This window comes from Aethalodelphis obliquidens, unplaced genomic scaffold, assembly GCF_003676395.1.
Source record: "Aethalodelphis obliquidens isolate GAN/ISIS:26980383/991018 unplaced genomic scaffold, ASM367639v1 scaffold2, whole genome shotgun sequence".
NCBI classification, from domain to species: Eukaryota; Metazoa; Chordata; class Mammalia; order Artiodactyla; family Delphinidae; genus Aethalodelphis; species Aethalodelphis obliquidens.
In genome coordinates this window covers 62,022,571-62,094,291 of record NW_020837946.1, presented here as the reverse complement: position 1 = coordinate 62,094,291, position 71,721 = coordinate 62,022,571, and the positions used below count along the sequence as shown (strand labels likewise).

At 37.9% G+C, this 71,721-nt stretch overlaps 3 protein-coding genes and 1 non-coding gene across 19 annotated transcripts in view; 2 read left to right on the top strand and 2 right to left on the bottom strand.

The window, feature by feature from the left end:
* KLHL23 (kelch like family member 23) overlaps positions 1–1,858 on the top strand; it is a 40,301-nt gene extending 38,443 nt beyond the window's left edge. For all 10 annotated transcript variants that reach the window (XM_027128771.1, XM_027128760.1, XM_027128732.1 and 7 more), the window contains one exon: positions 1,503–1,858. In XM_027128771.1, the coding sequence (XP_026984572.1) occupies positions 1,503–1,813 (311 nt within the window). In that variant the 3' untranslated portion in view covers positions 1,814–1,858. The remainder of the gene's footprint in view (positions 1–1,502) is intronic.
* Positions 1,859–25,942: 24,084 nt separating this feature from the next.
* Positions 25,943–35,682, top strand: SSB (small RNA binding exonuclease protection factor La). 5 transcript variants are annotated; one of them, XM_027128820.1, is made up of 13 exons: positions 25,990–26,102; positions 26,473–26,675; positions 27,818–27,892; positions 30,836–30,939; positions 31,030–31,204; positions 31,858–31,965; positions 32,059–32,159; positions 33,245–33,316; positions 33,644–33,686; positions 34,140–34,280; positions 34,569–34,755; positions 34,879–35,010; positions 35,265–35,682. In XM_027128820.1, the coding sequence occupies exons 3-13, from the start codon at positions 27,827–27,829 to the stop codon at positions 35,354–35,356; spliced, it is 1,221 nt and encodes a 406-aa protein (XP_026984621.1). In that variant the 5' UTR covers positions 25,990–26,102; positions 26,473–26,675; positions 27,818–27,826; the 3' UTR covers positions 35,357–35,682. The 5 variants fall into 5 exon arrangements, with proteins under 5 accessions (XP_026984604.1, XP_026984621.1, XP_026984612.1 ...); XM_027128811.1 differs by having other exon boundaries at positions 26,473–26,681; XM_027128803.1 differs by lacking the exon at positions 26,473–26,675 and having other exon boundaries at positions 25,943–26,102.
* On the bottom strand, positions 35,357–45,593 carry METTL5 (methyltransferase 5, N6-adenosine). 3 transcript variants are annotated; one of them, XM_027128896.1, is made up of 7 exons: positions 45,176–45,593; positions 42,918–43,032; positions 42,349–42,530; positions 41,478–41,560; positions 37,501–37,552; positions 35,884–35,951; positions 35,357–35,457 (listed from the first exon to the last, which is right to left on the bottom strand). In XM_027128896.1, the coding sequence occupies exons 1-7, from the start codon at positions 45,282–45,284 to the stop codon at positions 35,419–35,421; spliced, it is 648 nt and encodes a 215-aa protein (XP_026984697.1). In that variant the 5' UTR covers positions 45,285–45,593; the 3' UTR covers positions 35,357–35,418. The 3 variants fall into 3 exon arrangements, with proteins under 3 accessions (XP_026984697.1, XP_026984702.1, XP_026984713.1); XM_027128901.1 differs by having other exon boundaries at positions 35,884–35,933; positions 45,176–45,590; XM_027128912.1 differs by having other exon boundaries at positions 45,141–45,255.
* Positions 45,594–53,489: 7,896 nt separating this feature from the next.
* LOC113605323 (U6atac minor spliceosomal RNA) lies at positions 53,490–53,615 on the bottom strand. Its single transcript, XR_003427159.1, has one exon. It is a non-coding gene; the product is annotated as a U6atac minor spliceosomal RNA (small nuclear RNA).
* Between the last annotated feature and the right edge of the window lie 18,106 nt (positions 53,616–71,721).

Below are 71,721 nucleotides of genomic sequence, written 5' to 3'. Positions count from 1 at the left end.
TAAGAATTTGTCTTCCCTACTTAAAGGGGAAATCACATTTCTGATTGTACATTCTTTCTTTCTAAAGAAGGCCTTATAAGCTTTTCTTCCACGAAGTAATGGGGGCGCATATTTGGGCACAGAGGGTACAAGGTACAATTCATTCATTGATTCAACAAACTTTTATTGAGTCCTTACAAGATGCCAGACACTTGCCATCCTTCAGTTGGGAGTGGAGTGGTGGGCAGGACACAGTTCTTGTACTGTCAGAAGGAAGAGAGAGACTGTAAACAGGAACCACGTCAGATTATGAGAAGAGCTACAGAGAGAATTAAAAGAGGGTGATGTGGTAGAGATGCCTGACCAGCTCCTTCAGGTTGGGTGATCTGGGAAGGCCCTCTGAGGAGGTGAGAGTAAGATGAGACCTGAATGACATGGAGAAGGTAGCTGTGCAAGGACCTGGGAAAAGAAGGTGTTCCAGACAGATGGAACAGCTCAGCAATGGCAAGCTAAATCTTCATTTATTCGCCATAGTATTAGTGCCACTGACAACTCCTGCTCTTTCTTCAGGTCTGCAGCTAGAAGTATTTAAGTGTAATCTAATGGTTGATACTTCCAGAGAAAGAACTCACAGGCTGGGAGCGATATTAGAACTGAGGGCGTGGAAGAAACAGGGCTGGGACTAGGGTCAGGCAAGTGACCTGTGCCCTTGAGGCACAGAACCGAAGGAGTTGCTCGGAAGGTGGAAGAGTCTCCTCCTGTTTTGTGCTCTGGGCACCTCACTTGCCTTACCCTAGTCACAGCCCTGGGAAGAAGGGAGAGGAAGTGAAGTTGCCAAAGATCCTGGTGCCTTGAAGAGCCAGCAGGTTTGGATGTGGAGGGGGAGATAAAATGGAAAAAAATTAAAACGGCCTGGAAAGCTGACCCCCAAGAGGTGGACTCCCAGCCCCAGGACGCAGACCTTACACGGCAGCCCTCGGCCTTTGAGCACCTTCCACAGCTTCTTAAGGTCACAGACTGTAGTTCCCCACTAAACTGGCTTATATTTCTCTAACTTCTTGTGTCTTTAACTTGACCGGCAGTGTGAGAGAGGCAAGCGCCTGTGGCAGCAGATACTGTACAGGGTTAGCTGCTAAGACCTGAAGGACCCTACACCAGTTACCTGGGACGTCTTCATGGCAGAGGGACTCTGCTGCTACCACCTTTTACACATACGCATAGAGAAAAAGGTGCCTGTGCTGGGAAGTTCCCGGAAGGGTAGTGGTCAGAGGATGAGTTCCTCCCGGCATCCTGCAAAGCCAGTTTAGGGATAACCTGAAAGACAGTGGCAGGAATAGGTAATCTGAGTCTGGTGATTGGCAGTGGATTTTAAGGCTCCGTGTCGTGGTAGTGTGTGCTGGAAGCAGAATGTCACAACTACTCTATTTTTGTATGCTAAATTGTAAAGCATTATTATATCACCACCCTAAGGTATCTCTTTTGCTTGTTATCCTAATAGAAATATGCTTTTTTCTTTTTAATAGAATATGGATTGTGTTCAGTTCCATTTGAAAATAAGCTCTATCTAGTTGGTGGACAAACTACAATCACAGAATGCTATGACCCTGAACAGAATGAATGGAGAGAGATCGCTCCCATGATGGAAAGGAGGATGGAGTGTGGTGCCGTCATCATGAATGGATGTATTTATGTCACTGGGGGGTATTCCTACTCAAAGGGGACATATCTTCAGAGCATTGAGAAATATGATCCAGATCTTAATAAGTGGGAAATCGTGGGTAATCTTCCAAGTGCCATGCGGTCCCACGGGTGTGTTTGTGTGTATAATGTTTGATTAAGTCCATAGAAATGACCAAGTAATCACTGTTTCAGGGTGTAGTGAAAAAGAATGTAGGGTTTGGAGTGTCTTACTTGTTATTGTGGCCTGGCACACGTTAGGTAAATTCTCATGCCTAACCCCCACTCTACACCCCAACCCTGTGATTAATGGTCAAGAAACATCTTATGTATATTTACAGTTGAATCAGTGGGGTTACTACCTTTAATCCCTGCTCATCAAAGGTGATCTGGAACACTGGACACTTGGTAAAAGGTGAAACGTCTTTGCAGTGAATTTTTATCTCCTGGTAGCATCAACACTGGGTGTAGGTCAAAATCATTCTGTGGAGTGAAATATTTCTTATGACAGTGTAATAGTGTACATTAATGTAATGTAATAGTGTACATTAAAGTTCCATTTAGCTAACAAGGAATTTGAAATATAAAGAGGGAATATTCTCTACCTCTACAAAATCAATGCTTAAAAATTTTTTTTTACCTTTAGAATTATTTAGAATGGACTTAAGTCTAGTGTTTTTCCTTTGTAGTGTATATTATTTATAGTTATGATTCTTTATTTACTGACTACCAGAGATATACAAGATGTTGTGCAAAAGAGTATTACTATTCAGAGTTTACAAACTAAATTTAAAAGAATGGAAAATCTGAAAAATTGCAGAGGAAAGAGTTGAGTATTTGTTGATCCTAAGAGCTATTTTTAACTTTCAGCTTTGATATAAATTGCTAGTTTAGGTGTCTTTAAGCATATCAGAAAATCCTCTTTATTCATAAGTACTTGTCTGCATGTGAAATTGAAATTTAGAGCCAGAAAGCATGTAGAACATTGTGATACAGTAGAAAATACATTGATGAGAAGAAATTTGAATTCATTTTCCACTAACTAGATTTTGTGACTTGGATTGAGTCACCTAACCTCAGTTAGAACTTCCCTTCCCATGTACACTGGCTCTTTGGGTGACAGATGTGCCTAGATATGGATCCCCACAGCTCTTGGAGTAGCCAGAGGTGGCCTGGGTAGCTGAAGCTTCAGGGCCAGAAACATCTTTGTTCATTTTCTCCAGTGTGCCTACCATATCACTTTCCATGTGTGCCGTAACTTGACAAAAGTTAAGAAGCGTAGCTTAAGTTAACTCATCTAAACTTTTAGTAATCTGTTAGATCATCTACCCACACTCTTCATTTTTTAAGAGACAATAATTATTTTTAACTTTAAGTATGTAAGTGTAAAACTACCTAATTTTTCTGAGTTATTTTTAAATTTTAGAAAGAACCTGTTTAATACATTCGTTTAAGAAGGCATTTTAAACAGATACAACGCTTTGGGAACACAATATGGCACTACATAGAAAGCCATAAAAATGACATATTTTTTCCTCATAAATTCTACTCCTTGATTTGTAACCTAAAGAATAATATACAAACAAAACAAACAAACAAAAAGGTAAATGCATGAGGTTGTTTATGTCTGCATTATTTACAATAGCGAAAAATTGGAAATAATCTAAATGGCAAAGAAGAAAGTGGGCTAATAAAAAGAGTGAAGCCTTATACTGCCATTAAAAAAATTGTTTGGAAGACTGTAGAAACATGGGCATGTCTGTGATATGGTAAGTAAAATAAGCACAGTATAAAATGGTATGAACACTGTCATTGTGTCTGTAAAACCTTTATGCATGTGGAAAGTAATATGCAGAAGTAAAATTCATTGTGTTAGTGTAGGGGGATATGGAATGATTTTTAAATTATTTAAATGTTTTCCTTTAATATTACTTTGTATTTTCAATAAAAATAAATAAATCATTGCATACGTGGTAAAGCTGCTTGAATTTGGGCCAGTTGAATTGAAGAACAATTGAGTTTCTGAATTAGTGAAGCAACTGAATTACAGAGTATTTCAGTCTGTACTTGAATTACAGAATATTTCATTGCTCTCAAGAACATTTGCATTTAATGCTGAACCAGTAATATGTTATCCAGTAGGGCTTTAGAGATCTCTTTTATGAATGGATGAGAACAATTGGAATCACTTTTGCCTCCTTTCTGCTTATCTAGGTCCTATAAAGTCCAGCCTCTGGAAATTCTTTCCTGACTGTTTCAGCCACAGTAAAACTTTCATTGTCACATTTAAAGAATTTAACATTTATATATGCATGTTACGTCTCTTGGCTAATTTTGAGATCATGGATCCCATCTTATTCTTAAGGATCTTGAAAATAGTTTGTGATCTCAGGCATTTAATTTCCAGCTCCTATTTTCTATAAAATTCTTTTTTTGTTCTTGATATATGCACACAAGAAAGAATTAAGAAAGGTAAACATTTCGGTCAGAATTATTCCAAGTTCCAAATCACTGTTGTATGAATGAAAAATATTTTACTATAATTAAATGCAGGCCATTGCTTTGGGAGGGCAAACACTATTTTACAAAATAATTAAAGTTGTGGAGATGATTTTAAGTATGACTTAATTAAGAGGACTCTAAGTGTCCACATTTTGAAAGTTGCTGTTTCTCAGAAGTCTTATTTTTAGTTTTTAGCTACAACTGAAATAGGATCAATATCTAGGGTACTTGCTTAAAGGCACATTACCCTTTATTTTCATATGCATAGAAAAAAGTTTTAGGTCTCTTAATCTATAAGTTCCCCATCCATCTTTTCTTTTTTTAACTCCTTGCAATTTAATTGTTGAAGAAGCTACATCATTCATTCTGCTTTCCCAGAGTTGAGATTTTACTGATTGTGTTCCTATTGTGTAGTTTAGCACATTCCTCTGTCCCCTGTGTTTCCTATAAGTTGGTAGTTAGATCCAGAAGCTTAATCAGATTCAGGTTTGATTTTTTTTTTTTTTGGTCAAAATTACTTCACAGGTGGTGGTGTGTTCATTCATCAAAAGACATAATTGTCTCTTTCTGATGTTGGCAGCCATAGATGCTCAACACCCAGATCCTTAATTCACTAGGGATTGCAAAATGGTGATTTCCAATGCTCTCTCTTCTTGGTGGATTTGTTGAAATACCTCTATAAAGAAAAACCTTCCTTCACTTACTAGTTGTTTACCCAGAGTTATAGTTTGTATAGGAAAGGTAGAAGAAGTGCTTGATTCCTAACTTTATGTACCAGTTTGCAAAATGAATAGTTGTTAGCATCCTTCAAAGGTGATTTATTAGATTTATTGTTTTTTATTTTTAAAAATATTTATTTATTTTTGGCTGCGTTGGGTCTTTGTTGCTGCACACGGGCTTTCTCTAGTTGGGGCGAGCAGGGGCTACTCTTCATTGCGGTACGCGGGCTTCTCACTGCAGTGGCTTCTCTTGTTGCAGAGCACGGGCTCTAGATGCACGGGCTTCAATAGTTGTGGCTCGCGGGCTCTAGAGCGCAGGCTCAATAGTTGTGGCGCACGGGCTTAGTTGCTCCAAGACATGTGGGATCTTCCTGGACCAGGGCTCGAACCCGTGTCCCCTGCATTGGCAGGCGGATTCTTAACCACTGCGCCACCAGGGAAGTTTCTTTTTGTTTCTTTTAAATTGTTTTGAACTCATGGATTTAAATGTACTTGGCGTCTTTCAGTCCATTGCAGTTACTCTTACTGATGCTCCGTTTATCATCTTGAACCAGTGAAAGGCTCTGCAGAGTGCTTCCTAGAGTTGTTCCCTTTTGGCACAGCTCCAGTAGTTTTTGATAGCTTCTTTGCTGTCTGGTATGACCAGCTACTCCTGGCTCATCTTGTGCATTTCCCGCCTCAAACCTGGAATCAGCCATTTCTCCAAGCAGCCCTGATTTCTTTTAGGGAAAAATGGTATTTCAAGACCATCGTCTGGATGCTAGGGATGCTTACTGCTACTAGATTGTTTCTTGTTTCTAGGCATAAAATTAAAATACATAACAATAAAAATACTAAAGACAGAAGAGGGATAATTAGAGTTAAAATTTTCTAAGATCCTAGCGTCGTCAGGAAGTGGTAAAAGCACCACAGGGTATTCACCTAATCTCTTCTATCCCAACATCTGTAGCCCCTTTTCCCACAGAAAGTATTCTGGTTCTCAGAGTTACCTAGGAAAATAAAATTAAGAAATCACTTTGTAACATTTGTTTTATTCCACATCTCTCTCTCCATTTTTCTCTCTTTTCCTCTCTCTCCCTCTCTGTCTGTCTCTCTCTCTATCTCTCCCCAACACACACACACACACACACACACATACCATTCTCAGAATAACAATACCAACAAGCAGTTTGGGTATGAATTTTCAATAATTTTGGACTTCTTCAAAATTCCAAATAGAAAGTAGATGGGAAGGTGAGGTTGAAACTGGCTAACTACCACCTGAGACTTTACATCAGACAGAAGGAAAGAATGGTAAGGAATCCCAGCCAGGAACTCTAAACATACATAAAAAATAAAGTTATAGAGCATTTTGTTCTTCATAATTTTTGAAAGTCTTTGAAATACCATCCTTGTTAAGAGTTTCTTTCTGCTTTTCCATCCTACAGTTTCTAGCAAAAGGCATTTATTTTTGGAGGCTCAACCTTGGAGCTTATAAGAAGACTTTTTCAGATAACATTTCCCCCTGTTGGCCTAATAGCAGGTCCAATGGACACAAAAGACACATACAATTATTTTCCAGTGTTGTTAAGTAGGAATGGAAACCCAAAGTTATTGGTTTAACAATGTATTTATGGTCTTTTTTATCTTTGCTTTGAAAAGAAGTTAGGAAGGCAATGTGATGGAGTCCATAACCTTTGTCTCTTAATCAAGAAGAAAGTTCTCTAAAAAGGTTTGGGGCAGGAATTGCCCAGAGTTCAGAAGCCCCACTGTGTCCATGCATTGCCTCAGCCCCACCAAAGTCACAGCACACACTTGGTTCACAAAATTGTTAGAAAGTTTAAACCAAAATCGTGCCCAATATAAATTATCATTATCCTCTTGGCTGGACACAAGTTCAGTCTTCCAGTGCGTTTTGTGCCTTGTATTTCCTATTTGTGTTTTTCATCTGCGCACCTGTAATATTTTGAAAAGTAGTTCTAGCTGGGCTTCTTTCCATAATGACATCCACCTTCTGTGAACCTGTGTTTTTACTCCATAAGTTATAAATAAAGATGTTCTTGGCCATTGCAGTGAATGAGCTGAAGCTTTGAAGTCTTTTTTCAATAAGGAAACTCAAAGTTTTATGAGAAAACAACTGCGAAAAGGTAACAAAACATCTGTGGAAGTAGCACAGCATCCCGTCTCATAAATCTAGGATCAGAAACTCTCATCAGGATCCTTCCCATTTCTTTCCCCTTTCCTTTCTGTAAAAACTAAACATTTAGAATAATTTAAGTTAAGGGAAAGGAGAGCTGCCCACTAAGTTCTCCAGTGTCCTGTTCTCTTCAACTTGTAGAGCAGCTTTAGTTCTGGTCTTGGAGGATAGTTTGCACTCATTTCTGTTTGAGAAATGCCTTTGCTGATAAGCAGATAAATCCCTGCTGACTACAGAAACAATATAGTCTACAGGACACTGTGATCATGTCACTCCTCTGTGCAGTTCCTTGTGATGTCTCTCCATCTTATTTAAAGTCCAAGTCCTTCCAATAGTATGCATGTGTGCTGTTGTAGACAGACACGAAAATGGATAGCCACATGCTCAGGTAAAAGCTCAGAGTCTTGTTAAAAACAGGAAGAAGGGGTTAAGAGATACTGGGACCATTAACAGTCTCTGTCAGATACTAAAATGCTATAAAGCCACTAAAATTAAAAATCTGGTGTGTTATATTTCAAAATAAAGAAGCAAGGTTAAAAACCTGAGGTACTGAGACGTGAATAGAAAAACATCATCAGAAAACCTTTATCTTATATTACATTTTCATATGTGTCTGGGTCTATATTCCTGCTCACATGGACGAAGTTTTTTTTTTTTTATTGTAGTATAGTTGATTTACAATGTTGTGTTAGCTTCAGGTGTATGGAAGTTTAAATTGGTACATTTATCAGGGCAACCGGGAAAAATGTATCAAAATTACAAGTGCAAATACTTCTTTTACCTTTTTTTAATTGAAATATAATTAATTTACAATGTGTTAGTTTCAAATGTACAGCAAATTGATTCAGTTTTATGTTCTTTTTCAGATTCTTTTCCATTATAAGTTATTACAACATATTGCGTATAGTTCCCCGTGCTATACAGTAGGTCCTTATTGTTTCCCTATTTTATATGTAGTAGTGTGTATCTGTTAATCCCAAACTCCTAATTTATCCCCCCCCACTGCTATCCCCTTTAGTAACCATAAGTTTGTGTTCCATGTCTATGAGTCTATTTCTGTTTTATAAATAAGTTCATTTGCATCATTTTTTAAGATTCCACATGTAAGTGATATCATGCTATTTGTCTCTCTCTGTCTGCCTTCACTTAATATGATTGTCTCTAGGTCCATCCATGTTACCGCAAATGGCATTATTCTTTTTTACAGCTGAGTAATACTTCATTGTATATATACCACGTCTTCTTTATCTAGTCATCTGCTGATGGACATTTAGGTTGCTTCCATGTCTTGGCTATTGTAAATAGTGCTGCTGTGAACATTGGGGTGCATGTATCTTTTCGAATTTGTGTTTCCTCTAGATATATGCCCAGGAGTCATGAGCATATATTAAAAATCTGGTGTGCTATATTTCAAAGTAAAGAAGCAAGGTTAAAAACCTGAGGATCAGATTGCTGGATCATATGGTATCTCTCTTTTTAGTTTTTTAAGGAACCTCCATACTGTTCTCCATAGTGGCTGTACCAGTTTACATTCTCACCAACAGTGTAGGAGGATTCCTTTTTCTCCACACCTTCGCCAGCATTTATTATTTGTAGACTTTTTAATCCTGGCCATTCTAACTGGTGTGAGGTGATACCTCATTGTAGTTTTGATTTGCATTTCTCTAATAATTAGCAATATTGAGCATTTTTTCATATGCCTGTTGGATATTTGTATGTCTTCTTTGGAGAAGACCATTTAGGTCTTCTGCCCATTTTTTGACTGGGTTGTTTGTTTGATATTAAGCTGTATGAGCTGTTTGTATATTTTGGAAATTAATCCCTTGTCAGTAGCATCGTTTGCAAATATTTTCTCTCAGTCCATAGGTTGTGTTTTCGTTTTGTTTATGGTTTCCTTTGCTGTGCAAAAACTTTCAGGTTTAATAAGGCCCCGTTGGTTTATTTTTGCTTTTATTTCCATTGCTTTTAGGAGACAGATCCAAAAAAATATTGCCACGATTTATGTTAAAGAGTGTTCTGCCTGTGTTTTCCTCTAGAAGTTTTATAGCGTCTGGTCTTACATTTAGTTCTTTAATCCATTTTGAGTTTATTTTTGTGTATGGTGTGAGAAAATGTTCTAATTTCATTCTTTTCCATGTAGCTGTCTAGGTTTCCCAGCACCACTTATTGAAGAGACTGTCTTTTCTCCTTTTGTATATTCTTGCCTGATTAGTTGTAGATTAATTGCCCATAAGTGTGTGGGTTTCTTTCTGGACTTTCTATCCTGTTCCATTGATCTATAAATGCAAATCCTTTTGAATCAGAAGAGTCCTTTGTTAGGGTGGGAACACTTCTTCCCCTCTCCTGGTGTGTCCTTCTACGTGGAAGTAGCTCTACTAGTTTAACACCCACCCGCCGCTTGCTTCTCCCTAGGGAAGGAGGGATGACTTTCCTTTCTTTGTTGTTCATTTTTTTCTTCCAGTTTTTTTGAGATATAAGTGACATACAGCACTTTGTAAGACTAAGGTGTACAGCATAATGATTTGACTTACATACATCATAGAATGATTATCACAGTAAGTTTAGTGACTATCCATCATCAAACAGATAAAAATTTAAAGCAATAGAAAAAAACTTTTTTCTTTGTGATGAGAACTCTTAGGATTTACTCTCTTAACAACTTACATATATAACATACAACAATGTTAATTATATTTATCATGTTGTACATTACATTCCTAGTACTTATTTATCTTATAACTGGAAGTTTGTACCTTTTGACTGCCTTCATCTAATTCCCTCTTCCTCTGCCCCTCGTCTAGTAATTACAAATTTGATCTCTTTTTCTATGAGTTTGTTTCTTTTTGAAGTATAATTGACCTACAACACTATGTTACTTCCTGTTATACAACATAGTGATTCCATATTTCTGCACATTTCAAAATAATCATCACATTAAGTCTAGTTATGATATGTCACCATACAAAGATATTATATCTATTGACTATATTCCCCACACTGTACATTTCATACCTGTGACTCATTTATTTTGCAACTGAAAGTTTGTCCCTCTGAATCTCGCTCACCTATTTCTTTCCTCCCCCCACTTTCCCACCCTCTGGCGACCACCTATTTATTCTCTATACAGTAAGTCCCCTACATATGAACCTTTAAATTGAGAACTTTCAAAGATGCGAAGGTGCGTTCAAATGTCCAGTCACGTAAGTTAGTTCACTTATGTGTCTGGCATGCATCCTCTACAAGTGGTTGTGCTTTTGTGTACTTTACAGTACTGTATAGAGTACAGTAGTACAGGATCTTTATTTGAAGCCCAGGATGTCTGGAAGCAAGCGTAAAAGCAGCGGTGATGTAGCTGGTATCGCTAACAAGCGCCAAGTGCCAAGAAAGGATGAAGAGAGACAAGAGGAAGAAGTAACTGAAGAGCTGAAGAGATTCACAACACAGGAAATGGCAAGGGGATTTTCTTTATTTGAGGAAGCACTGTTAGTTTTTGAGGCACAGGACCTGAACATAGGCCGGTACATGAAGGTTGCAGCAGCCGTTCAAAATGCAATCCAGTGCTACCATGTCATCTATGACAAGAAAAAAAGAGCTACTACCCAGACATCACTGGATCTTTTTTTCAAGAGGGTAGGTAGAATTGAATCCAGCAAGGAACCAGAACGTGTGCCACCAGTGTCAGGCGTGAGTGAAATTGCAGCTCGCCCTCCGTCTCCTACTGCTGACTACCCTTCAGCTCTACCACCTCCCACCTCCTCTCCGTCTTCCAGTCAGTAACTCTTCTTGCCTGTTCACTCGATGCCAGCCCCTGTATGCCAGCTGTTGTTCTGTACTACTGTGCTTTTCAAGGTACTGTACTGCAAAATTTAAAATGTTTTCTTTATTTTTTGTTTATTTTTTATGTATTATTTGTGTGAAAAGTATTATAAACCTATTATAGCACAGTACTATAGCCAATTGCATTTGTTGGCTCCCTAGGCTGGCTTTGTTGGACTTAGGAGCAAACTGGACTTACGAACGTGCTCTCAGAACGGAAATCGTTCGTATGGAGGCGACTTACTGTATCTATGATTTTTGTTTTGTTATGTTTATTCATTTGTTTCTTAGATTCCACATATAAGTGAAATCATACAGTATTTGTCTTTCCCTGACTTATCTCATTTAGCATAATGCCCTCTATGTCCATCCATGTTGCTGCAAATGGCAAGATTTCATTCTTTTTATGGCTGAGTAATATTCCATTATTTTAATATGCACCACATCTTCTTTATCCACTCATCTATTGATGGGCATTTAGGTTGCTTCCGTATCTTGGCTATTGTAAATAATGCTGCTATGAACACAGGCGTGCTTATGTCTTTTCTAATTAGTGTTTTCATTTTCTTTGGATAAATACCCAGGAGTAGGATTGATAAGTCATACGGTAGTTCTGTTTTTAATTTTTTGAGGAATCTCCATACTGTTTTCCATAGTGGCTGCACTGAAGATGACTTTTCTAATTATTACATTTGTAAAGAATAAACTCCACTCAGCCCCTTTTCTTCCCAACACCTGCACTGAGAGGCCTATAGCTAACCAACATTGCCTATGATTAAATGGAGAGAGATTTAGAATTAGGAAGCCCTCTTATATGCAAATGTAAGTCACATTCTTCAGCATCAGCTTTTATCAGTGATACAGGTCATACTTTTGATCAACTATCTGCCTAATTCTTTTGTCTTATTTCCCAGTTGGCTCAGAAGCTGGGTGAGGATGAGAAGTGTTATTTATTGCTCTAAGAGCTAAAGACGCATCTAGGAATTTATCCTACAGATGTATTTACATATGTGTGAAATGACATGTGTACGGTTATTCATTGCAGGATTGTTTGGAACAGGAAAAGATTGAGAACAATCTAAATGTCCCTGTAGAATTATTTAAATAAATTAAGACACACTGCACAATGGAGTATTATACAGCCATAATACTTGAGCAAGCTCCAATATAAAGTAAAAAAAAAAAAAAAACAAGCTACAAAACAAAAACAAGGGGGCTTCCCTGGTGGCGCAGTGGTTGAGGGTCCGCCTGCTGATGTAGGGGACTCGGGTTCGTGCCCCGGTCCGGGAAGATCCCACATGCCGCGGAGCAGCTGGGCCCGTGAGCCATGGCCGCTGAGCCTGTGCGTCCGGAGCCTGTCCTCCGCAACGGGAGAGGCCACAACAGTGAGAGGCCCGCGTACCGAAAAAAAAAAAAAAAAGAAAAAACAAAAACAAGGTACAGAGCTATAGTATAATATGTTATTGTGTAAGAAAAGGAAAAATACACAAATGTTTACTAGTGCATTCACAGAATACTTCAGGAAGGATATACAAGAAACTGGTGACTTTATTTACTTACTTTCCCTCAGGGGAAAGGGACTCAGTAGCGAGGTGCATTTTATATTTGTTGCTTCTTAAAGTCACAGAAATAATGGGTGAGTACAAATTGAAAGCAGAAATCATACGTCACAAAGTAGTATTAAGTACCTATACATCTTTCAAATCTTATTTATTTAGAAGATGGGTTTAAATCAATCACTCAGTCATTCAGCCAATCAGAATGCAGTTGTACTTATTTAATCATGTAAACTGAGGCAATTGTTACAATTTGACTTTTTTAAAAAACTTAATTTACCTTTGAATAAATCAACATGTAACTGAGAACCTAAATGAAATTTTCAAGTAAATAGAATAAAAACATAGGTACATGAAGAGTTGTCCTATCTGGCAAGTTTCATCATGAAAAGTTACTTATCTGTTTATTTTCATTTATTCAGGAACTACTTACCGAGAGCTTCCTCTGTGCCAAGCCTTGCTCTAAACTCTGGGAAGATAGAGGCGAGCAAGATACTGTCCCTATTCTTAGTAGAGCTCCCCTAACAGGGCACACAGACAATAAACAAGTAAACAAGCAGATAATTTTTAAAAAGCCATGTGCTAAAAGAAAATAAAGCAGAGCCAAGAGGACAGAGTGACTAAAGTGGGAGAAGAAGTATTATTTTTCCCAAGGTAATTTGTGGGTGGTGGATAAAATTTATTAAAAACATATATTATGCCCCTCTGTGCCAAGGACTGTGTTTGGACACTGGTCATAAAGCAGTAAACAGAAGACACTGTTGCTGCTCTCAGAAAGCTTATGACATTCTATTGAGGCGGACTGACAATAAGTAATCAAGTCAATATGTAAAATGCAGAGTCAGATTTACCACGATGCCCCAGGGAAGGCTGGGAATTGCTGAGGGTTGTAGAATGTTCTAGGTGTGCTCCTGGTCCAACCCTATTTGCCTTGTGCTCATTTTGTTGTTTTGTGACATGAGACTCCAAAGACCAATGAAGCAACATATATGAGAAGGAGAAGGGAATTTGCTGGTGGTCCAGTGGTTGGGACTCTGTGCTTCCACTGCAGGGGGCCTGGGTTGAATCCCTGCTCAGGGAACTAAGATCCCACAGGCCGTGTGGCACAGCCGAAAATAAATAAATAAATTGTAAAATTTAGAAGGACAAAAGGCTTGGGGTGCCCATGGTGTTGGAGCCTTTGCTAGGAGGAAAAAAAAAAAAGACGAGATAAATATTATTGAGGATGTGGAGAAAAGGGAACCCTTGTGCACTGCTGATAAGATTGTAAATTGGTACAACCACCATAGGATACAGTAGTAATATTTTGGAGATTTCTCTAAAAATTAAAAGTGAGATCTAGCAATCCCACTTCTGGGAATATATCAGAAGGAAACAAAAACACTATATCAAAGAGATATCTGCACCCCCGTGTTCATAGCAGCATTATTTACAATAGCCGAGACATGGAAGGAATGTTAAGTGACCATTGATGTATGAATGGATAAAGAAGTTATATATATAAAAGTATATATATATAAGATGGAATATTATTCAGCTGTAAAAAACAAACAAAAAAACCAGGAAATCCTGCCATTTGCAACAACATGGATGGACCTTGAGGGCATTATTCTAAGTGAAATAAGTCAGACAGAGAGACAGATACTGTATGATCTCATTTATATGTAAAAAAAAAATTTCATAGAAAAGGAGATCAGATTTGTGGTTACCATTGGCAGGGAGTGATAGGAGGAGGAATTGGATGAAGGTGGTTAAAAGGTACAAACTTCTAGTTACAAAATAAGCACTAAGGATGTAATGTACAACATGATGACTATAGTTGACACTGATGTATGATACATAAGAAAGTTAAAAGAGTAAATCCAAAGAGTTCTCATCACAAGGAAAAAAACTTTTTTGTTTTTCTTTTACTCTGTATCTATATGAGATGATGGATGTTAATTGAACATATTGTGGTAATCATTTCATGGTATATGTAAGTCAAATCATTATGCTGTACACCTTAAACTTATAGTGCTGTATGTCAATTATATCTCAATAAAACTGGAAAAAAAAGATAGTGGTGATAAATGTTATGAAAAAACTAAATCAGGATGAATAAGATGGAGTGGTATAGTTGTGAGAGAGGTACTATTTTTATAGGGTGGTCAGCAAAGGCCTCTGATAAGATGACATTTGTGCTCAGGCATGAAAGAAGAAGGATTAGGACTTTTGGAAACAGCAAGTGCAAAGGCCCTGAGGCATGTAAACTGTGAGATCTTCTGTATACTTATTATGTAAAAGGATTTTTCGTAGGCTTAGTTACTTCTTTTAGAATATTTTACATCTCCAATAACCAGGAACAATTATATTAATAAGTACATGCACGCATTAAGCAGTAAATTCATAAGAAATACAAAGGGTGAATTTTCATGAAAACAAGTTCATTTTCTTCAGACGAATCTGAAAGTTAAGATTGTAAAAAGCTTCGGGACTTCCCTGGTGGTCCAGTGGCTAAAACTCCGAGCTCCCAATGCAGGGGGCCCAGGTTTAATACCTGGACAGGGAACTAGATCCCACATGCCACAACTAAAGATCCCGTACGTGGCAACGAAGATCCCTCATGCTGCAACTAAGAGCCAGTGCAGCCAAATAAATAAATAAATATTTTTTAAAAATGTACAAAGCTGGGAATTCCCTGGTGGTCCAGTGGTTAGGACTCTGCGCTTCCACTGCAGGAGTCACAGTTTAGATCCCTGGTCAGGAAACTGAGATCCCGCAAGCTGTGTGTGGCGGCCAAAAAATAAATTAATTAACTAATTAAAAAAAAAAAAAGATTGTACAAAGCCTATACTGGCGGACTCACATGTCTGCACTTGATCTCCCACAATGAACTCCTGAAATCCTAAAATGTTGAAGTTCTCACTATTTTTATCTGTGGTCCTTTCTAGCTGTCTGACTCAGAACCAGAACAAACCTCTGAATCTTCCTGTGCGTCTCCCAAAGTTTGTTTCATCCAGAGACAAAGGAGGAAGAATCCTTCAAGTTGGTAACTTTAGCTCTGTTTTTAGAGTAAACATATCCATTTAATCAAAACAGACCGTGTACTTGCACTGAGTATTATTTTAAGGGAAACAGCAGAGGACAGAGGGATAGGGGAAAACCAAAAGAGATCAAAGGGTTATTAAACAACCTGGAATTAATGATAATAAACTTTTAAAAAAGTTTCAAAGCAGTGTATCCTGTTTTTATCCTGTCCACCCTCAGTAAAGAAATGGTCATTAGAGAAAAGCCTGATGAATTTAACAAGGCTCTGAGCTTTCCTGAGGCAGGAGGCAGAGCCTGTTTTATTTTACTTTTGTATCTTCAGACCCAAACACATGGTAGGCACACCATGTATATTTGTGGAATTAATAATTAATGTTAAACTAAGCAATAGCAACCATAATTCTTTTACACTGCCTGATGATACTTGGGTTCAATTTGATATAAGCGTTTCTCATTGTTTTTCAAAAGGCCTGCTCACGAAAAACTCAAGAGGATGAAATGGAGACCTCCCAGGCCCTGCCTCGTACTCAGAGAAAATGGGAGACTGCCTGACTGTGGGCATCACAAGAATTTCAAGGCCCAGAACCTGAGGGACCTGGCTGGCATGGCTCGCTGAGTCTCAGAATAATCACCTTCTATGGTAGCCTAAGTTGTTCCTGAGGCTTTGACTTGAGGGACAGCCCACCCTACAGAATTGCTAAGAAAGGCAAACTTTGGGTGCACTCTGAAAGATTCAAGGCTACGGGGAGCCACGTTCACCCTCCGGCATGTATATCCTGTTTATATCCTTCGCTCTGCTTGTTAGCTTATCCAGAACAAAACCAAGGTAATATCAACTTGAGTGGAGGCCAAGTATTTATTCTCTCCATTCCCTGAACCCAGACCAGATTCCATGGTCCAGTTTTCAGCTTACATTATATGATCCAGCTCTGTTTTTACAGTAAACGTATTTAATAAAAGATGACAATTTATGCACAGTGAATATTATTTTAAGAGAAACTAGAGGAATAGGCTTATGCCCTGAAAGAGCTCACTTTCCAGTGAGGGAGACAAAAAGTATAAAAACCTTTACCATTGAAAGCCATGTCGAAGCTATGGGGGCTGAGATCTATGATGAACCATGGGTCATTCACTCCATTGAATGTAATAGTGTGTAAACCTACCTTCTCAAATTACTTATTTTCAATAGAATTTTAAAACATAAGATTATCCAGTACGGAATTATTTAATCTATCTAAACTAGACCTCTGTGAGCATACCACAATACCACACACTTCTACCTCTGATTCCAATATTTCTTTGGGGTCGGGGCAGAAGGCCATTGTACTTAACCTTGCCCTGGTGCCTGCAGTGAGTGGCTCATTGGTCACCTTGTACGGGTGGGTTCTCTCTTTTTCCCAGGCGGCAACCTAAGCTGTCCCCGTGGCCTGGATATGGTATGAGAGGTCTCACGGAGATGAGAACCAGAGTCTTAGTTTCCAGGGTTAGGAGAGTGGGGAGATAGCGTGCACCCCTCCCATGGGAACAAGCGTCATCAAGCTAGGAAAGCTCAGGGGTTTATACCGAGTGAACCCTACTGTGTTTTTCCTAGCATATGACATAGTGTCCTTTAATAGATGAGGAAGCACGTACGTGTTGGTTCTGATACGGTACAAAGGATCGAACTTGGACTTAGAATCTTAATTCATATACAGAAACAGGAAGAAGTGCCCCAATTGGGGAAGTGTGGGGCGCTGTGGCAGCACAGAAGAACTAACGTCTGGACTACGACCTGAAAATGACTGACTTGACTTGTTCTCCCACCCAGCCAGCAATCCCCTTGTACCCTGCCTCCCTCTTTTCTACAGTCACTGGAAGCCCAAGCCTCCCTGGTCACCTCCTCTGTATGGTCACGCTCATCCTGCTCAGCACAGCTCCCGGTCTGACCAAACTCCCCACCCTTCCGGGCCCTCCGAAACCTTTCTACGTGCCTTCTAGAACCCTGAAGTTCCAGATGTGTGGTAAACACTCTGCCCCCTAACCTTAACCTCCCTCATCAATGCTGCTTCTGACTCCTTGACCTTACTGTGCATGACCTGTTGATCTCCTGAGGACACTGGCTCCTCTATAGCCTTTTCAAGTGAAGTAAGTATCTCTCATATCCTATATAATTCCAGGCTTGAATGAAGGATGCTTGTTTTTTCTTTTTGCTTCCCATTCCACTCGAACTATTCTTCCTCTTTCTTCAAAAGTTCCAGCTCCTTGTTTCTACAATCGAATGATCTCCCATCTCCCAGTCACTCCCCATCATTCACTGAAGACTTGACAGCTGCTCATTGTCTTCCTCTTCATCCCTACAAGTCTTTTTTGTTTTTTTTTTTCCGGCTGTGCCGCGCAGCTTGTAGGATCTTATTTCCCAGACCAGGAATCGAACCCTCGCCCTCGGCAGTAAAAGTTCCGAGTCATAACCACTGGACCGCCAGGGAATTCCCTACTCTTATCTTTTTTTTTTTTTTTTTGCAGTACGCGGGCCTCTCACTGTTGTGGTCTCTCCCGTTGTGGAGCACAAGCTCCGGACGCGCAGGCTCAGCGGCCATGGCTCACGGGCCGAGCTGTTCCGCGGCACGTGGGATCTTCCCAGACGGGGGCACGAACCCGCATCCCCTGCATCGGCAGGCGGACTCTCAACCACTGCGCCACCAGGGAAGCCCTACTCTTACTATTTTTATCCAAATAGTTTCCTATCCAACACCCTGGGTTCTCCAGTCCACTGACCCCACTACTTTTTTTAAACTGCCCATTATGTTTGTCCTGTCTTCTTCCTCCCCTTGTCTATCTTTGATTCCTTGATCCATCATTATGAAAAGCAACTCTAGCTCTTATACACTTGCCTGCCCTGCTGGGTATAACTCCAGATATTCTCTGGGCCTGCAGCAGAGTAGCTGAACACTGAACCAGTGCCTTAAATTTATGACCACAGAGTTGAAACGAGCACTCAGTATCTGTTCCATAATCCCAAAAGGTTTTCCTAGTAAAGTCAGTATTTCACTGTCTGAGTCAACTATATTTTCTTTCTTTTTTTTTTTAATCCTAAAAATTTCAACCCTCCCTTACTATCAGATAATGACCTACCATATGCTTTACTGAAAAATCTTAGCAACTAAAGAGGGACTCTATTCCTCTAACCACCAACTCTTCCAGTATCTTTACCAATATTTTCTGTCTTCCCACTTGGTACAAGACAAGCACCACTGCTCTATCGAAGGCCAGTCCCTTCATATTCTGGATCCTGTCTTTTCTTGCTTTCTCGAGGACATCACTCTTATAATTGTTCTCTCATGGATCACCAATTTCTCCCTCTATTATTATGATAAACTCTAGATCTCCTCTTAGCAGCCCTTATCTTTGTTCCCCTTCATAGCAAATCTTCTTAAAATAATTGTCAGTACTTCTCTGTTTCCAAATCCTCACCTGCCATTCACTGTTACAACCCACTCCAGGACTTCCATACCTATCACATCACTGAAACTGTTATCAAGTCACCTATGACTTTAATGTTGCCAAATTCCATAAACACTTCTTTTTCCTCATTTTACTGGAGGTCTTGTGAAATTTGACCTTTCTCAATTATTAGGTTCTTTTGTAGATATCAGTAGCCTCTAGTAGGTAAATGAGGGCTGCAGTTCTCTCCTCATTCTGAGCTAGGTACTTTACAGAGGGAATTCTACCAAACTACTATTTAGCATGCCCTATAACCATAAAATCTTGAACTTTTATTTCTCCCAATTAAAAAAAAATTTGCCCCCAAACATCGATTCCAATTATTCATTCTGAGGTTCTGGCCATTGCCGCCCCAAATTCCCTGATTTGCCCCCGACTATTTCCATTGTTGCCTTACTTTTCACCGAAGGTTACTAAAACCTTGGATTTGTATCTTCTTGGCTGTTCTAAAAATTTTGGGTTTCCCAGAAGAGTTACCACTTGAAATCTGTTGTCTATTAATGAGGATTATTTTTGGCAGTTTTTCAAAAAGTCAATTAATTGTTGGATAGTGTGTGAGAAATTGTCTGCTGCCCTCCCTACTCCGCTGGCTGAGTGGTTCATGTCTACCTAGTGGAATTTATCAGTTGGGTAGGGTCAGGGGCCAATTACCTTCTCAGATGATGCCATTTAGTGCCATCTTCAGCATTGTAGGACTTGCTTTGGGGAACCTAATCTCAAACCTTGCAGCCCTAATTGGTTACTCTTGAAGAATATTAAGAAACCAACTCATTATGCTGAAAATTGTTGAAGAGATGAAAAAAATCAAGCGTATATCCTGCCTTTCCTGTATGAGCTGTACATCAAGGAAACTAAAACATGAACGTGGTAATCTTTTTAAGTAGAATAATTCCAGCTAATTATGTACAGTTCAGTGGTATTAAATACATTCACACTGTTGTGAAACCATCACCACCATCCATCCCCATAACTCTTTTCATGTGGTGAAACTGAAATTCTACACCCATTAAACAATAACTCCCTATTCTCCCCTGCCTCCAGCCCCTGGCCACCACATTTACACTTTCTGTTTTTATAATATAGGTGGAATCACATAGTATTTGTATTTTTGTGACTGGTTTGTTTCACTTAGCATAATGTCTTCAGGGTTCGTCCATGCTGTAGCATATTGCAGAATCTCCTTCCCTTTTAATTAAAAAAAAATTTTGTTTATTTTAGTATTTTTTGGGGCTGCATGGGGTCTTAGTTGCGGCACACGGGATCTTCATTGCAGCACGCGGGATCTTTCGTTGCAGCGCTTGGGTTCGCTGCAGCACGTGGGCTTCTCTCTAGTTGTGGTGCATGGGTTTTCTCGTCTCTAGTTGTGGAGTGCAGGTTCCAGAGCACGTGTGCTCTGTAGTTTGCAGCACGCAGACTCTAGTTGAGGCGTGCAGGCTCAGCAGTTGTGGTGCACGGGCTTAGCTGCCCCGTGGCATGTGGGACCTTAGTTCCCCCACCAGGGATCAAACCCGTGTTCCCTGCATTGCAGGACGGATTCTTTACCACTGGACTACCAGGGAAGTCCCTCCTTCCTTTTCAATGTGAATTCCATTGTATGTATTGAAATCCATCCCGTTGCCTGTATATTACACATTTTGCCTATCCATTCATCAGTGAGTGGAAACTTGGGTTGCTACCTTGTTTTAACTATTGTGGATAATGCTGCTATTAACATGAATGTACTATCTGGATTTTTTAAGTGGCTATTTTACGTCTTGACTTTTTAAAAAAGTTGGATACATTTGGATAGCCATTCTAGAACTAGTCATGGTAACAATCTTCTCAATAAATGATGCTAGAGCTATTAACTTTCTATCCATATAGAAAAAAAGGAACTTGGTCATGTACCTTATACTATATTTCAAAATTAACTTGAGATGAATGGCAGAACTAAACGTGAAAATAATACAATAAATTTCCAAAAGAAGTCAGGGGAGAATATTGTCATGACTTTGGAGTAGGCAATAATTTCTTAAATATAAAAAGCAATAATCATCCAAAGACACCAATAGGAGAGTGAAAAAGCAAGCCACGGCCCGGGGGAGGATATTCACAATACATATATCTGACATAGGATTTGTATCTAGATTATGTAAAGAACTCCTAAAAATCAATTTTAAAAACGGGCAAAACACTTGATAGGCCCTTCACAAAGGAGGATGTCCAAATGGAAAGTAAGCATATAAAAAGTGCTCAATATAAGAAATCATCAAGGAGATGCAAATTAAAGGCACAATGAGATACCACCACACCATCATTAGAATGGTCAAAATTAAAAAGAATGTAAGGGGAATTCCCTGGTGGTCCAGTGGTTAAGACTCAGAGTTCATTGCCAAGGGCCTGGGTTCAATCCCTGGTCGGGGAATTAAGATTCCGCGTGCTGTGCAGCACAGCCAAAAAAGTAAAGTAATATAAAAAGAATGATAGGATGTTGTCTAGGATGTTTAGCAGTTACATTGCTGGTGCGAGTGAAAAATGATCTGACCACTTTAGAAAGCTATTTGGCAGTTCACAGTAAAGCTAAACACATGTCTGCCCTGTGACTCAGTAATTTCACTCTTAACTATACACCTCACAAAAATGAGTGTATTTCATTTCATTCACACAGAATGTATCTACCGAAAGACATGCACAAGAGTGTTCAGAGAAGCCTATTCATAACAGCCAAATGTCCATCAACAGAAGAATAGGTAAGTCAACTGTGGTACAAACATATACGACATATATATTTACTACATGATTCCAGTTCCATGACCTTCTAGAACAGGCAAAGCTAATCTATCCTGGTTACTTTTAAGGAGGCTATTGACTGGAAGAGGGAACTTTCTGGAGTCCTGAAAATGTTCTCTATCTCAGTCTGCGTGGTGGTTACAAAGTAGTGTTCATTTGTGAAACTTCATTAAGCCATACACTTAAAATTCATGCACTTCACTGTTTGTATGTTATAATTCAATGTTTAAAGTTTACCCCCCAAAGACTCCTTTTTATCCCTTTATGTGTCACAAATATTTTATTTTAGACAAAGTCTTAGTACAGAACCTGTGCTGTTTTATGAATTTCCACTTGTCGCCTATAAAAGGTCTGCTTATAATTTACGTATATACCAACCTGTTCACTGGGTCAAATGTGGCAAATTGACCCAAGAAAATTTGGTTACTCACAATTATTAGATAATTGGGGGGAATATTAGAGGCCTCCAGTTGTCAGATATAGGATTGGGCTCTAGGTTTCCCCCCAAGAAACTCATGCTCAGGTGATCTGTTACAATGAAGGCAGGTCTCAGACAAGATTCTGTCATACATTTGAATATCTATTAGCAGGAAGACAAAAAACCGGTCCTACAACCCATTCCCAAAGCTCAGGGAGACACTGAATTTCTGGCTTTTAGGCACTCTGACATTCATCTTACACACACACAAAAATAGAAAAGTCTAGCACAAGCCAAGCAGCCTCAGAGTGGTGCTCTCGGCCTGGAGCTTTGATTTATTTGAGTATTCTGCCACTTAGTGACAGATTTGTTGCCTAACTGTGACCAAAAATCTAGCAATATTGCTTTTATTTTTTATTTTTTAAATCTCATTTAATGGTAAGTCCATTCTAGGAGGCCATCAGGGCTGGTATGACACTCTAGGATGTCAGGGACTTGGCTCCCTTCTATTGCTGCTTTGCCATACCTATGGTGTTGCCTTCATTTTCTTGGTCCAATTTTGCTCATGACCACATCCACACCTAGCTAGTGGGAAAAGAACAAACTCAGTCTCTTTAAGAACGAGCTAGAAATTGCACACATCACTTTTCCATCTCATTGACCAGACATGGTCTTATTTAGCTGAAAGGGAGACTAGAAAAAATGCAGTTTTAATCTCTGATTGGCCATGCGTTTGGTTAAAAATCAGGGGTGATATTATTTATTTATTTATTTATTTATGGCTGTGTTGGGTCTTCGTTTCTGTGCGAGGGCTTTCTCTAGTTGTGGCAAGGGGGGGCCACTCTTCATCGCGGTGCGCAGGCCTTTCACTATCGCGGCCTCTATTGTTGAGGAGCACAGGCTCCAGACGCGCAGGCTCAGTAATTGTGGCTCACAGGCCCAGTTGCTCTGCAGCATGTGGGATCTTCCCAGACCAGGGCGCGAACCCGCGTCCCCTGCATTGGCAGGCAGACTCCCAACCACTGCGCCACCAGGGAAGCCCAGGGGTGATATTATTATAGAGGAAGGGGAGAGCCAATACTGGGGATAAGTAACAGTCTCTGCCATAATGACAAAATTGGTCAGGCTGCAACCCTTCTCAGAAGAATTTACTTAGTTGATTATTTCTTCCTTGAAACATCCTCCCCCTTTAGTTTCTATGGCACCATATTTTCCTGGTACCTCTCAGGCTGTGCTTATTCTAGTTCCTGTACATGCTTCTCTTCCTTTATCCAGTATCCAAAAAGTTGGAATGCTAGAGGGTTCAGTCTTGGGCCCTCTTTATCTTCACTGTCTGTACTCTCTCTAGGAGAGCTCATCTAATGCCATGGCTTTAAATGTCTTCTATATGCTAATAACTCCAAAATTTGTATCTCCAACCCTGACTTCTCCCCAAAGTTCCAAACTCATTTACCAACTGTCCACTTGACATCTCTACCTGGATGGCTAACAAGTATTTCAAACTAAATGTTTAACTAAGCTAGAATAATGCCATTATCCTGACTAATTGTTCTTAATGTTGGAGGAAGGGCAGGGGAAAAGCAATAACCATCTCTTAGTATTTAGAAATGTAAGGGGATTTTTCACTGCCACAATGGTTAGGGCTGCTACTTATATTTCTTCTAAAACTTTTTTTTTTTTACTCAGCATCATGTTTGTGAATTTCATCAGTGTTAATGCATGCAGTTTTGGTTTATTTGTTTTCATCATTGTATAGTTTATTATTTCATTGTTTAATTACACCGCAATTTAGTTACCCATTCTTTTTTGATGGACATTTAATGGATTTCCAATTCTTTACATTTATATACTATGCTGCTATGAATATTCTTGAACATGTCTTCTTATGCACAGATGTAAAAATTTCCCTAGAATATACTTTTAGGAGTAGACTTTGGGGCCATCAGCTATGCATATCATAAACTTTAGCAGATATTACCAAGTTGCTCTCTAAAATAGTTCTACTAAATCTACACTCAAAGAGAAGGTCTTTTAGTATATTATCCTACAAAGTTATGTTGTTAAAGAGATGGACATCAGCATGAGAGAGAGTCTTCTTGATGCTTCATCTGAAAAAAGAACCTTCCTGGTATGCAGCCAGGAATCCATTTTCCCTAAAGGGTGGTGGCTGCATGGAGCTTGGCTCCTAGAAGAGAGACAGAGACAGAGACAGAGATAGAGACAGAGACAGAGAAAGAAAAGGAGAAGAAAAGAAAGAGAAAGTAAAGGATCAGGGACCTGACAGGAACACTAAATGTTTTGCAGTAAGTGGTTTCTGGTAACAGACTGTATCTGCGGTTCTACCCAGACATTGTGCAGGCATAAAAGGAGCAGGGTCATTTGTTTAGGTGTCACTGTCTCTAGGCAGAGTCTGGGTCTTTTCATTCCCACTGCCAAGCTCCACACCAGGACATTAGTAGGCAGGTAGTAAATACTATGCTGAACAGCTGAGTGGGCATACGCTGACATGCATATGATTTGCCCTGTTAAATACCTATATTCTCACTGACTTGATCAAAAAGTGAATTAAGTTTTTATTTTGTCTGGTACAAAGTAGAGACTAGATAAATATTTGTTGAGTGGATAAAAGAGAACATGATTCATTTGAATTTAAACTACCTCAGCATAACTCTATTAATTTTTTCTCATTGACTTAACGTTATGTCTGGATTGAACCTATAACTGAATTTTTTTCCAAATAAATTCATTTGATCTGTTTTGGGACTGCCAAAAAACTCTGAAATCACTTAATAGGCTATTTCACCAATACCATTTTAAATTTTCAAGAAAACTCAGGGGAAAATAAAAGATTGCCTCACCACAAGAAAAAACTCCTTTAAGTGACTAAAACTATTGTGCAAAAAGTATACTAATAGAAAAGGGCTCTTGGGAATTCCCTGGCGGTCCAGTGGTTAGAACTCCGCGCTTTCACTGCCGTTGGCCTGGGATTCAATCCCTGGTGGGGGAACTAAGATTAAAAAAAAAAAGAAGGCGGCTCTAGCAGACCAACAGACTTCTGCACTAGATGACCTTTCAGTTTTTTTAAATGACGTTTTTTGTTTGTTTTAAATTAATATATGCTGCTCCTCTTCCTATATGCCACGCACAGTTCCCAGCAAGGTACATATGTTGTATCACATTTAATGCTCACGACAACGGTACGAGGTATAAGATATTTAGCATTGGCCCAATTTTATATGTGAGGGATAGAGAAGTTGAGTAACTTGCCCAAGATCGCACAGCCTGTAAACTGGAGAGCCGTTATTTGAATGCAGGCAGTCTGGTTTCAGAATTCCAGCTCTTTTTTTTTTTTTTTTTTTTTGGCGGGGCTGCGGATCGTGCGGGATCTTACCTGGACCAGGGATCCAACCGCGTGCCCCCTGCAGTGGGAGCGCAGAGTCTTAATCACTGGACCGCCAGGGAAGTCCTCAGAGTTCCAGTTCTTAAACGATCTACTGTATTGTTTTCTCAACTCTAAGATTCCATGAATTTTTCACTTTTTTAAAATTTTACTTGTCATTTTTTTGAGGGGGAACTATTACGGATAATTAAAACAATTTTTTAAAAAGTATAATCTGAAAAAAGTCAACCACTTCACGTGAATGGACAGCCTAAGGAAGGGCTGGAAATACAAGTTCTGTCCAGAAATACTTAAATATTTAGCCTAATATCCTCCAAGGTCCCGCTGGCCATTTTAACCCAAACTCCTCGAACTGAGGGCGGGACTTCTCCGGCCTTGGGAGCCCGCGGCAGCAGCGCATGCTCAGAGCGCGGAGCCGGCTCGGGCCCGCCCGAAGCCCCGCCCACCCTGGCCGCAAGGGCTGCCGGGACAACCCCCATCTTCTTTAGGCGCGTTGGGCAAGCTGGCGACGCTAGGGATAGGAGACGTCGCTGTCGCTGTTAGTGACCCTGTGGCGCGTCTCTGTGGGACCGGGAACTTAAAGGTGAGCAACTCCAGGTGGCTAAAAAGAAGGTACAAAAGGGTCTGCTTTGCGTGGTGCGCGACGGCGCGTTCCCTTTCCTTGCTGCTTCACGCTGGTTGCGTGCGCTCCTCGCCTTCCTCGCGTTCGGGGCGAGCGCCTCGTGGGCCGCAGCCGGAGGCGGCGCGCTGGGCTGGGGAGTGAGGGGCGCGGGCAGCCGCGAGGTGGGGAGCCGGCCTCTGCGTTCCTCACAGGAGCTAGGGTTCCCCCGCACGTGGTTGGGGCACAGGCGACCGAGGGGTTGCTTTGGGACGGGCTGTGGCGGGTTCTTTGGACCCAGGCTGCCCGCATCCCCACTGCGTCTTTAAGGTTTCGTACCTCCACCGCTTTCCAGTGTCGCCGAAAGCGGATGTTTCTGTCAGACTGTGTACGTTTCTGGAGAGGTCGACGTGGGTTAAACGCCGAAGTGTTCCTTGGATCGTGTGGGACAGATTGGAGGCCGGGGAATCGGGGCCGCAGGTGTTCCCCTGGCGTCACTCTCTTGGGTTTTAAAGGTCCTCATTCACTCACATCAAGGCTTCTGAGCGAAATTGGAAAGTGAGGGTAATATTTCACTTCTAGTTGTATGTACATTCTGAGAAAGTATCTCATGAAGTTCCAAAATTGGGTAGGCCAAAGAAGTCTTACAAAGACGAAATAGGTCTTTTATCTCACCCTTTGTTTTATAGGGGGCCCTAGATCACAGTAATAACTTAGGAATTATGATCGGCAGCCAAAGCGTAAGATTGGCCAAATTTTGTAGTGAGATGTTGCACCATAGGAGGGCTTCCAGTGTGCATCCAGGTTGTATTGCATAGCAATTACAAATTGTAAAGCCATGCCTCCAAGAAGTGTACCAGTCATAGTTCATCGCTAGAGTTAATTAATGGCAGATATCCTTGATGAATTCTTTTAAATATACTGTTGTACACGGTGTTTGGATGGTTTTAATGGAGCACTAGAAGCAAGTGATTTGAAGTCAGGAGACTGTTATCCCTAGCAAACCAACTTCACAGCTTTATTTTTTCCTACAATGCTATTGTCAGGGATGTGAAACAGGAAACTGGCTGTAAGGTTAACCAATGTATTAGTAAATTAGTAGGCATATGCCCAGTTTAATGTTGTATTAGTGTCCTCAGGTTCTCAAATGATCATTTGCCTATGTTCCTTATCATTAGCATTTATTTAATCTAACCCTGACTGTATGTAGTGTTTGAATTTTTTTTACCTTAAAGTTTTGATACATAATCTTGTTGATAACAAGTTTTTGGTAAGTCAGCTATGACTAATTTTAAACGAAATTCGGCCCACACCAAACAAGACTGAGATCCACAGTAATATACTGACAGATGATGATCTACTTAAACCTGGTAATGATTGGTAAGTGGTTGAATGGAGATTTTTCCCTCAAAGCTTTCTAGATCAGCTAAATGAAGATAACCACTCACTTTGTTATAGAAGATGGAACAGTGATTTACTGGAAGGGGTGTGGATTATCCATAGATTTTCATCACTAATTTCAAAGTTTTCTTTTGTTGAAATTTGAGAATTGAGTAGAGAAATTGAACCCATGAAATTAAAAATTACTGATTTTTAGGAAAACAGTGGGATATTGATAATTTTAGAACATTCTTTTAATGGTCTTGAGTTTTACGTAAAAAGTAAATAACTTTTTTATGCCAATTTGGGAAATTTTACAGATAGCCAGAATGGCAGAAAATGGTGATAATGAAAAAATGGCTGCTCTGGAGGCCAAAATCTGTCATCAAATAGAGGTATGATTCCTGTGGTATTACACTGCAAAACCAGGCTCTTTGAGAGGAAATTTAGGGCCTCAAAAAAAATACAGATAGACCATTTAATTTCAGTATATTGACCTATTGAACTTTTGGGTTGTCTTTGATTCTTGGAGTTAGATAAACATACAGTAGTATACAGTTTTATATTGGTGGAGCCTGTTTCTGAAACTCAAGAACAAAGACATTTCAAAAGGTAACACTATAGTGTTAGTTAACTTTTTTCTCCTAGTCTGTAAAGCGAGGATAATAGTGTACCCTCCTCATAAGGTGGTTGTGAGGATTACATTAGTTCACAAAATGTAAAACATTTGGAATAGTGCCTAGCACATAGTAAAATAATTTTTAAAATCCTTTGTAAAATGCCTTCCCTGTTAAATAGCACTTTATTCTTGCAGGTCCTAGTAGTTTTTCCTGCCCAATTAGGTGTTCTCAGCCATTGTAACTTTTTAAAGGTGTTTTTTTGTTTGTTTGTTTTTTGGGTTTTTCTTTTTTTGGTGGTGTTTTTTCTTTTTTTTTTTTTGATGTGACCATTTTTAAAGTCTTTATTGAATTTGTCACAATATTCTGTTTTATGTTTTGGTTTTTTGTCCGTGAGGCATGTGGGATCTTAGCTGGAACCTGCAGCCCCTACACTGAAAGACGAAGTCTTAACCACTGGACTACCAGGGAAGTCTCAGCTATTGTAACTTTTAAGAGTATCTGTTTTCTCTTAACATTTTTTTTGAATTTAGGTATTGTATTTAAGTTGGTGCTTTACAGTATCAGTAATGGCTACATGGGAAATTATCTCTTAATTTATGTTTTATATTCTTAATGAGGAACTTCAGATCATATTGTTTGGTGTTTTTTTTGCAACTCTCAGAACTTTTTCAAAGTTGCACTTCTCTGTTATTTTAAATTTCCTGTGTTACAGCTTTTTTTTTATTAATTTCTTTATAATTGTGAAGAAAACTGTATATAGAAAAAGTTAATAATGTCCCACAACCTGCCACCTCTCAAATCTCACCCTCTTGAGGTAATCAAGGTTAAAAGCCTGATAAATACCTTTTCACAAATTGGTCAGTGCTCACAGTAACATAATTTTTTCCCTTTTCCCCCCACCAAACATAGGATGCATTATGGGGGAGTAGTTTTGTATCATCAGTAATTTACACCATCCCCTATTTGATATGTAGGACATATCCAATTTTTTAGCTGTAGTAATTCTACGATGAATATCTTTATATATAAATGTTACTAAACATGTTTATTGATTTCTCTAAGATAAAATTCCTAGAGGGAGATGTACTGCCTCAAGGGTTATACATGCTTTTTAGAACTTTTGATTTTTTTTTTTTTTGTGGTATGCGGGCCTCTCACTGTTGTGGCCTCTCCCGTTGCGGAGCACAGGCTCCGGATGCGCAGCTCAGCGGCCATGGCTCACGGGCCCAGCCGCTCCGCGGCATGTGGGATCCTCCCAGACCGGGGCACGAACCCGTGTCCCCTGCATTGGCAGGTGGGCTCTCAACCACTGGAAGGAAGCCCCCAGAACTTTTGATTTTTGATACTTACTGCCAGTTAACATCTCTACCTGCATGACCATTTCTCTGTGTTCAGGCCAATACTGGGTATTCTTGTCTTTAGAGTTTTGGCTAAATGCTTTTCATTGCTTTAAATTACATTTATTTGGTTAATAGTGAGCTTGAACTTTTTAATGTTTATAGTATATTTTTATTTTTAGTAATTAAAAAAAAATGTCCTTTACTGGGACTTCCCTGGCAAACAAGTGGTTAAGACTCCATGCTTCCAATGCAGGGGGCACGGGTTCCATCCCTGGTTGGGGAACTAAGATCCTGCATGCAGTGTGGTGTGGCCAAAACAAAAGTGTCCTTTACTCATTTTTCTATTAGGGTTTTCAGAGGTTTTTTTTCTTCTTTGTTGATTTATAAGAAGTATTAATAAGCTTTTGTGTTTGTCTTTTACTTTTTATGCTACTTTTGGCATTCCAAGTAGTCACACCTTAGTCTTTTCATGTATACTTTTTTCTTTGTTTTTATACTAAGGAAGAGTGCCTCTGTGCTTAAATTAGGTAAATACTCACCCAATTTTTTTTTAACCTCTTTATTGGAGTATAATTGCTTTACAATGGTGTGTTAGTTTCTGCTGTATAACAAAGTGAATCAGCTATACATATATCCCCATATCCCCTCCCTCTTGCGTCTCCCTCCCACCCTCCCTATCCCACCCCTCTAGGTGGTCACAAAGCACGGAGCTGATCTCCCTGTGCTATGCAGCTGCTTCCCACTAGCTAGCTATTTTACGTTTGGTAGTGTATATATGTCCATGCCACTCTCACTTCGTCCCAGCTTACCTAATTTTTTAACTTTTAAATTTTTCTATTTTTTTAAAAATTAGAGTGATTAATCAGATTATTCTAGTTTCTTAAATTTAACAATCTGTTCTTTCCACACTGACTTGAAATAAGAGGCTTTTCATATACCAAATCCTTAAATATGTTTTTGTTTTAAGGCTTTCTAATCTGTTGTCACATCTGCTAAATATATTGTTTCAATAATTATTTTTAGTTTTATCTTTCTGTTAATATGTATTATAAATATTACAGTGTATTTAAGAGAAAATGTTTATTGCCAGGTTTTTTTTTTTTTTTTTTAATATTTATTTATTTTGGCTGTGCCGGGTCTTAGTTGTGGCATGGGGACTTCTTAGTTGTGACATACCTGTGGGATCTAGTTCCCCGACCAGGGATTGAACCTGGGCCCCCTGCATGGGGAGCATGGAGTCTTACCCACTGACCACCAGGGAAGTCCCACCAGTTAAGTTTTGACATGTATTTTTAAGACTAGGACTTGGTGATGTAGTGGTAATTTTTTATACTCAGTATTATACAGTGCTCTGCAATATACTGTAATTATCTTGCAGTATTATTTTGGTGACTTCAATTTGCCACGCGACAAATTTTTAAAGGAACAGATCAAACTGGATGAAGGCTGGGTACCTTTGGAGATAATGATAAAATTTAATAGGTAAAGACCTTTTTTAAATTATAAGATTTTCTGCTAACAGCAAGTGCTACTACTAAGTTTTACAATGCTTTTATATATATATTTTTGCAGGTTAAACCGTCTAACAACAGACTTTAATGTAATAGTAGAAGCATTGAGCAAATCAAAGGCGGAACTTATGGAAATAAGTGAAGATAAAACTAAAATTAGAAGATCTCCAAGCAAACCCCTCCCTGAAGTGACTGATGAGTATAAAAATGATGTAAAAAACAGATCTGTTTATATTGTAAGTGGGCCTTTAATGCATATAATTATATCTTAAATTTATTTAGAAAGCACATAAGGTGGATAAGAATAAGGGCTCAGGAATCATAGCTTCACCACTTACTGTATATCCTTGGGCAATATTCTTAGCCTCTGTAAGCTTTATCTTCATAAATGGGGATAATATTTTTTACCTTATAGAACTGTTGTGAGAATTAAATGAAAAAACCCATATAACATCGGACAAAATCTTTGACATACATATTGTAAGTACCCAGTGCACATCAACTGTTCTTACTTATCAACAGCTAAACTTGTTAGCTGTTTTCTTTAGCACATTAATTTTTAAGTAGATTTTTTATTCTGCAAAAATTCAGACATACAGAAGTAGATTGAATATATAATGTACCATTATCCAACTTCAACAGTTACTAACGTGATTAATCTTGTTTTATCTTTGGCCTATCTGGATTATTTTGAAGTGAATCCCAGATAAACGAGTCATTTCTATTGCACTGGTCAACAATGGCTCTTAACCAGAGCTATTAAACATTTAAGAGACAGAGAAAGAGAGATATATATATCCTCGCTTCATTTCAAGACAAAATAAATCAGAATTTCTGACAAATCGTTTACTTGAGTTGTCATTTGTACATTTCTTCCTACTCTTCACAGAAAGGCTTCCCAATTGATGCAACCCTTGATGACATAAAAGAATGGTTGGAAGATAAAGGTCAGGTACTAAATATTCAGATGAGAAGAACATTGCACAAAGCATTTAAGGTATGGTTGTATGATGTAACAGACATTTTCTAGTAGAAAAATACTGGGGATGTAACTAAAAAAAAACCCCAACTTTTCTTCCACTTCTAATAGGGATCAATATTTGCTGTATTTGATACCATTGAATCTGCTAAGAAGTTTGTTGAGACCACTGGCCAGAAGTACAAAGACACAGACCTGCTAATACTTTTCAAGTAAGTCAACTTGCTGATGTTTTTTTTTTTTTGGCCACTTAGTTGTCTGGAATTGACACACTGGGGTAAGGAGTATAGCATAACATTCCCTACAGTAAGACCAGTATTTTTAGTATCCTTAGGCATCCTTTGAGAAATGCTTGAAGTTTGCTCACTGGAACTACTAGTCCTTTGAGACTGTAAGGAAGTGTTAGGACCTTTTCAAGCACGTAATAAGGGAGGTTAAGTTTTAGTACTTATTTTGCATGTGAAACTTATAGTTAGGCTTGATGATAAAATCTAAGCTTTTGGTGTGGTTAGAGAATAAATCACTGTACAATTTTTTTATCTATTCTCATAATCTATATATGCCTGTATTTTTATACAGTACAAAGGATTATTTAATAGAGATTTGAATCACATTCTTGGTGTGTGTGTGTGCACACCTGTGTGTCTAAAAATTAGGACAAACCAGGACATTTTCATGATATGGTTGTAGGGCCATAATCCCCTACTTTTGCATTGCACAGTCTTCTAAATGCTGTATACTAAATCTGATGGGCTTAGAGATGCACAGTGATAAATCATGCTGTCAGTGTTAAACTCTCAGAAAGATTTTTTTAACTTGTGATTTTCATAATTGCTCTTATTCTTGGGTCTCAGGGATTTCAGAATTTTTGCTTTTGTGAAATTAACACTAAAAAACTATGAAGCAAAGTAGTTGCATAACTTTTGGTATACTTTCTTTTTTCTATACATGAAAAGTGAAAATCAGCATGAGGTTCTTAGCGAATATAGGGTTTCTTTTTTGTGGTGATGAAAATGTTCTGAAATTCATTAGTAGTGATGATGTACAATTCTTAATATACTAAAAGTCATTGAATTATATGCTTTAAAAGAATGAATTTTATGGCATGTGAATTCTTTCTTAGTAAAGCTGTTATTTTAAAAAATAAGAGTGACTTCCTTAATGTATTTTGAACTTATAGGTAATTTTGTTGAGAATGTAACATTCATTCTTGTGCGATGTCTTAAATCATTCAATGTAATTTGCAGTCCTCTTTGTTCTCATGAACTTATTAGCCTTTATATTTTGTGTCCTTCAGGGAAGATTACTTTGCAAAAAAAAATGAAGAAAGAAAGCAAAATAAAATCGAAGCTAAATTACGAGCTAAACAGTAAGTATGTTGAGCTAATCATAATATTTTAGTTCCTTAAAGCTTTGACAGGTAAAATTATTGGTTCTGGGAAGTGAGGCTGATGATGAGCTCTGAAATGAGTACAGTAGGCCTTTCTTTTGCTAATAAAACATTGAGGTCTTAAGCTGCCTTGATAATCTTGGGGCCACATTGTGTTGCACTCTAGCATCAGACAGTCAGAAGGCCTAAGGACTGGCTTTGGTTATTAAGTAGTTTAGTCATCATGCTTAAGGTTAACTTTATCAGGGTTTAATTTTCTCATACATGAAGTAAATGGAAACGTTCTAATGATATTTTTACTTGTAGAGAGCAAGAAGAAAAACAAAAGTTAGCAGAAAATGCTGAAATGGTACGTATATATTACTAAGAAATCTGTAATTCAAATTGAGGAGAATAAAAAACCTGGGGACTTTTTAAAGAACATATGTAAGCAAGTCTACAGTTGTCATAGCACTGAAGTATTAGCCAAATATTGCCTAAAATTATTACTTATTCAGCGCAGTAAGATTTATATAATAACTATTATTTGCTGGAGAAGGTAAAATCAGAAGCCATTGTAGAACAAAGGATGATAAAGGAAAATGCACCAACTACTTAAACTGTTTAAACTTACACTACTTCAAAATAGCATTTTAGTTTCTAGCTTATTCCTTGTATGTGTGTGTGTGTGTGTGTGTATATATATATATATATATACACATATATGTATGTATGTATGTATAGAGAGAGGGAGAGGGAGGTATATGCCATTTCTGGTTTGTGGTTGCTTTTAAGAAACTTACCACCTTATATATTTTTATAGAAATCTCTAGAAGAAAAGATTGGCTGCTTGCTGAAATTCTCGGGGGACTTAGATGATCAGACGTGTAGAGAAGATTTGCATATCCTTTTCTCAAATCATGGTGAAATAAAATGGATAGACTTTGTCAGAGGAGCCAAAGAGGTTTGGAAATATTCATATGCTTTTAACCACTCAGTTTAAAAATTCATAGAAACTTATCTTTTAGAAGATGACATTAGTAGAAGAAAGCAATTTTTTGTTAGTATGTTTATGAAAATAGTTTCTACTTGGTCATTTACTTTGTTTTATTATTGCTGTAACTGGATGTGATGTCTGATATTTTCTGAATTGTGCTATAAATAACTGTTGGAATTAGTGACTTCAAGTTTTTTAATAACTTCCTGATGTTCAGTAAAATTCCCTGGCCTTTGTTTTCTGTCTTTGGTGTAGGGAATAATTCTGTTTAAAGAAAAAGCTAAGGAAGCACTGGATAAAGCAAAAGATGCAAATAATGGTAACCTACAATTAAGGAACAAAGAGGTCACCTGGGAAGTACTAGAAGGCGATGTGGAAAAAGAAGCATTGAAAAAAATAATAGAAGATCAACAAGAATCCCTAAACAAGTGGAAGTCAAAAGGTCATTAATTCTGATTTTCTTTGACTATTTAACTCATTTGCTTGGGTAAAAATTTTAATTGGTGGTAAAAGACATTGACGAGAGGTTTAAAACGTTACGGATTTCTCAATTTTGTCTCTACAGGTCGCAGATTTAAAGGAAAAGGAAAGGGAAATAAAGCTGCCCAGATTGGGTCTGCTAAAGGAAAAGTACAGTTTCAGGGCAAGAAAACTAAATTTGACAGTGATGATGAACATGATGAAAATGATGCATCTAGTAAGTTTTTTAAAGTCCTTTGATGTTCTCAGATTGTGATTGACCCTGGTTATGCTATTTTACATGTGGAAAACAAAGATGTTGGGAAGCTAAGTTTAGAGAGCCAGGTCCGTACTAAAGGAAAAGCGTTTTCTCATTGGTGTAGGAAAGTTGTTGCTAATCTGTTTAAACAATTATTTTTTATAGTTATGCTTAGTATTAAAATAGAGCAATGCTTACAGTGAACTTAATGAAAATTAATTGTCATTGTATAGGACCAGAGAAAAGAGCAAGAGAAGAAACAGACAAAGAAGAAGAACCTGCATCAAAACAACAGAAAACAGAAAATGGTGCCGGAGACCAGTAATTTAGTAAACATTTTTTATTCATTTTAATTAGATTTTAAGCTGCTTTTGTCTCTGGAGGCTTTTAAAAAGAAAACCGAATTAGGTCCACTTCAATGTCCACCTGTAAGAAAGGAAAATTTTTTTGTTGTTTAACTTGTCTTTTTTTGTGGTTGTTATTGTTATCAAAATGAGTATTTTTTTATGTATAATTCTGTTTGTGTTCTTTCAGATTATTCAAATATCAAAAGAAACATCCTTCCACTAAATTGCCTTTGTAATATGAGAATGTATTAGTACAAAGTAATAAAATGTATACTGCATAAAAATAAAATTAGTTTATTTTTTATTTTTGTGCCCAAAGTATTTGAGAATTTATCTTAAACCAGCATATTGGCTGTTGTGGTTATAGGCCCATCCCAGAGTTAAGTATTTATCTTCTAGGCTGGCTTTCTGTATTCACTCAAACAACTTGATAACATTAGAAGTAATTACTTACTGTGAAGTTTTTCAGTACTGAATGTAGATAAACTAGAATCAAGAGACTTACTGATTTTCTTTTATGAAACTTGTATGATGCCGGCAGGTCATATCGTAGCTCTACAAAACAAAAGCCACCTAAGGGTAAAAATTATACTTCCAAACATTTACCGCCCTTGACTTAAAAAAAAAAAAAGAAAAAAATTAAGGAAGTACTAAATGCTGATAAGCCAAACATTTCAGAGCTGTCACTTAATTTATCCAGGACTGATTTGATATATCCCCACAATAAGCCATGGCAAACAGCCTGGCATTTGTTTTGGTCATTTTTTTTTATATCAAAATTTGAGATTATGGGGAAGAGTATAGAAGGTTAACAAGTGGTCAAAGTGTATCCCATGAAAATATGATCGTATCTTCCTATTTTTAATTTCCTAAATAATCTATAGCTACCAATTGCACAACAACCATGCTTATTTTAAAAATTTCCGGTTTGGATTTTAGTAATGGTAGTAAGTAGCTAATTATTTTCTACTGAGCTCTCAAATGAAAAACCACTTTTCATATTCTTTTCTTCTAAAGGATAATGTAGGTTCTCAAAACTTAGCACTGATCAACTTTAGAGGGATGGCAGTAAGTCTACCTACCTATGCTTCATATTTTGCAACAAATTCTAACTCTCTAAATCACAGCTTTCAACTTTTAATGTGCAATCAAATCACCTTCAAATCAAATCAAATCCTGTTCAAATGCAGATTATAATTCAGTAGGTCTGGGTGCATCCTGAAATTCTTCAAGTCTGACAAGCTCCCAAGGGATGTCGATGCTGATGGTCCACATTTGAGGACCACACTTGGAGTAGCAAGGCTCTGGCCTGGTGTGCTACTATTGGAACTGTTCTAAGGTCTGCATGTTGCATATTATAATACCTTAAACTAGGTAAGGAGTGACAATACTGAATATACTAGGAAGACAGACTTTTACACATTACATTACTAATTATTATGAAGGCAATAGATCTAGTTATGTGGTTAACACTATTAGTACTAATCCAGTCAGTTTATTATTGTGTAAAATAATTTCCCCCTTATTGTACTCTTATTTCAGGCTTTTCAGAATTACTTGGATTATAGTTAGCTTCTAGTTACATGCTTTTCCCATTTTGATGTTTGTGAATATTATCCAGCTTACTAATAAAAATGTATCAAACATGATTTACATCATGTGGCTGATGATATTCTATCCCCCACTAAAAAAATTAAAAGCTTCATGTTATTTGACTCCAGGGACAATTAGAAAGTTGAAATAGAAGGGTAATCCAGGCATTATCTGGTGGTATTTTCCAGGAATGAATTTCAAACTAAGGCCTGACAAACTCTAAGCCCAAGCTCTTAAGTCACTGTGATGATTATAAGGTTCTGTCTGAGCCTGGAAAGAACAAATACTTGGGTGCCATTAAAAATTTTCAGTAAAATGCATAAATTGGGACAGTCTTGGGCAAACATTGATACCCTGCCTTTACTCCATTTCCAACCCACTACCAACCACACACATTTTGCCACACTAAAATACATGTTCTACAATATCTTTTCTCAGCACATGTAAAAATTCTGGTTAGGCTAATGCCTGTTGGCCTTCTTAGATAATTAGAGTTGAGATTTGTTTATGAGAAACATAATTGTCTTACCTGCAATAATATCTATCTTGATTTTCCATTCTGCAGCTTTCTTTTGAATATGCTGAACATAAAATAACATGTTAATGTGAGCTGATCTTTAAAGTTTTTTAAAAATTGCTTTTTACTAATACTTGATTTTCAAGCTTTTAAAATTTCATTAGAATTTAATTTAATTTAAATTAGAATTTTCATTAAAATTTTTTCAACTGGATGAATATTTTGAAAATACAAAACCAAGCCATTTAATGATCTGAGCCAAATTACATAATTAAATTCAAGTAATAAAGCTATAATTTCAGAAGTGCATCAAAGTAAATAATGTACTCATGGTTTCTGCAGCGTTATTTCATCAATATATACAGGTATCCTAGAAACTATTCAGCAGAGATCTATGTCCATGAGCAATTCAGTGGCAATATGGTACAGAGGTTAAGGACATGGTTTCTGGAACCAGACAGCCTGCATTTGAACTGAAGCTCTATTAGCTATGTAACCCTGAGCAAATTACGCATTTTTTGTGTGCCTCAGTTCCCTCATCCGTTAAATGAGGATGATAATGATATCTCATCAGATTGTTGCAGAATGTGAAAAGTGCTTGGAACTGTGGTGGCATACAGAGCAAGTACTAAATGTTAGCTATTTATAGGTCTAAGAATTTTGAACCAGTTCATAAAATTTTTGATTACTAACTTGTTATAAAAATTGCTTTATGAATTAAAATATATACACAACACTCCAACATTAATAAAAATGGAAAAAAAAGTTGCCCATAATCCCCTAAGTAAATTTTATGCATAATTGTCTAGAACTACTGTAGTAGAGATAGCAATATTTGGTATAAGCATTTTGTTCATGTTGGTAGTGTTCACAGTACTCAAACTGATTGATAAAATACTCAACTATCCCTATGTTTGAGGTTCAAATATTTCCATTATAAACAATACTGACAATATGTTTGTGCTTGTAGTCTGTTCTTGAATTTAATAAATAATCCCAGTTCTGGGCATATTTTTCCCCCTACTTTGAGATCTAAAATTTCTGTATAAGGATATAGACTTTAATACAAATAATATTATAATTTAATGGAATACTAGGATCTTGGTAAATTTTTGAGAAATAAAGTATGATGACATTTCTTTGCTATCTGAGCCCTAAGATTAGTGAAAGAGGTTTTAGATGTTAGATTATACAATGGAATGTGGTTGGTTCTGGCAGAGATGTCAAAGAATAAATGGGGTAAGCTTGGGATAAACGCTGAAAGAACAGTGCCTGGCCTACCTACTTTGCTTTAACTATAAGCCAAGAACTAAATTCTCACAATGCCTAATGAAAGAAGATATGGCAACAGCCGCAAGAGTCATCCAGATTATTAACATATCTGCCAAGATACGCTTATATTTTACCTAAGTATTTCTACCAAAAAATTCTATCAAATGCACCTCTATTATGAATAGAGGGCCAAGCACTTTTAAAAGACAACGGTCTACAGTTAAGGGGTCTGAGGTTAGCTTCAATAACAATGTTACTAGTTATATAGAATACTTAAAACAAGCAAAACTATCACAAAGCTTAGAGCAGATATATCTACAGCATAAACTAAGGACTGTCTTAGTATTAGAAGTTCATTCATTATCATACCTCCTTCACAGTATGCACAATACACACCAGATTAATTTCTCAAATTATTTAGTTGCTGTGCTAATGGAAATACTTCTACACTGCCAAAATAAAAATGGACTTAAGTAAATATTTGCTTAAAATTCTATTAAGCGGATCCAATACAATGCTGATACTGCTGCCTCCTGGTGGTGGAACATGGCAATACCAAACAGTGAAGATGGGAGTTCCTTGACTACAGGAATTCATTCAATTAATTAGACTTTGCTGCTTAACTGCACTTTTTATTGGCATATTTTACTTGGTTTGCATGAACTGTATATCAGTAATATAAAATTTATGTTATGCCAAACTGCAGAAGAGTTCATAGCAGGCCTGACTGCTTATCCTTAGAAAGGTCTACGTGTTAAGTTTGGCCTTTGGCTAGAGTATGGGAACTTGGATTTTGGGAGAGTTTCCACTCCCCATCCCTTAATAATAGTGGCTCACTGTGCTTAAAATGTTTATGGTGAGTACCTGTTTTGTTACTGGGAGTCTGGAATTTGGGTATGTGCCAGGCAGGGGGTGCCTATGTGATGAGTACCCAATAAACACCCTTGGCACCAAGATTACAATGACCTTCCCTGGGTGACAACATTTCACATGCCTTGTCACAAAACTTCTTTGCTGGAAGAATTAAGTGCATCCTGTATGACTTCACTGGGAGAGAACTCTAGAAGCTTGCACCTGGTTTCTCCTGGACTGTGACCAATGCACCTTTCCCTTTGCTAATTTTGCTCTGTATCCTTTAGCTATAATAAATCCCAGTCAAGAGTATGATGATATGCTCAGTCCTATGAGACTTCCTTGTGAATCATCAAACCTGAAGATGATCTTGGGGACTTCCTCAACACAGGCTTTTTAGATACCAATAATTCCTGGTGTTTGTTTTCACTTACTGAATGGGGATTTATTTACCAGTAAAGTCATGTTGTGTTCTACTCCTTACCTGCAGGTACCACTACTAATTGTTTAACAGTATACAGGCATACCTCGGAGATATTACAGGTTTGGTTCCAGACCACCGCAATAAAGTGAATATCACAAGAGTGAGTCACCTGAATTTTTTGTTTCCCAGTGCATATAAAGGTTCTGTTTACACTATACTATAGTCTATTAAGTGTGCAATACTTTATTGCTAAATAATGCCAAAACAATTATAATAATATCAAAGATTATGGATCACCATAACAAATATAATAAAAAAGTTGGGAATACTGCAAGAATTACCAAAACATGACACAGAGACACAAAGTGAGCAAATGCTATTGGAAAGATGGTGCTCACAGACTTGCTTGATGCAGGGTTGCCACAAACCTTCAATTTGTAAAAAATGCATTATCTACACAATGCAATAAAGCAAATGGCAATAAAACAAGGTATGCCTGTATATATTTTTAGCTATGTAATTTTATATATTTTTAAAGGTTATTAGATTACCATATATTCATAATTTGTTTCCAACTGAATTCAAGTACACTGCATTTATACAAATAAAAGATTTTTCCTACAAAACTACTTTAAAATCTCTTAATACGTGTCTGATTTAAAACAACAGCTAACATGACAATTGCCAGACACTATTTAAGTGCTTTATAAATATTAACTCATTTAATCCTCACACCAACCCTGCAAAGTATAAGGTGCTCTTAGTTCCTCATGATGTAAGAGTATAGGTGAGTATAGGTGAGTACAGGGTAGGTGACGAAAATGAACTCAAGTACCTTGACCAAGAGAAGACAGCTGGGAAGTAGCAGAGTTCAGATTTGAATCTAGGTAGGCTGGCTCTATAGTCTGTGTTCTTGATCACTATGTTAAACTGACACTAAAAAAAGGTACCACCCCACCCCCAATTTTCTGGAATACATCCTACACAGCCTTATGTGTTATGTGCTGACAGTGAAGAACAATGGAAGAAGTGGGTTCTGAACTCAGATCAGTTTAGCCTCCCAGGCTCAGTGTTCTGAAAAACCAGGCCACCCTTGCCTCCCTTATGCACACCAGGCCACACCAGGACACTGGGATGCACCAACCAGGGCTTACACAGGCAAACAAGGACATACTGGAACCACCGTTACACCTACTCCTCTATTCCTGAATTATATAATCACTCTCCTGTTAACAGCTCCTGCCTGAACAAACCTTTGACAAAATAAAGCTAATCACAAATGCTAGCTAGTTAAAGGGAAAATTTATTTTCTAAGTGCCAGATGTTTTAAAAGTTCAGGAGAATTAGATACCCTGGTATTTAGTATTCACAGTAAATCCTTAAAATACTGTCATGAATTTAAAAATAAATGACACAGAATATTATGATGATTTGAACTTACTTCTCTAGTTGAGGATTTGTGTAAAGAATATACTGCTGTTCTTGCCATTTCCAAAGCAGTCTTCAGAAAGGCCATATCTGTCCCTGTTAAGAGTAGCAAAAGCCCCTATTTACATTATATACCTGTTATCAAAATAGAAGATTAAAGGAATACTAGGTATTTAGAAACATTTTTTTCCAAACTCCAAAATAGCCATTTCAAATTCTGTAACAAGACAGAGTACAAATAACCAAGATATCTAAATATCTTTTAAGGTTGATGGAATAAAACCAGAATTATACTGTCCCATTTAAATAAGGCTAAACTTTAATATTATATTCCAAATTAACAACTTTCAAAGAGGGCAGAAGCGAACAAGTAAAGTAGTAATCAGAATGGTGGGGGCAGGTGGAGGGAGAATTTTTTAAACTATGCGTGTCTTTTCCTCTTCTTACTGACTTCTTACCCTCCTTGCCCCCAAAATACATAAAATAAATAGCCACAGTGAATCACTGTTACTGATGGACACACGTTGAAACCTTCAAATGTTGAGACATTAAAAAGAGGTTCTAAAAATATAAAAGCCTTTATAGGGTTCATACTCATTCATAAGGGTTAGGTAAATCACTCTAGAAAGCAGATGAAGAATAAGTAATAAGTGGATACATTTGTTCATTTAGCACAAACTTATGAAAACAAAGATTGAAAAATTCAATTCCCTAGCCATGCATTAAACAAACTGAAATTCAAACTGTAATAAATATACAGGTAACAGATTGGTTTATTTAATGAACAGTGATAAAATCACTTAACCCAAACAATCAATGAGAAAATGGTTTTTAAAACTTGCTTTTCTACAAAGACACCAGTACACATGATTCTTATTACTAACCTTTATTATTTTTGGTCCCAAAGGGAGGATTCATAATTACTGTATCAAATGACTTGGACATTCTGTTAGATAATGAGCACACGTCACACTGAACCATGTCAACATTTGTTAACTCAAACTCTTCTACATTCCTATTAAATATTTCCAATGCATCTTCATCTATGTCAAATCCAACACACAACCTATAAATATAAAACACAAAGTGACTACTACTTAAAGCTCCCCAGTCAAAACAACAACAAAACCAAAACCATGTACCTTTTTAACCCAACTGACCAAGTGACAGTGAGTGTTGTCTTTTAACAGCATGATTTCCCAAACTGTCAGGGGTTGGAAACTTGGGTTCATATAAAAGAGGGGCATATGACTTCTGCTGTTACTGTTTTTTGTTGTTTTGTTTTTTTTTTTAGTTTGTTTTGATGTTCTGCCCATTCTAAATGTACTCAGTATTAGATTCTTGCTCCTCTCATCTCACACTATAGAGTCCCATAAATATAAGTCAGTTGATTTTATTTACTCTTCTTATTAAAACCATCCCATACCCAAATAGTATGTACTGGATCACATACCCTGCTCCCAGCATTGCAGTTCCGATGCTAAGCACTCCACAGCCACATCCTAGATCTGCAACCACTTTATTTTCAATGTCATCATATGTGTTATGAATTGTATAGAGCATACATGCTGAATGATCAGAAAAAACATATTAAGGAATAAGTAGGCAAGTTGATGAACAAAATCCAATTTGTGCAAATGACTCTTTGTAAAACAATTTCTTATCTTTCATTATTTAGACCTCCCCTAAATCGTGTTCCAGATTATTAAAAAAATAGTAAGGTATAATAACTTGGTATGTAGTAAGGATAATAACACATACCAGTGGTTCCACCAAACTAGTCTCTGCTGACAATGCCAAGAATGACAAAACTTTGAGGTAAAATGAGAAAAATAAGGTCAAAATGTTTTATTTTTTCTCAACCTGTTCAAAACATTGCCATACACATATACATATATCAGTTTTTCTTTGATGTTGAAATTTCACTTTTATGAAAGGATGGTAAGAGTAAATAGATTTAAAAAATTTCTTTCCTTGGACTTCCCTGGTGGCGCAGTGGTTGAGAGTCTGCCTGCCGATACAGGGGACGTGGGTTCATGCCCCAGTCCGGGAAGATCCCACATGCCGCGGAGTGGCTGGGCCCGTGAGCCATGGCCGAAGGGCCTGCACGTCTGGAGCGCTCCGCAACGGGAGAGGCCACAGCAGTGAGAGGCCCGTGTACCGCAAAAAAAAAAAGAAAATCTTTCCTTGTCAAAATATAGACCTGGGAACCCTATGTCAGTTTCCAAAATTGTTGTGAAATTTTACTGATCTTTGAAATCTGTAAGTCTGGGAACCACTAATACTGAACAAGCATTAACATTAAAACAGAACTTTTTTTGCAGCAAGTTTGTCACCATAACACAGGTACTGTAAGTTCAAGCTAGAATGGGAAAGGAAAAGACCTACATCCACAATATAGCCTTTAGACGCATATATTCACACATATATATTCATGATCTACAGACACATGTATCAACTAATGAGACCTGATAAGAGAACTATTGAGGAGCAGAACAGAAGCTGCTGAGATGAGAAAGGGATCTTTCAAATACACGAAGGTTGGGGCTATACTGAAGGTTAAGCATGAGTAACTTCACTGATACCTCCCTGTGGATATCTGAACCCACCAAGGGCTGCTGGCCATCACTGATGCCCAGGATCCAGAGGTTTTATCAAAAACACAATTACAGGGATGTGTCAGGCTGACTGTGCTGTTCTGATTATTGCTGCAGGTGTTAGTGACTTTGAAGCTAGTATCTCAAAGAATTAGCACAACCATGTGTATATTACACACTGGCTTTGAAACAACTGATTGTTATTTGGGGGAAAAAAAAAAAAAGGATTCTACTAAGAAACCCTGCAGCCAGAAGACATTAAAGAAATCATTATCTAAATTGAGATAACTGGTCTTACCTCAGACACAATTTTGTGCAATTTTTGGTTGGAATTTTGGTTGGAATTATGACAATATGTAAGTGCAGGTATACTTTTTCCTTGACTTTCTTTGGCAGCTTAGAAACAGAACTATGTTGAAGTTAGGGGGACTCCTCCTTGCAGATGTTCCCAACAAAATTAATTTTCCTAAGACTCCCTCAATGACTTTGGTAATATGTTTATTAAATATAAATGGTTTTTCCTGTGTTCTTTTACTTCCAGTATCAATCTCTCACATCAAGCAACACTGCTGATTCTCTGATCATTTGTTAAAATTGAAATGCATCCTCATCTTTAACATAGCACCTATTATGGATTTGTTAAAACTCAGTCCTTTCACTACCAACTCTAGTAACTCATTTCCAGGGCAGAGTATAACGCGTAGGAATCCTCGTACTGGCAATTCGTTACACCGGGAAATGGATCCTTATTTAGCAAGTATTTACTGAGCTCCTGAGTGGTACCAGGAACTCTTCTAGGCTCTGGGAATTGTGTGAACAAGACCAGCACATTTTTGGCCTCAAGGAGTTGATAGTGTAATAAGATTAACAAACACATTAAAAAGTGACAGTGTTGAGGGGTATGCAGAAAAACAAACAGTAAAACGATAGAGTGTCTCGTGCTTGGGATGTTTTCAGGTGCAATGTCAAGGAAGTCCTCTCTAACGCAACGTGAAATCTTAGAGCAGAATTCCTCTAGACTTTCTCTGTATCCAAATAACTGTTCTATTTTCACAATGGAATGGGTAGACAGGACTAACCTGCGAGACAAGGGCATGGTCAGCTGCCGCCCTACCTGCAATGTGCGGCCTGGTTGGATACTGTTCTAGAAGGAGCTTGGGCTTTTCGAATCCATCCACTTGTTGCAGGCGACTCTCTAGTTCCTTAAGCCTTAATTTCTTCATGTTTTAAAAAGTGTGCGTTCGCAGGGTTTAACGGCGCTGGATCTGCAGAGAAACCTACTTCACCTGGATCTCCCCGCCAACTCCGATCCCCCGCCCCTTTTTCAGGGCCGCGGGCTGAGGGCCAGGCTGGGAACGCAGGGCGCGAAAGGTACACCCGGCTCAGGCGGTTCTCGCTCTCCTTCCCGCGCCAGCGGTGGGCAGAGTCCCCGACCAGCCTTCGGTCCGCCTCCAGGGTACCCCGCGCTGATACTGGACTGGAGTCGCCGAGGGCTCCTCATGCCGCGTCTCCGCCCTTCCACAGGCTGCTCTCGCCTTGCCCGGGACCGGAAGCGCCCTCACGCACGCGCACACGCGTCCGCCATCTAGCGGCCCCACGCCGAGCTGCAACCGCGGCCCCGCGCACGGTTTCCGATGGCAGCCGAGCGCTTCCTTCGCCTCCACAGCGGTGCGGTCGGCACCCGCAGGAAAGCCGGCCTTTCTCGCGCCGCAGGGGCCGGCCCCTGCCACCTGTCGCGTGGCCACTACCGCCTAGTGTTTCCTTGAGTACCGTCAGGTCCTTGAAGGAAGTGGGGAGAAAGAGGGTGAAGGTGAGGGTGAAAGTCACGGTCGATTTGTTTTAATGCCCACTGTGGTCCTTTCTGCCTCCTGTCTCCCAAGCTCTCTCTCAAAGAGTAGCAACCTCCACTCACCTTTGCTTTCTTTGCCAGTCGCATGCCCTACTTTGTTTCCCTCTTTTTAGGTCAACTGTGTCACTTACCTCAGCTCTTACAGCGTGGTGATGTCCGAGAAGCCCAAGCAAGAGAGAGTTTAGATTAAGGAATGGGAAGTGGTGTCAAATGCTGGAAAGAAGTTAGAAGCTTTCATAGAGTAGGAGCAGAAGCTGAGTTGTCGCGGTTGGAGAACTAAATGGAAGTTAACTAAATGGAAGTTAAGGAATTAGAAAGAGTAAATGGGAACAATTCTTAAGAAAAGTGGCTAAGAGGAGTGAGAATGGCTGATGCTTAGTAAGGTTGGGGGAAGTTATTTATTTATTTATCTTTTAACTGATAGAAGGATTTGTGAACATACCTAAATTCAGACAGAATAGAGGTAGTTGAGAGGTTCAAAACGCAAGAAAGAGGATATTGGATGGAGTTAGGATCCTGAAAAGGAATGATCCAGTGCTTAAGTGAAAGGATTGCCTTTAATTTGGGGAATGGACCCTTCTTTTCATTATCAAAGGAAGGGGAAAAAAAGGAGTGGATGGATGAGGATGAAGTAGAGTGGTGTCTGAGGCTGCTACGTCCTATGAAAAACAGAATTCAAAGTTATTTGTTATGAGGATTAAATGAGTTAGTACATGTAAAGTTCTTAGCGCATAAAGCTAGTACATAAAGTTCTTTGTCACATAACAAATGCCCAGTAAATGTTTGGCGGTGGTGGTATCTGTTGAGAGGAAGGAGCTAGAGTGAGCAGTTTGAGCTAGATGGATGATGCAGACTAGCCGAGTATATGGAAGGACAGTTGACCCATCTGAGGCAAAGGCTTTTTTTTTTTTTTTGAGGTAATTGCAGATTCACACATAATCGTAAAAAACAGCACAGAGATCCTGTGTATCTTTTACCCCGTTTCCCCTAACAATAACATTTTGCACAACTGTAGTACAGTATCACAACCAGTATATTGACAAATACAGTCAAGACAACATTTCCATCACCTTGAAGATCATTCATGTTGCACTTTTGTAGCCACACCCACTTCACTCCAGCTCCCCCACTCCCTGTTTAACTCCTAGCAACTACTTTCTTTCTACTTCTTTTCTCCATTTTTAGGATCTTGTCATTTCAAGAATTTGATATAAATGGAAGTATACAGTATATAAACTTCTGGGACTGGCTTTTTTTTTACTCAACATAATTTTCTGGAGATCCAAGTTGTGTGTATCAATAGTTTGTTCCTTTTTACTGCTATGGTATGGATGTACCAGTTTGTTTAACTGGTAGAAGATAGATATTGAAGAATATCTGGGTTGCCTCAGCTTTTTGTCTATTACAAATAAAGTTGCTATGGAAACTTCTGTAAAATTTTTGTGTGAACCTAAGTTTTCATTTCTCTGGGATAAATGCCTAGGAGTGCAATTGCTCAGTGCAACTGCCCTGTGGTAATTGCATGTTTAGTTTTTCAAGAAACTGTCAAACTGTTTTCCAGAGTGGCTATAACATTTTACATTCCCACCAGTAATATATGAATGATCCAGTTTCTCTGCATCTTAGCCAGCATTTGGTGTTACTACTATTTTTAATTTTAGCTATTCAGATAGACATGTGGTGATATCTCATTGTGGTTTTAATTTCCACTTCCTTAATGGCTAATAATGTTGAACATTTTTTTTCATGTACTTTGCCACCTGTATATCCATTTTGGTGAAATATCTATTCATTTCTTTTGCTCATTTTCTAGTTGAATTATTTGGTGTGTTTTTGTTTTGTTTTGTTTTTTAATGTTATGTTTTGGGATTTCTTTATATATTCTAGATACTAGACCTTTGTCAGATATGTGGTTTCCAAGTATTTCAGTTTGCAGCTTGTCTTTTAACTTCTTAGAATCTTTTGGAAAACAAAAGTTTTAAATTTTGGTGAGGTCCAATTTATCAAGTTTTCTTTTCATATATAGTGATTTTTTAGAAAATTAATTAACTAATTAATTTTTGGCTGCCTTGGGTCTTCATTGCTGCGTGCGGGCTTTCTCTAGTTGTGGTGAGCGAGGGCTACTCTTCATTGCGGTGCGAGGGCTACTCTTCATTGCGGTGTGCGGCTACTCTTCATTGCGGTGTGCGGGCTTCTCATTGCAGTGGCTTCTCTTGTTGCGGAGCACGGGCTTTAGGCACGTGGGCTTCAGTAGTTGTGGTTGACAGGCTCTAGAGCGCAGGCTCAGTAGTTGTGGGCTTAATTGCTCCGCAGCATGTGGGATCTTTCCGGACCAGGGATCAAACCCATGTCCCCTGCATTGTCAGGTCTATTCTTAACCACTGCGCCACCAGGGAAGTCCCTCACATATACTGCTTTTAGTATATGTGCTGCCGAAGCGAGCACCATATACTGCTTTTGATGTCAAGCCTAAGAACTCTTTGTCTAATCTCAGAACTAAAAAAGATTTACACCTATGTTTTTATTTCTTGGTAAAGGTTTTATGATCTTCCATTTTTTATTTAATCCATTTTGAGGTATTTTTTTGTATAAAGTGTCATGTTTAGGTAGAGGATTTTGTTCCCTTCCCTATGAATGTCCATTTGCTTCAGCACCATTTGTTTAAAGGGCTATACTTTCTCCATTATTGTTTTTGCACCTTTGTGAAAATTCATTTCAGTGTATTTGTTTGGGTCAATTTCCGGGTTTTCTAGTCTGTTCCATTGTTCCGTGTATTCGTACATCCTCCAGTACCCACAGTCTTGATTACTGAAGCTATATAATACACCTTGAAATTGGGTAGGCTGATTCTTCCCACTTTCTTCTTCTTTTTTAAAAAAAATTTTAATGATTTTTTTGATGTGGGTCATTTTTTGAAAGTCTTTATTGAATTTGTTACAATATTGCTTCTGTTTTGTGTTTTGTTTTTTTGGCTGTGAGGCATGTGGGATCTTAGCTCGCTAACCAGGGATCGAACCCACACCCCCTGCATTGAAAGGCGAAGTATCAACCACTGGACTTCCAGAGAAGTCCTTATTTTTCTTTTTATAAAGTATTTTAGCTATTCTAATTCCTTTGCCTTTCCATATAGATTTTATTTTATTTTTTAATAGTTAATTAATTAATTGGTTGTTCCAGGTCTCAGTTGCGGCTCACGGGCTCCTTAGTTCCAGCTTGCTGGCTCCTTAGTTGTGGCTTCAGGGCTCCTTAGTTGTGCATGCCGTCTCCTTAGCTCTGGCATGTGAACTCTTGGTTGCGGCATGCATGTGGGATCTAGTTCCCCAACCAGGGATTGAACCCAGACCCCCTGCACTGGGACCGTGGAATCCCAACCGCTGCACCACCAGGGAAGTCCCTCCATATAGATTTTAGAGTAGTATTGTCTATATTACAGAAAATGTTCTTGGTATTTTAATAGGAATTAGGTTAAATCTGCATTTCAGTTTGTGAAGAATTGATATGTTAACAACATTGAATCTTCCAGTCCATGAACACAGTCTCTTTTCATTTATTTAAGCCTTTGATTTATTTCATCAGTGTTTTGTAGTTTTCTGCATATGTGTTCTACATATTTTGTTAGACGTACACCTAAGTATTTAATTTTTATTTTGCACAAGTGTAAGTGGTATTGCATTTAAAATTTTGTTGTCCGTGTGTTCATTGCTGATATATAGAAATATTGGGTTGGCCAAAGAGTTCGGTTTTTTCTATAAGATGGCGCTAGTATCTCTTAGTTGTCTTTAACTTCATTCAAAGTTTTGTTTTTGAATTTTGTTAGATTGCATTGTGACAGCTGTCATATCAGCATGAATTTTTTAAAAAACTTATCAAAATTGGTGAATTTTTATGTAGCCATTTTAATATTGAAGATGGAAGAAAAAAAGCAACATTTTCGGCATATTATGCTTTATTAATTCAAGAGAGGTAAAAACGCAACTAAAACACAAAAAAAGATTTGTGCAGTGTTTGGAGAAGGTGCTGTGACTGAATGTGTCAAAAGTGGTTTGCCAAATTTCATGCTGGAGATTTCTCACTGGATGATGCTACACGGTCGGGTAGACTAGTTGAAGTTGATAGCGATCAAATCGAGACATTAATTGAGAACAATCAACGTTACACCACACGGGAGATAGCCGACATACTCAAAATATCCAAATCAAGAGTTGAAAATCATTTGCACTAGCTTGGTTATGTTAATCGCTTTGATATTTGGTTTCCACATAAGTTAAGCGGAAAAAACCTTCTTCACCGTATTTCCGCATGCGAGTCTCTACTTAAACGTAACGAAAATGTTACGTTTTTAAAACAAATTGTGACGGGTGATGAAAAGTAGATACTGTAAAATAATGTGGAACAGAAGAGATCATGGGGCAAGGAAAATGATCCACCACCAACCACACCAAAGGTCGCTCTTCATGCAAAGAAGGTGAAGTTGTATATATGGTGGGATTGGAAGGGAGTCCTCTATTATGAGCTCCTTCCGGAAAACCAAACGATTAATTCCAACAAGTACTGCTCCCAGTTAGACCAACTGGAAGCAGCACTAGACGAAAAACATCCAGAATTACAGAAAACGCATAATCTTCCGTCAGGATAATGCAAGACTGCATGTTTGTTTGATGACCAGGCAAAAACTATTACAGCTTGTCTGGGAAGTTCTCATTCATCCGCCGTTTTCTTTTTTTTCTTTATTTTTTTTCTTTATTTCTTTTTCTTGTTTTTCCTTTATTTTTTTCCTTTTTTCTTTATTTTTTTAAATTTCTGAGATATACATTTTAAAGTAATAACTAGAATTATGACTTATAACATTATACCAGAACATATAAGATCTTTAGAAATTTCATGTAATGTCTGAAACATTTATATTAACATATTTCCATACAAATAACCCAAAGAAAGTTTAGTTGTCTTTTGTTCGTTTGTTTGTTTTTTATACTGCAGGTTCTTATTAGTCATAAATTTTATACACATCAGTGTATACATGTCAATCCCAATCGCCCAATTCAGCACACCACCATCCCCACCCCACCGCGGTTTTCCCCCCTTGGTGTCCGTACACTTTCTCTACATCTGTGTCTCAACTTCTGCCCTGCAAACCAGTTCATCTGTACCATTTTTCTAGGTTCCACATACATGCGTTAATATACGATATTTGTTTTTCTCTTTCTGACTTACTTCACTCTGTATGACAGTCTCTAGATCCATCCACGTCTCAACAAATAACTCAATTGCTTTCCTTTTTATGGCTGAGTAATATTCCATTGTATGTATGTACCACAACTTCTTTATCCATTCGTCTGTCAATGGGCATTTAGGTTGCTTCCATGACCTGGCAGTTGTAAATAGTGCTGCAATGAACATTGGGGTACATGTGTCTTTTTGAATTATGGTTTTCTCTGGGTATATGCCCAGTAGTGGGATTGCTGGATCATATGGTAATTCTATTTTTAGTTTTTTAAGGAACCTCCATGCTGTTCTCCATAGTGGCTGTATCAATTTACATTCCCACCAACAGTGCAAGAGGGTTCCCTTTTCTCCACACCCTCTCCAGCATTTGTTGTTTGTAGATTTTCTGATGATGCCCATTCTAACTGGTGTGAGGTGATACCTCATTGTAGTTTTGATTTGCATTTGTCTAATAACTAGTGATGTTGAGCAGCTTTTCATGTGCTTCTTGGCCATCTGTATGTCTTCTTTGGAGAAATGTCTATTTAGATCTTCTGCCCATTTTTGGATTGGGTTGTTTATTTCTTTAATATTGAGCTGCATGAGCTGTTTATATATTTTGGAGATTAATCCTTTATCCGTTGATTCATTTACAAATATTTTCTCCCATTCTGAGGGTTGTCTTTTCCTCTTATTTATGGTTTCCTTTGCTGTGAAAAAGCTTTGAAGTTTCATTAGGTCCCATTTGGTTATTTTTGTTTTTATTTCCATTACTCTAGGAGGTGGATCAAAAAAGATCTTGCTGTGGACTTCCCTGGTGGCACAGTGGTTGAGAGTCCGCCTGCTGATGCAGGGGACATGGGTTCGTGCCCCAGTCCGGGAGAATCCCACATGCCGCGGAGCGGCTGGGCCCATGAGCCATGGCCGCTGAGCCTGCGCGTCTGGAGCCTGTGCTCCGCAACGGGAGAGGCTACAGCAGTGAGAGGCCCACGTATCGCACAAAATAAAAAAAGGTCTTGCTGTGATTTATGTCAAAGAGTGTTCTTCCTATGTTTTCCTCTAAGAGTTTTATAGTGTCCAGTCTTACATTTAGGCCTCGAATCCATTTTGAGTTTATTTTTGTGTATGGTGTTAGGGAGTGTTCTAATTTCATTCTTTTACATGTAGCTGTCCAGTTTTCCCAGCACCACTGATTGAAGAGACTGTCTTTTCTCCATTGTATATCTTTGCGTCCTTTGTCATAGATTAGTTGACCATAGGTGCGTGGGTTTATCGCTGGGCTTTCCCTCTTGTTCCATTGACCTATGTTTCTGTTTTTGTGCCAGTACCATATTGTTTTAATGACTGTAGCTTTGTAGTACAGTCTGAAGTCAGGGAGTCTGATTCCCCCAGCTCCGTTTTTTCCCCTCAAGACTGCTTTGGCTATTCGGGGTCTTTTGTGTCTCCTTACAAATTTTAAGATGATTTGTTCTAGTTCCATAAAAAATGCCATTGGTAATTTGATAGAGATTGCATTGAATCTGTAGATTGCTTTGGGTAGTATAGTCATTTTCACAATATTGATTCTTCCAATCCAAGAACATGGTATATCTCTCCATCTGTTGGTATCATCTTTAATTTCTTTCATTAGTGTCTTATAGTTTTCTGCATACAGGTCTTTTGTCTCCCTAGGTAGATTTATTCCTAGGTATTTTATTCTTTTTGTTGCAATGGTAAATGGGAGTGTTTCCTTAATTTCTCTTTCAGATTTTTCATCATTAGTATATAGGAATGCAAGAGATTTCTGTGCATTAATTTTGTATCCTGCAACTTTACCAAATTCATTGATTAGCTCTAGTAGTTTTCTGGTGGCATTTTTAGGATTCTCTATGTATAGTATCATGTCATCTGCAAGCAGTGACAGTTTTACTTCTTCTTTTCCTATTTGTATTCTTTTTATTTCTTTTTTTTTTTCTGTACGTGGACCTCTCACTGTTGGCGCCTTTCCCGTTGCGGAGCACAGGCTCTGGACGTGCAGGCTCAGCGGCCATGGCTCATGAGCCTAGCTGCTCTGCGGCATGTGGGATCCTCCCGACTGGGACACGAACCCGTGTCCCCTGCATCGGCAGGCGGACTCTCAACCACTGCGCCACCAGGGAAGCCCCCTTTTATTTCTTTTTCTTCTCTGGTTGCTGTGGCTAGGACTTCCAAAACTATGTTGAATAATAGTGGTGAGAGTGGACATCCTTGTCTTGTTCCTGATCTTAGAGGAAGTGCTTTCAGTTTTTCACCATTGAGAATGATGTTTGCTGTGGGTTTGTCATATATGGCCTTTATTATGTTGAGGTAGGTTCCCTCTATGCCCACTTTCTGGAGAGTTTTTATCATAAATGGGTAAAAACAGTGGTTAGATGCCACGAAGTAAATAGCAATGCCTTAACTGTATGCGTGTTGTTAGGCCTGAAGGCCTCTTCCATCCTTGTCAAGGGGAGTGCTAACCTTCTGTCCTTTCATACAACACCATCTGCCGTTTTCACCAGACATTGCACCTTCAGATTTCCATTCATTTCGGTCTTTAGTAGTTCTCTTAACAAAAAAAATTTCAGTTCCCTGGGATATTGTAAAAGACACCTGGAACAGTTCTTTGCTCAAAGAGATAAAATGTTTTGGGAAGATGGAGTTATGAAGTTGCCTGAAAAATGGCAGAAGGTAGTGGAACAAAACGGTGAATACGTTGTTCAATAAGTTCTTGGTGACAATGAAAAATGTGGGTTTCATTTTTACTTAAAAACCAAAGGAGGGCTTCCCTGGTGGCGCAGTGGTTGAGAGTCCGCCTGCCGATGCAGGGGACATGGGTTCGTGCCCCAGTTTGGGAAGATCCCACATGCCGCGGAGCGGCTGGGCGCATGAGCCATGGCCGCTGAGCCTGCGCGTCCGGAGCCTGTGCTCCGCAACAGGAGAAGCCACAACAGTGAGAGGCCCACGTACGGCAAAAAAAAAAAAAAAAAAAAACCAAAGGAAATTTTTGGCCGACCCAATATAATAGATTTTTGTGTTTATCTTGTATCCTGCAATCTTACTATACTCACTTGTTCTGGGAACTTTTTGTTTTGTTTTGTTTTGCTGTTGGTAGGTTGCTTGTAATTTTCTATGTAGAAAATCATGTCATCTCTAACTAGGGACAAATTCATTTCTTCCTTTCTCATCTACATGCCTTACATTTCCTTTGCTTGCCTTACTGCACTGATTAGCACTTCTAGTGTTATGTTGAATATGAGTGGTGAGAGTGGACATCTTTGCCTTACTTCCAGTTTGGGGGGGAGAGCATTCATTCTTTCACCACTAAGTATAGCGTTAGCTGTAGGTTTTTTGTAGATGTTTATCATCAAGCTGAGGAAGTTCTCCTCTATTCCTTGTTTTCTGAGAGTTTTGATCATGAATGGGTATTAAATTTTATGAAAGGCTTTTTCTACATCAATTGATATGATCATGTGATTTTTTTTTTCATCTTTAGCCTTTAATATGGTGGATTACATTGATTGATTTTCAAGTATTGAACCAGACTTGCATTCCTGGATGAAATCCTACTTGGTAAGGATGTAAAATTCTTTTTATACATTGTTGAATTCTATTTGCTAATATTTTATTAAAGATATTTGCATCTATATTTATGATTACTATTTGTAATTTTCATTTTTTGTACTGGCTTTGTTTGGTTTCAGTAGCAGGGTAATACTAGCTTCATAAAGTGAATGGGATATGTTCCCTTCTATTACTTTTTCTGGAAGAGATTGCATAGAATTAGTGTTAATTCTTCTTTAACTGTTTGGTAAAATTCTCAAGTGAAACTATCTGGGCCTGGAAATGAGGGAGTGTTAACTTACGGATTTAATTTCCTTATTAGCTATAGCGTTATTCAAATTATCTATTTCGTATTAGGTTGTAGTAATTTCTATTTTTCAAGGAATTGGTTCATTTTATCTAAATTGTGAAATCTATGTTTGTAAAGTTGTTTATTAATATTTCCTTATTATCCTTCAAGAGCTATAGTGATATCCCATGTTATATTCCTTATTATTGTCAAATGGGGATGGAAGTGTAGTCTCCCTATGTGGTCTCCACTAAAAATGGGGTTGGGAGGAGCAGGGGATGGGGACCTTGGCACAACCTGAGTAAGGTGGAAGTCTAGGCTCCCCACTTGGCTTTTACTAGTGTGGATGTGGCTGGGACCACAGTGTTTTCTGGGGTGTTTGGCTGGAATAGAGTGATTATTGTCTGAAAGTTTTCCTTCTTGATAGACTGCCCCTTTCCCTTTTTGTCTGCATCTATTGGTGTTTATGAATTGCTGGATTCTTCTGCTCCAAATCTGGACTATATGAGACCGAAAGAAAACTCAGGGAACTTACTCACTGTGTTCTTCCTTTGATCTTAGGGCCCTAGCCAGTCTGCCTTTTTCTCTCCTCTTTCAGAGTTTTTTCATGTTTGTTTTATATATAATGTCCAGGGTTTTCAGTTGTATTCAGGGGTGAATAAAGAAAAGTACATCTACTCTCTCTTCCTGGAAGCAGAAATATTATAGGCCATATATGTGTATTTTTAATTGAGGTAAAATTTGTCACTTGAAAGTATAAAATTCAGTGATTTTTAAGTAGATTTACAAGGTTGTATTACCAACAGCACTAATTCTAGAACATTTTCATCATTCCAGAAAGGAGCACCACACTCATTAGTAATACTCCCTATTCCTCCTCTTCCCCTAGCACCTGGCAATCACTAATCTGCTTTCTGTTTCTATGAATTTGCCTGTTCCAAGCATTTCATGCAAATGAAATCATATGCATCCTTTTGTTTCTGGCTTCATCATTTAGCACGTCTTCAAGGTCCATCCATGTTGTAGCATGTATCAGAATTTTGCTCCTTTTTATGGCTGCATAATATTTCATTGTATGGATATACCACTTTTGTGTATCCATTCATCAGTTGATAGACATTTAGGTTGTTTTGACTTTTTGGCTATTATGAATAACACTGCTATGAACATTAATGCACAAGTTTTGGCATGAATATGTCTTCAGTTCTCTAGACTATATATCTGGGAGTGGAATTGCTGGGTCATATGTTAATTTTATGTTTAACTTTTTGAGGAACACCGAACTTTTCCACAGTGGCTGCACTGCATTACCTTTCTACAAGCAATGTATGAGGATTCCAATTTTTTCTGTATTATCAACAACACGTGTTTTCTATTTGTTAAATTATAACCATCTTAGCAGATGTGAAGTGGTATTGGCATTTTCCTGATGACTGGTGATATTGAGCTTTTTTTCATATCCTTCTTGGCAATTTGTGTATCTTTTTCAAATAAATGATTATCCAAATCCTTTTCCCATTTAAAAATTGTATTATTAGTGTTTTTATTGTTGACTTGTAAGAGTTCTTTGCATATTCTGGATACTAGATCCTTATCTGATAGATGGTTTGCAAATATTTTCTCACACTCTGTGGGTTGTGTTTTCCCTTTCCCTTAACATGCAAAAGTTTAAAATTTTGATGATATCGAATCTATTTTTAAGTGTTATTTCTAAGAAACTGTTGCCCAATTCAAGGTATGAAAATTTACACCTATGTGTTCTAAGAGTTTTATAGTTCTAGCTTTTTCATTTAGGTCTTTGATCTTGAGTAGACTTTTTAATATAGTATGATGTAGAGATACACATTTATTCTTTTGTATGTGGATATCCAGTTAACTAAACACAGCTTATTGAAAAGACTCTGTTGTCTTTGAGTGGTCTTGGCATCCTTGTAGAAATCAATTGAACATAGATGTATGAGTTTATTTCTAGACTCCCACTTCTACTTCATGATCTATATGTGTCTCCTTATGTCAATACCACATTGTCTTTATTACTATAGCTTTGTAGTGAGTTTTGAAATGGGAAGTATTGGTCCTTCAACTTTGTTCTTCCTTTTCAAGATTGTCTCAGCTCTCTGGGTTGCTTGCATTTCCATATGAATATTAAGACAAATTGGTAAATTTCTGCCAAAAACACCCCCAAAACAAAACAGTTGGGACTCTGATAGGAGTTGCAATGAATCTGTAGATCAATTTGGGAGTATTACCATCTTAATAATATTAAATCTTCCAATCTATAAACATGGGATGCCTTTCAATCTTTAAGACTTTCTTTAATTTCTTTTGACAATATTTTATAGTTTTAAGTGTATGTCTTGCACTTTTTTGTTAAATTCATTACTAAGTACTTTATCCTTTTTGATGCTATTGTAAATTGAATTGTTTTCTTAATTTTATTTTCAGATCATTCGTTGCTAGTGTATAGAAATACAATTGATTTTTGTTATTGGTCCTGCAACTTTTCTGAACTCATTAGCTCTAATTGTATGTATGTGTATTTCTTAGTATATAATGCTTAGTATATAATTTCTATATATAATGCCCTGTCATCTGCAAATAGAAATAGTTTTACTTCTTTATTTTCAATCTTGATTCCCCCCCCCCCCTTGTCTAATTACTCTGGGTGGAACCTCTAATACAATATTAGTAACAGTGGTGAAAGTAGGCTTTCTTGATCTTAGAGGGAAAACTTTCAGTCTTTCACTACTAAGCATGGTGTTAGCTGTGGGTTTTTAACAGATGCTCTTTTATCAGGTTGAAGAAATTTCTTTAAAGGCAATAGCTCTAATGCACCATTCTGCAAAGTTATATATTTTTTCTCCTGAAATTTTGAGGCAGGGGCAAGGGAGGGCTTAAAGTTGAACAGATTCAGGATAGTAGTTTTGACAACAGAAGCATGAGGGGTGAGAGTGTGGGTGGAACTGGCAGGACAATGTTTGTGGTGATGGACCAGGGAGTACATGGCTAGATGGAGAAAAAAGGGACAAGGAAGGGGATGAAATTGAGGGAGACAGTAATATAGGGATAAGGACTTAATCAAGTTAATAATAGTTTTTGTTTGTTTGTTTGTTTTTTTAGCTGCAACTAAGCTGCAACCCGTGTCCCCTGCATCGGCAGGCGGACTGTCAACCACTGCACCACCAGAGAAGCCCAATAATAGTTTTAATGGAAGAAAAGGAGTAAGAGATCTAGAATAATAGAGGTTGAGTTCAAATAAGGGAATATTGAGGTTTAATATTTGTATATAGCACATGGGGCTGGAGACAGGTACAGTGATTGACTGGAAAGAGAATGAGGGATCTTTTTTATTTTTATTTTATTTTATTTTTGGCTGCGTTGGGTCTTTGCTGCTGCGCACAGGCTTTCTTTAGTTGTGGGGAGCAGGGGCTACTCTTTGTTGCGGTGTGTGTGCTTCTCATTGTGGTGGCTTTTCTTGTTGCAGAGCACAGGCTCTAGGCACGTGGGCTCAGTAGTTGTGGCTTGTGGGCTCTAGAGCGCAGGCTCAGTAGTTGTGGCACACGGGCTTCATTGCTCCACTGCATGTGGGATCTTCCCGGACCAGGACTCTGACCCGTGTCTCCTGCATTGGCAGGTGGATTCTTAACCACTGAGCCATGAGGGAAGCCCAAGGGATCTTTTTTAAGATGATGAAAATGTTCTAAAACTGGATTTTGGTGATGTTTGCACATCTCTTTAAATTTACTTAAAATAATTTGAATGTTTAAAAAAAGTTAGTCACTAAAATGTGGGTACAAAATACATTAGTATGTGAATCACTTCTAAGAAATGACAAAGCTGAGGGTGAGTCCATGAGAATGGGTGGCTGCAGGGGAGTAGACGGAGAAGATCAATGTCTGGTATATTATCTGCACAGACGTTGAACTCTCCATAGTGGTGACAAGAACTTGAGATGTAGAAGAAAGCTACTTTTCTATTGCTGACTCTTTAAAAAAGTATAGGAGCAAGATTGATTTGTACAGGACATTGATAAAGAGGATTAAAGAGTAATTTAAATGGATACCACAAGACTTAACAAGCAAATACTTTCCCCACATCAACAGGAGACCCGTTCGCTTAAAATTTATTTGATGGAATAGTAAAATTTGCCATTGGTTCTATGTAATAGACACTTTTCTAATGGTAACTGGGAGCTACATAGATGTGTACCTCCTTCCACTAGACAGTTAATAATTTACTCGAGGAAACCAAAGATAAATCTTTGAAAAGTTTAGCAGCAACTATTACCATCTATTAGAGTGGCTAAAATAAAATAGGAGGAAAAAGAGAAAACTCACAATACCAAGTGCTGGAGAAAATACAGAACACCTGGAATTCTCACACGTTGCTTATAGGAATGTAAAATGACTTCCTTGGAAAATAGTTTGGCAGTTTCTTATAAAGTTAAACATACACTTATCATGACTCAGAATTTCACTTGTGGGTATTTACCTCAGAGAAATGAAGACACATGTTCACGTAGACACCTGTATATAGATGTTTATAACAGCTTAATTCAAAATTGGAAAAAAGGGGGCTTCCCTGGTGGCACAGTGGTTGAGAGTCCGCCTGCCAATGCAGGGGACACGGGTTCGTGCCCTGGTCCGGGAAGATCCCACATGCCGCGGAGCGGCTGGGCCCGTGAGCCATGGCCGCTGAGCCTGCGCATCTGGAGCCTGTGCTCCGCAATGGGAGAGACCACAACGGTGAGAGGCCCGCGTACCGCAAAAAAAAAAAAAAAAAAAAAAAATTGGAAAAAAAATGAATCCAAATGTTCACCGACTGGTGAATGGATAAATTTTCAAAAATATTTATTTATTTGATTGCGTTGGGTCTTAGTTGCAGCACGTGGGATCTAGTTCCCTGATCAGGGATTGAACCTGGGCCCCCTCCATTGGGAGTGCAGAGTCTTAGCCACTGGACCACCAGGGAAATCCCTGAATGGACAATTTGTGGTACATCCATACATACCATAGAATACTACTCATCAGTTAAGAAAATTAATTACTGATAAATGCAACAATGTGGGTGAATTTCAAAAGCATTACATTCAGTGAAAGAAGCCAAAATGATACAAATGAACATATTTACAAAACAGAAACAGACTCACAGACTTAGAGAATGAATTTATAGTTACAGGGCGGGGGGGCCACTGAGGGGAGAGAGGTAGGGAGGGATAGATTGGGAGTTTAGGATTGACATGTACACACTGCTATATATTTAAAACAGACAACCAACAAGTACCTACTGTATAGCACAGGGAACTCTGCTCAATACTCTGTAATAACCTAAATGGGAAAAGAATTTGAAAAAGAATAGATAACGTGTATGTATAAATGAATCACGTAGCTGTACACCTGAAACTAAAACAACATTGTTAATCAACTATGCTCCAATATAAAATAAAAAAAAAAAGTAAAAGAAGCCAAACTCAAAAAGCTACATATTATATAATTTCATGTATATGACACTCTGAAAAGGCAAAACTATCAGAAGTGAATGCAGATCAGTGGATGCCAGGGACTGGCTTTGGGAGGGCTTGACTATAAAAGGTATATGAAGAAACTTTTGGTGATGATGGACTTTGGTGATTATATGGGTATTCATTTGCCAAAATTCATAGAATGTAACTAAAAAGGGTCAATTTTACTACATGTAAATTATACACTAATAAACTTAATTTTACAAAAAAGTTTATGATAATATCTAACCAGTTATTTATACATTATTCTTAGAGTTTTCAAACTTTTGGGTGTCAGGACAGTTTTATACTCTTTCAAATTATTAAAGATCTCAAAAAATATTTTGTTTATATGGGTTGTATATGCTGATATATCTATTTACTGATATATTATATTACTGGAAATTAATACTGAGAAATTTAAAAAAAAATTTTTTTGGCTGCACTGCACAGCATGTGGGCTCTTAGTTCTCTGACCAGGGATTGGACCCCGGCCCTCGGCAGTGAATGTGTGAAGTCCTAACCACTGGAGCACCAGGGAATCCCCAATAACTCTGTTTTTCAAAACAAAAAATATTAGTGAGAAGAGAAACCTTGTTTTATAATCTCTGTAATGTCTGGCTTAATAGAATGCAGTTGGATTCTCATATCTGATTTTGCATTCAATTTGCTGTGATATGTTGTTTTGGTTGAAGTATTTGAAGAAAATTCAGCCTGACAAAGATATTTAGTTGGAGAAGCCAGGAGTATTTTCATTGCCTATTCAGATGATTGTAGATATTCCTCTTTGTTGTGACACAATTTGAAAGAGGTAACTTCTTGAGGTTTATTTGTGGAAACCTTAGCCATATTGAGGAACTTATACTAGTAAGTTTCAATCCGTTAGTCTTTCTTGGACTTTGAATAGAATTTTTTACTCACACCCAATTTGGTAACATTATGTATCAATCATTTGGAAAATATTGGTTCACTGAATTTTCCAAGTCTTCTGACATGTTTTTTTATACAATATCAAAAAATCACATTTATTAATATCACCACTGATCTCCCCAGAAAAATTTTTTAGGTGTTAGAAACACTGTCAAGCTCATGGTGGTGTATACAAATTTTCCGAAATATTAAATTTTGCTTGAAATTTTTTTCATTGGCAAAAAATACTTCCAGGTGTTTTCTATGAAAGTAAAGGCTTACTTCATCCATTTCAGAAAATGGCTGCCAAATACCAAGTCTGAATAACCATAGTTAGTCTGTCAATCATATTTGCAAGTAAAATTGTGTGATTACTATCCAGAACATGTAAAGAACTCCTACAACGCAATAACAAAAAGACAAACAAGCCAATTCAAAAATGGGCAAAGGATGTGAGTAGACATTTCTCCAAAGAAAGTATATAATAGGCCAATAGGCACGTGAAAGGATGTTCAGCATCATTTGTCATTAGGGAAATATATATCAAAACCACAATAAGCTCACACACACATTAGGATGGCTATTATCAATAATAGAAAATAACAAGTGTTGGCAAGGATATGGAGAAATTGGATTTCTTATGCAATGCTGGTGGGACTGTAAAACAGTACAGCTGCTGTGGACACCAATTAACTTCTCATAAAGTTAAACATAGTGTCATTATAAGATCCAGCAATCACACTTCTAGATATATACCCCAAAGAATTGAAAGCAGGAGCCCAAACAGATACTTATACACCAATGTTCATTTTAGCATTATGCTCAATAGCCAGAAGGTGGAAACAACACAAGTGTGAATAATAGATGAATGGATAAACAAAATGTGGTGTACATATAATGGAATATTATTTAGCCATAAGAAAGAATGAAATTTGGATACTTGCTACAACTTGAATGAACCTTGAAAACATGCCAAATGAAAAAAAGCCAGACACAAAATGTCAGCTATTGTGTGATTTTGCTTCTGTGAAATATCTAGAATAGGCAAATTCATAGAGACAGAAAGTAGAATAGAGGTACTGGGGGGCTAGGGAAAGAGGGAAATGGGGAGTTGTTTAACAGGTACAAAGTTTTTTTTGGGCTGATGAAAAAGTTCTGGAGGTGGGTGGTGATAGTTGCCCAAAATTGTAAATGTGCTTAATACCACCTAATTATGCACTTAAAGTGATTAAAATAGTGTTATGTGTATTTTGCCACAATTTTTAAAAGAAATTTAAAATTGAAATATAGTTGATTTATAATATTGTGTAAGTTTTAGGTGTACAGCACAGATTCATATATATATAATTTATTTAGTTATTCTTTTTCAGATCCTTTTCCCTTATAGGTTATTACATAATATTGAGTATAGTTCCCTGTGCTATACAGTAAGTCCTTGTTGGTTATCTATTTTACACATAGTAGTGTGTATATGTTAATCCCAGCCTCCTAATTTATCCCTCCCCTACCCCCCTTTCCCTTCAGTAACCATTAGTTTGTTTTCTGTGTCTGTGAGTCTCTTTCTGTTTTGCAAATAAGTTCATTTGCATGTTATGTACATTTTGCCACATTTTTTTTTTTTTAAGCTGCTGGTTCAGCTTACAGCATTGCACATGTGCTGTTTCCTGGAGACTACGAGGATATTTCAGTATGCAATAAAAGTGCTTTATGTGAAATCACTAAGTCATTGAGAATTTTAAGATGCATCCTCATGGATCAAAATGTAATCAAATTAATGTTTTTTGCTGCCTTATTGAGGCCATTTTAAAGGGAAGCTGGCTTGTTTTTCTGCAAGTATTTAACAGAGACAAATGTAATGTCAACTAGATAGTTTAGTGCCATTGCCTTGATTCATATTAAGTTACAGTTTTGTCCATCGTTGGCTTTTGCAACATCAGTGCAAATGTCAATGCAGTTGTTCCAGGATACACCATGAGGTTCAAGAAAGTTATTCAATACTCAGAGTGTTTCAACATAGAATGTGTTTTCTGTCTAACGTTCACATTGAAGATCCTGTTTGATGATTATATGGCACTGAATCTGCTCAAATACGAGGAAAGTAGCAGGTCTAGCCATGTTTGTAGATTTAATCTCCCCCTTTTAAGCCAAAGAGTCATTCTTAAATGTTAAGTCTTCTATTTTAGAAAACAATATTAATTCTAACTTCTTAAAAGCAACAGTTTTAGATAAAACTAAAAATTTACAAATGTTTTCAAATTTAAAAAATTGTGAAAAATGCGAACAAATAGTACTGACTTTTTTTTTGTTTGCATAGTGCGATAACTTAATAATTTCAAAATAACAATTTAGTCCATGATAATGAGATTGCAGAGACTATAGCAGAAATAACTGAATAAAGCCAGCAAGAATATGATAGAAGTACTGAGAAAAAACTTAATATCTGAAAATACACATTTAAATTCTAATCCTACTACCTCAGAGAATTCTAAAAAACATAAGAATACAAAGAACACATTTCATGGCCAGAATGATGACATCATCATATATCCTGTAGCATCTGGAAAATTCCACTGTATGCTCCTGAAATAATGAGAGTTTAAAAAGCAAATAATGTATTATTACTATTCTGAAAATAATCTTGACTTCCTGCAAGGGTCTCGGTCCCCTCAAGAGTCTGCACTCCATACTTTGAGAATTGATTAGTAAATATTCAAATATTGAATGTTTGGAATTTGTAAGATACTGTGTTAAGTTCTGGAAAATATTTAATTAAGACATGCTTCCTGGGACTTCCCTGGTGGTCCAGTGGGTAAGACTCCGTGCTCCCAGTGCAGGGGGTTGGGGTTCAATCCCTGGTTGGGGAACTAGATCCTGCATGCATGCCACAGCGGAAGATCCCGAGTGCTGCAGCTAAGACATGGCACAGCCTAAAAGAAAAAAGACATGCTTCCTGGTTCTCAAGAAACTCAAGTTACATTATCAAATCATATTTGATGAACTGCCCAAGTCAGTGTGATTGGACAAGTAGTGTGAATTGTCCAAACACAGTTCAATTGTGTCAGGGGCCAGGGGCATAACCTCAGGGACTCTTATAGTAGAAAGACTCCTGATCATTACCCAAACATCCTTCTATGAATATTTATCTCAGGCTTTGTTCTACATATCCTAGTTGCTTCCCTTTCTCTTTCTACACTACTTCAATAATTTAATATTCTTTCCTTTTTTCTTTTTAGGGAATTCTACCTGCTTTCTGTAGCAGGCAAAAATATGTGTTCTAAGTATATTTATGCATGTGTTCTGCAGGGGCACATTGGAGATAGGAACTCTTTTTGAATTCTCACTCTGACTCTTGATCATATTGTGTTGTTGTCAGGAAATGACCTTTATAGTCTCTCCTTTATATGTGTGAAAGAGAGGCAAAGAGGCTCCCTGAAATTTAAATATGAACTATTCTAATATTTCTAATATTAGAAAGTATGTTTCCTAATATTTCAATTTAAGTAAATTCATAATCACATTTAACTTTCAAATTTGGGATGTTTCTTTCTCTCTCTCTCTCTTTTTTTTTTTTTTTTTTGGCTGCACCATGCAGCATGCAGGATTTTAGTTCCCTGACTACAGATCGAACCTGTGTCCCCTGCAGTGGAAGCACGGAGTCTTAACCACTAGACAGCCAGGGAAGTCCCTGGAATACTTCTTATTCAGTGCTGAAGACTCATTTACTTATTCATAAGTTATTAAGTGCAAAATATGTATCATCCTCACCAGTAGTACTAATTTAAAAAACTTTGTTGACATATAACATATATAAACACAAATTATAAATGAATAGCTCACTGAACAAGTGAATACAGTGAACAAATCTGTATAACTACCATCAAGAGATAGAAGAGGGGCTTCCCTCATGGTGCAGTGGTTAAGAATCCGCCTGCCAATGCAGGGGACACGGGTTCGAGCCCTAGTCCGGGAAGATCCCACATGCCACAGAGCAACTAAGCCCGTGCGCCACAACTACTGAGCCTGCACTCTAAAGCCCGTGAGCCACAACTACTGAGCCCACGTGCCACAACTACTGAAGCCCGCACGCGTAGAGCCTGTGCTCTGCAGCAAGAGAAGCCCCCACAATGAGGAGCCCGTGCACCGCAATGAAGAGAAGCCCCCGCTAGCGACAACTAGAGAAAGCCCGCACACAGCAACAAAGATGTAATCCAGCCAAAAATAAATAACTAAATTTATTTAAAAAAAAGAAGACATAGAAGAGAAGAGATTGAATACTATCAACACCTAGAAACATCCCCCTCAGGTTCCCCTCCAATCACTCCCCCGCCCCACTCTCCGAAAGTAATCACTCTCCTGACTTTTAACATCATAGATTAATTTTGGCTTTTTTAAAATTTTATACAAGTGAAATCATACTCACTATGTCAGATTTCTTTTTTTTTTTTTTTTTTTTTGGTACGCGGGCCTCTGACTGCTGTGGCCTCTCCCGTTGCGGAGCACAGGCTCCAGACGCGCAGGCTCAGCGGCCATGGCTCACGGGCCCAGCCGCTCCGCGGCATGTGGGATCTTCCCGGACCGGGGCACAAACCCATGTCCCCTGCATCGGCGGGTGGACTCCCAACCACTGCGCCACCAGGGAAGCCCTGTCAGATTTCTTTTGCTCAGCATTGTGTCTGTAAGAGTCATCCATGTTTGCTCATTTTCATTGTATAGTGGTTCATTATATGAATATACTATATTTATTCTACTGTTTATGGATATTTAGTTTCAGTTTTTAAAATTAAGATATAGTTTACATAAAATGCACAAATCTTATGTACAGTTTGATGAAATGTGAATAACAAATGTACCATGTAAACAACACCCCAATTAAGATACAGTTCCATTCATCACAGTAATTTCCCTTCTGTTCCTACCAATTACTGCCATCCCACAGGCAACCACTGATCTGATTTTGATCATCATAGCTTACTTTTGCCTATTACAAAACTTCATATAAATGGAATCATGCAAACATACTCTTTTGTGTTTGCTTTATTTCACTTAGTGTAAGGTTTTTGAGCTTCACCCTTAATGTACGTCGTTCATTCTCCTTCATCGCTGAGCAGTATCCACTGTATGAATATACCACAATTTGTTTATACCTTCATATGTTGATGGATATTTGGATTGTTTCTAGTTTTTGGCTAATATAAATAACATTACTATGAATATTCTTATATAATTTTTTTTCTGGATATATATCTTTTTGTTTCCCTTAAGTGTAATTTTAGGATCATAGAGTAGGTGTTTAACTTTATAAGAAACTGCTGAACTTTTTTCCAAAGTGGCTGAACCATTTTGCACTCCTTCTGACACTAATTGATAGTTTTAGGTACTCCACATTTTCACCAATATTTGGTATTATTAGTCATTTAAATTTAAGCCATCCTGTTGAATGTATAGTACACTCAATATGGTTTTAGTTAGCAATTTTCTGATTACTAATTTCACATGTTTATTTGCCATCTGGATATCTTCTTTTATGAAATGTCCATTGAAATTGCTTGTCCAATTTTCTATTGGGATGATTCATTTCCTTTTTGATTGGTAGGAATTCAATATATATTCTAGAGGAACATCCTTTTTGGGTCAGACGTTGCAAATATTCTCTCCTACTCTTTAGCTTGCCTTTTTACTCTTAGTGGTCTCTTTTTATTAACAGCTTTCTTGAGGACATAATTTACATGCCATACGATTCACCAATTTAAAGTGTACAATTCAATAGTTTTTGGTATCTTATTAATTTTTTAAAATTATGGTAAAATATATATAACAAAATTTGCCATTTTTACTATTCTTAGGGTAAAATTCAGTGGCAATAATTATGTTCATAATATTCAACCATCACTACTATCTGTTTCCAGACTTTTTCATCATCCCAAACAGAAACTCTAACTCTTTTTTTTTCCTGTTTTTTTTTTTTTTTGTAACTCTTAATGGTGTCGTTTAATGAACAGAAAGTTACAATATTGTGACCCATTTTGTTAGTAAGCCTTTTCTTTTGTGGTTAGTACTTTTTGTGTCCATTAAAAAAATGTTTTCTCACTCCAAGATCAGAAGTAATAATTGTAGCAACAGTAATAATGTATTTATAGATTAGGTTACAATTCATAATATGCTTCCATCAGTCTGTAAATTCCATGTCAGGAGCATTGTATTCTGTGTGAATGGTGCCCCCTGGAGTTGTGCCATGCCAGACCATGCCATGGACCATGTCTGTTTTGTTCACAGTGCTATCCTCAGCTCTTGCAGAGAGCAACTAAGTAGGGGTTCAATAAATATGAGTTTAATTAATTTGTTGCATGAATAAGGCAGTGGGTGAAAATCTTCTAGTCTTTAGTAGAGATGCACAGAAGGAAATTTTCCTCTGTTTAAAAAAAAGGGAGGGGGGAGAAAATTAGGTTAGGACAACTTGTAACAGTACTAAATGATAATAAAAAAGTTCCCAGAGCATTGTTAAGCATTTATAACCTTGGAAAAGTTGCACAGACCAGTCTGTAGAGGAGCTAATATAGGTCAAGTCCTTTAGGTACTGTCATGCTTTTTTCCCCAAAATATTTGTAAAGCATGAGTTGAGAAACTTACTAAAAATGTCCTTGTTTTAATATTAAACAAATGAGAGAATCACAGTAAGTATAGTTGCAAGGTCTTAAATGACTCAGTTTTGAAGGAAGGAAGGAAGGAGAGGGAGGGAGGGAGAGAGGAGGGAAAGGGAGAAAGAGTGGGAGGAAGAGAGGAGAAAGAGAGACAGGCACGCATAGGAACAATGAATGAATTCTCTTCCAGAGTTCTTTCTTATGTTTTGAAGGCCATGAATTGAAGGGTATCATTGCTACTTGTAAACTTGTGATAATAATAAATACCTCTCTGGGTTGTCATGAATCTTAAATGTGATCATCTGGCAGAATTCCTTGTACATAGTAGGAACAATGTTTCTTATGGTGTGAATTTCAACAGTTGCCATTAGAACTGGTGAGCTTGCTGTGTACATAGGTTTGGTGTGTATTTGGAGGCCAGGTAGAAATTCAACAGTTAATACAGTTGTAGGTATCTTGTATGTTTATGTTCCCAGCAGGTATTTCCTCCTCTTCCTTCTGGTGATAGAGGTGGCATGGGCCTTGAGCTGGGCCAGTCAGAATTCTTCCCCAGGGTTTTAACTGGATCTGGCAGAGAACAGACCCTTTTTCTCTGTTGTGAGGTTGTGGAGATGTGACCTGGAGCTGGGGACAATGGAGCCAATGCTCACTGAAAGCAAAGGTGGAGATGCATCCAGGTTCACCTCTCTCTTCCCCTAGTTGTTTATATGATCTAATATGATCCTCTTTTTGGCTTAAGCTAAGTCAGCTTTTTGTCTCTTGAAACCAAGGGAGTCCAGATAAATACAGAAACAACTTTGGAGGGAATTCCCTGGCATCCCAGTGGTTAGGGCTCTGTGCTTCCACTGCAGGAGGCATGGGTTTGATCCCTGGTGGGGAACTAAGATCCCACATGCCATGCAGCCAAAAACAAAAAGCAAAAACAAAAAACACCAACTTTGGAGAGTTTACATTCATTTATAAGTTCTCTGATAAGGGTCTCTAATTTTGGAAGCAATTATGTTATTTATCATTTATAGCTTTTACCTTTTCTGTGTGTGCTTTATTTCAATTTGAAAAGCCAATTTAGAAATATCACAAGATTCCTATTCACATAAATTAAGATGCAGTACATAAATGCACATAATGTTTTAGATGGTATTTTGTGGCTTTCTTTAACAGCAGTATGTTGTATTATTATTTATTCAATGTCTTCCATAGAGTAACAGAATGATTCAATGTAATTTTGTGAGGTATAGCCTTTAAATGTATTTAAATGGGTGCAGTTGAATTTCAATCTGGCTTTCCCTCATGGAAATATAATCGTTGAAGGAATTCCCCATGACACAGCACGGTGACTTGAGAGGTAATTTAGAAGAAGAGTTTTTATATTACACTAATGAGTTGAAAGAGAAAAATGTCAGACTTTCTGGATTCAAATGATACAAGCCCCAGACATCCTAGGAGAGGCTAAGATTTGAGAGCCTGTCATGTTGATTTTGAAAGCTAAAGCAGTAATATAGTTTCTACCTAGACAGATATTTGATGATTTCACTCATCTCAAATAGAAAGTATATTAATTATTATTATTAACTGTTTTATTACAGTATAATTTCATACCATAAAATTCACCTGTTTTTAGAGTAGAAATAAATGATTTTTAGTAAACTTACATAGTTGTGCAACCATCACCACATTCCATCTTTAGAACATTCCTATCAGCCTAAAAGGATCTCTGTGCTCATTTGCAGGCACTCCCTGTTCTCAACCCCCAGCTTCAAACAACAGCTAATTTATTTTGTGTCTCTATAAATGTACCTTTTCTGGACAGTTCGGATAAATGGAATAATACAATGTACACTTTTTTGTGTGTCTGACTTCTTTCACTGACATAATATTTTTGAAATTCACCCATGTTGTAGCATGCATCAGTACTTCATTTCTTTTTATTGTTAAATAGTATAGCATTATATGCATATGCCACATTTTGTTTATCCATTTGCAAATTGATAGACCCTTGGATCACTTCTAGTTTTTGTTTTTGACTATGAACAATACTGCTCTGAATATTCATCTACAAGTCTTTGTGTGGGTATATGTTTTAAATTCTCTTGGGTAGATTCCTAGGGGTGGAATTGTTTAGTTCTATGGTAAATTTATGTTTAACATTTTAAGTACATAACTGGCAAACTGTTTTCCCAAGAGGCTGTACCATTTTACCTTCCCGTCAATGTTGCATGAGGGGTCCTGTTTCTCCATATCCTTGCCAACATTTGTTACTGTCTCTCTTTCTGATTATTGCCATTTTAGTGTGTATAGTGGTGTCTCATAGTTTTGACTTGCATTTTCTTCATTAAAAAAAATTAATTTATGTATTTATTTTTGGCAGCGTAGGGTCTTTGTTGCTGCGCACGGGCTTTCTCTAGTTGCGGTGAGCAGGGGCTACTCTTTGTTGCGGTGCACAGGCTTCTCATTACGGTGGCTTCTCGTTGCGGAGCATGGGCTCTAGGCATGCGGGCTTCAGCACTTGTGGTATGTGGGCTCAGTAGTTGTGGCACACAAGCTTAGTTGCTCCACAGCATGTGGGATCATCCCGGACCAGGGATGGAACCCGTGTCCTCTGCATGGGCAGGTGGATTCTTAACCACTGCGCCACCAGGGAAGTTCCTTGACTTGCATTTTCTTAATGACTAATGATGCTGAGCATGTTTTCTATGTCTATTGGCCGCTTATATATCTTCTTTGGTAAAGTGTCTATTCACATTTTTGGCCCATTTTTCACTTGGGTTATTTCTATTCTTGTTATTACCAGTTATTTTTAATGGTTCTCTGATTTTGAACATATCTGATATCCTCATGGACACAGTTGGTGGGAAATGTGGCAAATGTCCAGATTTCTGTATGTGCGCTGCAATGTCTATGTAACTGAAATAGGGGGTGGCATTTGAAGTTTTTTTGTTTGTTTTTGTTACAGAAGAAAAGAGGCACTGGTGACAAGTGGTGGAATTTTGTAGAAATTTGTAGGAATTTCACAGAGCGTGTAGAGACCAGTAAGGAATGCTGAAAAGGCTGCATGTGCAGCATGCATCATAGTGGTCAAGCAGAGCAGGCGCCCTTGTTATTGTCCACAGGAAAGCAATCCTGGAGAGATACCAGCACACTTCCCCAACTGCCTGAACCCACAGACACTGATTAGTGAATACACACTAGTTTTACCTTAGTTTGAAATGCACCTGGATTTTATTTGGTTTATAATTTGGTGATTCATAAAGAGACTTTTTGAGCAATATTTGAATTATTTATCACTGTTAAATGACGATTGTGAAATGCTTTACTAATGTAGAGAATCTAGACAATTGATATAGTATGTTTTTGTTATGTTAGGTTCATTTACATCACTGGTTATGGATCGGAAATACTCATTCTACTTCCTTGGATCGCTTCTCCTACAGTTTTTTTCATTCTTGGTTGTCCTCTGCCATGTGTTACTAAGTTACTTTTAATAATACACCCAGCTCTCTAGAGGTGAGCTATAGAAACTTAAAAAGCTGTAGATTTTTAGTTCTGGAAAGATCATTAATGATAATCTTTTTCAAGGTTCAGATTCTGTTAGGTAGAGCAGTGTAACCTCTGGAGATTTTGATACCTTGGGTCTGGGGTGGGGGTCTGGAATTTGTTTTTGTAAGAACTTAAGGTGAGTCTTAGGATCAGGCAGGTTTGGGAAGCATTG

Excerpts from the sequence above, each read along its gene's own strand:
- SSB (XM_027128803.1), top strand. The coding sequence starts at position 27,827 with ATGGCAGAAAATGGTGATAATGAAAAAATGGCTGCTCTGGAGGCCAAA. Across the intron at positions 31,205-31,857 it reads AAAACAGATCTGTTTATATT|AAAGGCTTCCCAATTGATGC; the intron begins GTAAGTGGGCCT and ends TACTCTTCACAG. Across the intron at positions 32,160-33,244 it reads GACCTGCTAATACTTTTCAA|GGAAGATTACTTTGCAAAAA; the intron begins GTAAGTCAACTT and ends TGTGTCCTTCAG.
- METTL5 (XM_027128896.1), bottom strand. The coding sequence starts at position 45,284 with ATGAAGAAATTAAGGCTTAAGGAACTAGAGAGTCGCCTGCAACAAGTG. Across the intron at positions 41,561-42,348 it reads TGGGACCAAAAATAATAAAG|GGACAGATATGGCCTTTCTG; the intron begins GTTAGTAATAAG and ends TACTCTTAACAG. Across the intron at positions 37,553-41,477 it reads ACAAATCCTCAACTAGAGAA|CATATTCAAAAGAAAGCTGC; the intron begins GTAAGTTCAAAT and ends TTTTATGTTCAG.